Below are 72089 nucleotides of genomic sequence, written 5' to 3'. Positions count from 1 at the left end.
AGCTGTGATCTGTGGCTGTGGCACAGATTTTTCTCTTTGAGAAGAGATCTTATTGGGGGTGAACAGGCCAAGGCTGCCAGCATCTCTACCCCAGAAACAAACGACACAGGAGATCCACCTGGGCAACTTAGAATACCAAAGTTTGGGCTTCAATTTCTCCTGAAGTTGGTTTGCAGGTCAGGAGGAGGTGCTAATATTCTAAGGAAACCAAAATGCGTGAGCATCTTCCTCTTCACTCCATCTCCTTTCCTCCCAGCTAGGCTGTGACGTCTTCCCCCAGTGTTCTGCTGCAAGGCTTGCTGAGTAAGAACCTAGGTTTCAGAGGTGAGACGGTAGAAGTACTGTTCTGTTTGTGTTGTCCTAGACAGGTTATGTAGCATTCTGTTTGTTTTTTCCAGCTTCAGTGAGGTGTAGTTGACATAAAATAAACTGCAGGTGTTTAAAACATATAGTTTGATAAATCTAGGCACATGTGTATATCCATAAGGCCATTATCACCATCCAGATAATAAACAAATCAATGACCTCAAAATTGTTTCCTCATGTCCGTTTGATACTTAGCATTCTAAGCCCCAGATTCTTCATCTGTAAAACCAGTATGAACATAGCAACCTCATAATGTCATGAAAAATTCACAAAACACAGGTAAAGCAAACACTATATAGCAGGAGAGGGGTCTGTGTTAGATACTTACCCCCACTTTGCATTAGTGAATATTCATGAATTGTCAAGTTCTTACTGATTCTACCATTTTATGCTTCTCATTCTTTTCCCCCAGTAAGTCAAATCTTTTCTCATGCTTATAACCAGAAATAAAAGATTCCTAGGTAAGCTCTATAGGAGGTCTGCTGAGCTAGTTGGGGAGAGGAGAAAGCTGGGCATTTTGAACTACCCAGGCAGTGGATGGTAACTAGGGACACAAGCCTTACTGCTGGCTGACAGCTGAGCAAATGTGTGTGAGAGAATCTGGAAGGGAGGGGGCACATCAAGGGCATTGATGTCTCTACCTGAAGAGAGTCTGATCTTACATCAGTAGCTGGCACCAGGGATGGGGATTCACAAAACTCTGTCAGCAAGGAAAGTGCTATCTGGTTGAACAAGATGGGGTAGAGAGACAGTTAGCTCCCAGGAGGAAGCTGTGATTACCTGAGTCCACATGGAATCAGTTCCTGTTTATTTCCACAGACGTTCAAAGTAAAACGGCTGAGATGTGGCACTCATAGAGGAATAGATTGTTTTCCTGCACCTGTGTAGGAAAAAAAGGGAAGAAACTATCTTAAGGAATCCGGTTGCATGTGAGAAAAGGAAAAGGAAAAGATGAGAATTATGTCATATTTTACAGACATAGAAGGGAATCCATGGCTGACTAACCATGGCCTAGGTTGAAAACTGCCATGTAGAGAGTTGTTTTCAATTCTTACTCCTTTTCTAACTATAAAAATGCACCTGTTTAAGTAATGTTTGAGCATCACATGACTCAAAGCAATAAGACTGTCCAAGTGGCATTTGGAAAATTTATTTTAAAAGCACCCTATGTTATTAAATGATTCATACCCCCAACACACACAGGCCTACAAATTACTTTAATTCATTGTTTTCCAACTTGGGATCTCACATTTCTAGCATAGTCCATTTTGATACTTTTTAAACAGTCAGTATTCTGAAGAATCTCGGAGACTAGTAGAGTTGGAAATATTTTAAAAGCTTCGAAGACACATGAAAAGCTATTAGATTCAACCATAAGAAATTGCCGGGGAGACCTTCAAGATGGCGGAGGAGTAAGACATGGAGATCACCTTCCTCCCCACAAATACATCAGAAATACAACTACACGTGGAACAACTCCTACAGAACACCTACTGAACGCGGGCAGAAGACCCCAGACCTCCCAAAAGGCAAGAAACTCCCCACGTACCTGGGTAGGGCAAAAGAAAAAAGAAATAACAGAGACAAAAGAATAGGGACGGGACCTGCACCAGTGGGAGGGAGCTGTGAAGGAGGAAAGGTTCCCACACACTAGGAACCCCTTCGCGGGCGGAGACTGCGGGTGGCGGAGGGGGGAAGCTTCGGAGCCACGGAGGAGAGCGCAGCCACAGGGGTGCGGAGGGCAAAGCGGAGAGATTCCCGCACAGAGGCTCGGCGCCGAGCAGCACTCACCAGCCCGAGAGGCTTGTCTGCTCACCCGCCGGGGCAGGCGGGGCTGGGAGCTGAGGCTCGGGCTTCGGTCGGATCCCAGGGAGAGGACTGGGGTTGGCGGCGTGAACACAGCCTGAAGGGGTTAGCGCACCACAGCTAGCCGGGAGAGAGTCCGGGAAAAGGTCTGGAGCTGCCGAACAGGCAAGAGACTTTTTCTTGCCTCTTTGTTTCCTGGTGCGCGAGGAGAGGGGATTCAGAGCGCCGCTTAAAGGGGCCCCAGAGATGGGCGCGAGCCGCGGCTGTCAGCGCGGACCCCAGAGACACACATGAGATGCTAAGGCCGCTGCTGCCGCCACCAAGAAGCCTGTGTGCGAGCACAGGCCACTCTCCACACCGCCCCTCCCGGGAGCCTGTGCAGCCCGCCACTGCCAGGGTCCCGTGATCCAGGGACAACTTCCCCAGGAGAACACACGGCGCGCCTCAGGCTGCTGCAACGTCACGCAGGCCTCTGCCGCCGCAGGCTCGCCCCGCCTACGAACCCCTCCCTCCCCACCCCCCCACCCCCGCCTGAGTGAGCCAGAGCGCCGGAAGCAGCTGCTCCTTTAACCCCCGTCCTGTCTGAGCGAAGAACAGACGCCCTCAGGCGACCTACACGCAGAGGCGGGTCCAAACCCAAAGCTGAACCCCAGGAGCTGTGCGAACAAAGAAGAGAAAGGGAAGTCTCTCCCAGCAGCCTCAGGAGCAGTGGATTAAAGCTCCACAATCAACTTGATGTACCTGCATCTGTGGAATACCTGAATAGACAACGAATCATCCCAAATGGAGGAGGTGGACTTTGAGAGCAACTGTAGACTTGGGGTTGGCTTTATGTGACTGACAGGTTTCTGGTTTTATGTTTATCTTAGTTTAGTATCTAGAGTTTATTGTCATTGGTAGATTTGTTTATTGATTTGGTTGCTCTCTTCCTTTTCTTTCTTAATATATAGATATATAGATATATATATATATAGATATATATAGATATATATAGTTTTTCCTTTTTCTCTTTTTGTGAGTGTGTATGTGTATGCTTTTGTGTGTGATATGGTCTGTATAGCTTTGCTTTTACCATTTGTCCTAGGGTCTGTCTGTCCTTCTTTTTGGTCTTTTTTTTTTTGTTTTAGTATACTTTTTAGCACTTGTTATCACTGATGGATTTGTTTTTTGGTTTGGTTGCTCTTTCTTTCTTTTTCCTTTTTTTTATTTTTAATAATTTTTTATAAAATTTTATTTTAAAAACTGTATTTCTTTTATTTATCTTTTTCCTTTCTTTCTTTTTTTCTCCCTTTTCTGCTGAGACCTGTGGCTGACAGGGTCTTGGTGCTCTGACCGGGTGTCAGGCCAGTGCCTCTGAGGTGGCAGAGCCGAGTTCAGGACATTGGTCCACCAGAGAACTCCCAGCTCCACATAATATCAAATGGTGAAAGCTCTCCCAGAGATCTCCATCTCAACACTAAGACACAGCTCCACTCAACAACGAGCAAGCTACAGTGCTGGACACCTATGCCAAACAACTAGCAAGACAGGAACACAACCCCACCCATTAGCAGAGAGGCTGCCTAAAATCATAAAAAGGTCACAGACACCCCAAAACACACCACCAGATGTTGTCCTGCCCACCAGAAAGACAAGATCCAGCCCCACCCACCAGAACAAAGGCACCAGTCCCCTCCACCAGGAAGCCTACACAACCCACTGAACCAACCTTAGCCACTGGGGGCAGACACCAAAAACAACGGGAACGATGAACCTGCAGCCTGCGAAAAGGAGACCCCGAACACAGTAAGATAAGCAAAATGAGAAGACAGAGAAACACATAGCAGATGAAGGAGCAAGGCAAAAACCCACCAGACCTAACAAATGAAGAGGAAATAGGCAGTCTACCTGAAAAAAGAATTCAGAATAATGATAGTAAAGACGATCCAAAATCTTGGAAATAGAATAGACAAAATGCAAGAAACATTTAACAAGGACCTAGAAGAATGAAAGAGGAAACAAGCAATGATAAACAACACAATAAATGAAATTAAAAATACTCTAGAAGGGATCAATAGCAGAATAACTGAGGTAGAAGAACGGATAAGTGACCTGGAAGATAAAATAGTGGAAATAACTGCTGCAGAGCAGAATAAAGAAAAAAAGAATGAAAAGAACTGAGGACAGTCTCAGAGACTTCTGGGGCAACATTAAACTCACCGACATTCGAATTATAGGGGTCCAGAAAAAGAAGAGAAAAAGAAAGGGACTGAGAAAATATTTGAAGAGATTATAGTTGAAAACTTCCCTAATAGGGGAAAGGAAATAGTCAATCAAGTCCCGGAAGCACAGAGAGTCCCATACAGGATAAATCCAAGGAGAAACACGCCAAGATACATATTAATCAAACTATCAAAAATTAAATACCAAGAAAAAATATTAAAAATCAGCATGGGAGAAACAACAAATAACATACAAGGGAATCCCCATAAGGTTAACAGCTGATATTTCAGCAGAAATTCTGCAAGCCAGAAGGGAGTGGCAGGACATATTTAAAGTGATGAAAGGGAAAAAATAAATACTGTATGCTAACCCATATATATGGATCTAAAAAAAAAAGGTTCTGAAGAACCTAGGGGCAGGACAGGAATAAAGACACAGACGTAGAGAATGGACTTGAGGACACAGGGAGGGGGAAGGGTAAGCTGGGACAAAGTGAGAGAGTGGCATGGACATATATACACTACCAAATGTAAAATAGATAGCTATTGGGAAGCAGCCACATAGCACAGGGAGATCAGCTCGGTGCTTTGTGACCACCTAGAGGGGTGGGATAGGGAGGGTGGGAAGGAGATGCAAGAGGGAGGAGATATGGGGATATATGTATACATATAGCTGATTCACTTTGTTATAAAGCAGAAACTAACACACCATTGTAAAGCAATTATATTCCAATAAAGATGTTTAAAAAAATTAAAGAAAAAAATTGCCATTTGCCAAGTGAAAATGATTCAAATATAGGTGATTTTACATGGCTCATCCTAAATAATTTGGATTCTTCAAGAGAATCTTAGCACAGAGTCTATTTCTAGAAAGGCACAATTTATATATTTTGGGCTTTTTTGTGAAGCTCCAATCGATTATGAAGAAAAGGCACATGAGCAAGTCCAGAGGTAGTCACACTAATTTAGCCTTGTGCAACTGTTCTTATGTTTTTTCAAGCTACTGAAATAATATCTGCTCATTTGTTTTTTCTATAATTAAAAAATTATCATTGTTATTTATGTTTATCTACATTAAGTGACATGTCCTAATTGTTATAAGACTAAAGTTTCCCAGGGATCTTATTAAATGCTGATTTCTGGGCCATGTTCCAGACATACCGAGGGTGGGGGTGTTTTAGTCAGCTATAACAACATACTGAAGTCTGGTTGGCTTAAACAACAGAAGATTATTTTTCATAGTTCTGGAAGCTGCCAAGTCCAGGGGATCAAGGTCTTGTCCGAGTTAGTGTTTGGTGAGAACCCACTTCCTAGATTTTAGATAACTGCCTTCTTGCACTATGTGCTCACATGGCCTTTCCTTGGCATGTAGAATAACTATGAATATCTCTTGTCCTTTTCTTATAAGGGCACTAATTCCGTGATGAGGATCCCACCTTCATGATGTAATCTAAACCTAATTACCTCTCAAAGACCCCATCTTGTGAATTTCTGCAGATACAAACATTCAACCTATAACAGGGTAAGAACATGAAATTGCTATTTTAAACAAATTTCCTGAGTGAATATTAAATGTATATTTTTTGAGACAGTGTTATATACTTTTTATTTATCTTAATTTAAAATTCATAGCACTTAGATGTGGTGCATTTTACAACTGGAATTTTTAAAAAGAGGACTGAAAATTCAGCAAAGTTGAAGAATTTGCCAAGATCAGACAGCTGCAAAGTTCTGACTGATTTGAAATATGTGAATTCCCTTACATGTTTCAAGCCCTTTGTATGCCTATTAGTTTTCATCCTTCTGGAACCTTTTGCACATCAGTCTAAGTCAAATAACAGTAGCTTGACTGTATTAAGGCTGAAAAAAATATTGGCTACCTGAAAAGAACAGCTGTGTTCTTGGAAAAATAAATGTGGTTGGTATTTTTAAGTATGAATCAAAAGTACAACAATAAGAAGTCACCAGAAAGAACATAAATAGAGCCATCTGGACAATCTATTCTTCATCATGATACTTTGTCTGTTAGGCATTGGCTGTTGATAGGAAGATCATAGTTCCTCTGTTTACAAAGGTTGCAGTAAACTGAACCTGGATTTAATGACATATAATTTAGTGAACTCAACTTTATAATATGAAGTATGAATCATATTTGCTTCTGCAAGTCAGAGGGTCATGATATGACCTTTTGCCATTTAATCCTCTCCTCCCTCAAATGCCAGAGCACTGCTAACACATCATTGATGCACCTTGGAAACATAATGCCATGGTTCACCCAGTGATGCCAGCTCCTGATCTCGGAAAATCAAGCTTTCCATTCTAGCTGCTAAGCTGGAAAATCCTTGTTGTCTCTTGAATTGCACCTCAAGTTGAGGCTCGTTCTTCCCTCAGGATCTTAAACAGCATCATGGGAGAGAGTATTCTCATTTCTAGCTTCTCTGAAAACTTACGTTATCATTGATGACACTCAGGTGCTGCAGGTAAGAATCTTTAGAATCTCGCTGCTAAGAAATAAGCAGCACATCAGACACAAACTGACTCAGCACTGATGAAAACTCTCAGTGAAAATGTATGTCTGCTATGAAGTAGTCCCACAGGATATCATGAAATTGTACAGCACAAATCTCAGGTTATTAGTTTGGCAATGGCAAATATACTCTAGTATTGAATTAGGTTTAGATATTTCCTAAATGTTTAATATAGCTCAGAACAACCATGAAATACAAATTTAGCATAAAGAGGGGGCAGAGGAGAGTCCCCAAGAGAAAAATAGAGATACAATTCTGAATTTTGAGTGTTTTTATTATTTTTGACATATACAGACCACTTCACCCAACAGCAGCAGAATATATATTTTTCTCAAGTATACATGGAACATTCCCTAGGACACACAATATATTAGGCCACAAAACTGACATCTTAAAAGGTTGAAATCATATAAAATATCTTTTCTGATCACGATTAAGTGAAACAAAAAATCAGTAACCAAAGGAAAACTGGAAAATTCACTAATAAGTGGAAATTAAACAACTTACTCTTAAAAAAATCAATTAGACAAAAAGAAATTACAAGAGAAGCTGGAAAGTACCTGGAGACAAATGAAAAAGAAAACAAAATATACAAAAACTTATGGAATGCAGTGAAAGCAGTGCTAAGATGGAAATTTCTAGCTGTAAACACAACTGAAGAAAGATCTCAAATCAGTAATTAACCTTACATTTTAAGGAACTAGAAAAAGAAGAGCAAACTAAACCCAAAAGTAGCATAAGGAAAGAAACAATAAATATTAGTGGGATGGTAAATAAAATGAAGAATAGAAAAACAATAGAGAAAAACAATGAAAGTAAAAAGTAATTCTTTCAAAAGATCACCAAAATTAACCAAACTTTAGCTAGACTGAGTAAGAAAAAGGGAGAGAAGACTCAAATTACTAAAATCATAAATGAGAGTGGGAATATCAATACTGATTTTACAGAATAAGAAGAATTATAAAAAAACCTGTAAACCATTTTACACAAGCAAATTGGATAATCTAGATTAAATGGACAAATTCTGAGGAACACAACTACCACAGCTGAACCATAAAGAACAGAAAAATCTGAATAGACCAATAACTACTGAAGAGTAAAAAAGAATGAATCAGTAATGAAAACCTCACAACAAATAAAAGTCTCAGAACAGAGGGCTTCAATGGTGAATTCTACTAAATATTTAAAGGAGAATTAACACCAATTCTTTTCAAATTCTTCTAAAAACCTGGAGAGGAGGGAACACTTCCTAACTCATTCTATGAAGATAACATTACCCTGATAAAGCCAACCAAAGATACTATAAGAAAATAAAACTACAGACCAATATCCCTTTAAGAATACTGATTCAAAAATCATTAACCAAGTACTATCAAAAAGAATTCAGTAGCATACTAAAAGGATTATACAGCATGACCAATTAGTATTTATTCCTAGAATGCAAGGATGGTTCACCGTACAAAATTCAATCAATATGGGGCTTCCCTGGTGGTGCAGTGGTTGAGAGTCTGCCTGCCAATGCAGGGGACACGGGTTTGAGCCCTGGTCTGGGAAGATCCTACATGCCACGGAGCAACTGGGCCCGTGAGCCACAGCTACTGAGCCTGCACATCTGGAGCCTGTGCTCCGCAACAAGAGAGGCTGCGAAAGTGAGAGGCCCACGCACCGTGATGAAGAGTGGCCCCTGCTTGCCGCAACTAGAGAAAGCCCTCGCACAGAAACGAAGACCCAACACAGCCAAAAATAAATAAATAATTTTAAAAATTCAATCAATGTAATACAGGTTAAAGAAAAAAAAAATCACATGGTAATCTCAGTAGATTGAGAAAAACATTTGATGAAATTCAGCACCATTTTATGATTAAAAAAAAACAAAAACAAAAACTAGGAATAGAAGAAAAAAACTTCTTCAACATGAGAAAGGTTATATATGGAAAAAATGACAGCTAACATTATACTTAACAGTGAAAAACTGAAAAAATTTCCCTTAAGATTGGGAACAAGACAAATATGCCAACTTTTGCCGCTTGTATTCAACATATAGTTGGAAGTTCTAGACACAGCAGTAAGGCAAGAAGATAAAAGGCATGCAAATTGTAAAGAAAGAAGTAAAATTCTCTCTTTTCAAGTGACATAATCTTATATGTAAAAAATCTTAAATATACCATGAATAAAAGCATGATAGCTAATAAATAAGTTCAGTAAAGTTGCAAAATACAAAATCAACAAACAATAATTAGTTGTGTTTCTATACACTAACAACAAATAATTCAAAAAGTAAACTAGGAAAACAATTCCATTTACAGTAGCATCAAAAAGAATGAAACAGGACTTCCCTGGTGGTGTACTGGTTAAGAATCTGCCTGCCAATGCCAGGGACACAGGTTCAATCCCTGGTCTGAGACAATCCCACCTGCTGCAGAGCAACTAAGCCTGTGCACCACAACTACTGAGCCTGAGAGCCACAACTACAGAGCCCATGCACTGCAACTGCTGAAGCTTGCTCACTCTAAGGCCCATGGTCTGCAACAAGAGAAGCCACCACACTGAGAAGCCCGCACACTGCAACGAAGAGTAGCCCCCGCTCACTGCAACTAAAGAAAGCCTGCATGGAGCAACAAAGACCCAAAGCAGTCAAAAAAAAAAAAAAAACACAGAATGAAATACTTGGGAATAAACTTAATCTAGGAAACTGAAGACTTATTTACTGAAAACTACAAAATATTGCTGAAAGAAACTGAGGAAGGCGATTGGTGCAAGATGGCAAAGTAGAAGGACATGCTCTCACTCCCTCTTTCGAGAACACTGGAATCACAACTAACTGCTGAACAATCATCAACAGGAAGACACTGGAACCCACCAAAAAAGATACCTCACATGCAAAGACAAAGGAGAAGCCACAATAAGATGGTAGGAGGGGCGCTATCACAATAAAATCAAATCCCATAACTGCTGGGTGGGTGATTCACAAACTGGAGAACACTTATACCACAGAAGTCCACCCACTGCAGTGAAGGTTCTGAGCCCCACGTCAGGCTTACCAACCTGGGGGGTCTAGCAACGGGGGGAGGAATTCCTAGAGAATCAGACTTTGAAGGCTAGTGGGATTTGATTTCAGGACTTCAGTAGGACTGGGGGAAACAGAGACTCCACTCTTGAAGGGCACACACAAAGTAGTGTGCACATCGGGACCCAAGGGAAGGAGCAGTGACCCCATAGGAGACTGAACCAGACATACCTGCTAGTGTTGGAGGGCCTCCTGCAGAGGCGGGGGGAAGCTGTGGCTCACCAAGGGACAAGGACACTGGCAGCAGAAGTTCTGGGAAGTACTCCTTAGCGTGAGCACTCCCATAGTACGCCATTAGCCCCACCAAAGAGTGTGGGTAGGCTCCAGTTTTGGGTCGCATCAGGCCAAACAACCAACAGGGAGGGAATCCAGTCCAACCCATCAGCAGACAAGCGGATTAAAGTTTTACTGAACTCTGCCCACCACAGCACCAGCCAGCTCTACCCACCACCAGTCCCTCCCATCAGGAAACTTCTACAAGCCTCTTAGATAGCCTCATGCACAAGAGGGCAGACAGCAGAAGCAAGAAGAACTACAATTCTGCAGCCTGTGGAACAAAAACCACATTCACAGAAAGATAGACAAGATGAAAAGGCAGAGGGCTATGTACCAGATGCAGGAACAAGATAAAACCCCAGAAAAACGACTAAATGAAGTGGAGATAGGCAACCTTCCAGAAAGAGAATTCAGAACAATGATAGTGAAGATGATCCAGGACCTTGCAAAAAGAATGGAGGCAAAGATCGAGAAGACGCAAGAAATGTTCAATAAAGACCTAGAAGAATTAAAGAACAAATAGAGATGAACAATACAATAACTGAAATGAAAACTACACTAGAAGGAATCAATAGCAGAATAACTGAGGCAGAAGAACGGATAAGTGACCTGGAAGACAGAATGGTGGAATTCACTGCTGTGGAACACACTAAAGAAAAAAGAATGAAAAGAAATGAAGACAGCCTGAGAGACCTCTGGGACAAGATTAAACGCAAAAACACTCACATTATAGGGGTCCCAGAAGGAGAAGAGAGAGAGAAAGGACCAGAGAAAATATTTGAAGAGATTATAGTCGAAAAATTCCCTAAAATGGGAAAGGAAATAGCCACCCAAGTCCAGGAAGCGCAGAGAGTCCCAGGCAGGAGAAACCCAAGGAGAAACATGCCAAGACACATAGTAATCAAATTGGCAAAAATTAAAGACAAAGAAAAATTACTGAAAGCAACAAGAGAAACGAAAAATAACATACAAGGGAACTCCCATAAGGTTAACAGCTGATTTCTCAGCAGAAGCTCTACAAGCCAGAAGGGAGTGGAAAGATATACTTAAAGTGATGAAAGGGAAGAAACTACAACCAAGATTAATCTACCCAGCAAGGATCTCATTCAGATTCAATGGAGAAATCAAAAGCTTTAGAGACAATCAAAAGCTAAGAGAATTAAGCACCACCAAACCAGCTTTACAACAAATGCTAAAGCAACTTCTCTAAGTGGGAAACACAAGAGAAGAAAAGGACCTACAAAAACAAACCCAAAACAATTAAGAAAATGGTCATAGGAACATACATATCGATAATTACCTTAAACGTGAATGGATTAAATGCTCCAACCAAAAGACAAAGGCTTGCTGAATGGATACAGAAACAAGACCCATATACATGCTGTCTATAAGAGACCCACTTCAGACCTAGGGACACATACAGACTGAACGTGAGGGTATGGGAAAAGATATTCCATGCAAATGGAAATCAAAAGAAAGCTGGAATAGCAATTCTCATATCAGACAAAATAGACTTTAAAATAAAGAATATTACAAGAGACAAGGAAGGACACTATGTAACGATCAGGGGATCAATCCAAGAAGAAGATATAACAATTATAAATATATATGCACCCAACATAGAAGCAGCTCAGTACATACGACAACTGTTAACAGCTCTAAAAGAGGAAATCAACAGTAACACAATAATAGTGGGGGACTTTAACACCTCACTTACACCAATGGACAGATCATGCAAACAGAAAATTAATAAGGAAACACAAGCTTTAAATGACACAATAGAGCAGATAGATTTAATTGATATTTATAGGACATTCCATCCAAAAACAGCAGATTACACTTTCTTCTCAAGTGCACACGGAACATTCTCCAGGATAGATCACATCTTGGGTCACAAATCAAGCCTCAGTAAATTTAAGAAAATTGAAATCATATCAAGCATCTTTTCTTTTTTTTTTTTTAATTTTATTTATTATTTATTTTTGGCTGTGTTGGGTCTTCGTTTCTTTGCGAGGGCTTTCTCTAGTCATGGCAAGTGGGGGTCACTCTTCATCGCAATGCACAGGTCTCTCACTATCTCTCACTATCGCAGCCTCTCTTGTTGCGGAGCACAAGCTCCAGACGCACAGGCTCAGTAGTTGTGGTTCACGGGCCCAGTTGCTCCGCGGCATGTGGGATCTTCCCAGACCAGGGCTCGAACCCATGTCCCCTGCATTGGCAAGCAGATTCTCAACAACTGCGCCACCAGGGAAGCCCCCAAGCATCTTTTCTGACCACAACACTATGAGATTAGAAATCAATTATAGGGAAAAAACATAAAAAACACAAACACATGGAGGCTAAACAATACGTTTCTAAATAACCAAGAGATCACTGAAGAAATCAAAGAGGAAATCAAAAAATACCTAGAGACAAATGACAATGAAAACACGACGACCCAAAACCTATGGGATGCAACAAAAGCTGTTCTAAGAGTGAAGTTTATAGCTATACAAGACTACCTCAAGAAACAAGAAAAATTCCAAAAAAAACCAATCTAACGTTACACCTAAAGTAACTAGAGAAAGAAGAACAAACAAAACCCAAAGTTAGCATAAGGAAAGAAATCATAAAGATCAGAGCAGAAATAAATGAAATAGAAAAAAAGCAAACAATAGCAAAGATCCATAAAACTAAAAGCTGGTTCTTTGAGAAGACAAACAAAATTGATAAACCATTAGCCAGACTCATCAAGAAAAAGAGGGAGAAGACTCAAATCAATAAAATTAGAAATGAAAAAGGAGAAGTTACAAGAGACAGCACAGAAATACAAAGCACCCTAAGAGACTACTACAAGCAACTCTATGCCAATAAAATGGACAACCTGGAAGAAATGGACAAATTCTTAGAAAGGTATAACCTTCCAAGACTGAACCAGGAAGAAATAGAAAATATGAACAGACCAATCACAAGTAATGAAATTGAAACTGTGATTAAAAATCTTCCAGCAAACAAAAGTCCAGGACCAGATGGCTTCACAGGTGAATTCTATCAAACATTTAGAGAAGAGCTAAAACCCATCATTCTCAAATTCTTCCAAAAAATTGCAGAGGAAGGAACACTCCCAAACTCATTCTATGAGGCCACCATCACCCTGATACCAAAACCAGACAAAGATACTACAAAAGAAGAAAATTACAGACCAATATCACTGATGAATATAGATGCAAAAATTATCAACAAAATACTAGCAAACAGAATCCAACAACACATTAAAAGGATCATACACCATGATCAAGTGGGATTTATCTCAGGAATGCAAGGATTCTTCAATATATGCAAATCAACCAATGTGATACACCATTTTAACAAATTGAAGGAGAAACACCATATGATCATCTCAATAGATGCAGAAAAAGCTTTTGACAAAATTCAACACCCATTTCTGATAAAAACTCTCCAGAAAGTGGGCATAGAGGGAACCTACCTCAACATAATAAAGGCCATATACGACAAACCCAAAGCAAACATCATTCTCAATGGTGAAAAACTGAAAGCATTTCCTCTAAGATCAGGAACAAGACAAGGATATCGACTCTCACCACCCTTATTCAAGATAGGTTTGGAAGTCCTAGCCACGGCAATCAGAGAAGAAAAAGAAATAAAAGGAATCCAAATTGGAAAAGAAGAAGTAAAACTGTCACTGTTTGCAGATGACATGGTAATATACATAGATAATCCTAAAGATGCCACCAGAAAACTACTAGAGCTAATCAATGAATTTGGTAACATTGCAGGATACAAAATTAATGCACAGAAATCTCTTGCATTCCTATACACTAATGATGAAAAATCTGAAAGAGAAATTAAGGAAACACTCCCATATACCATTGCAACAAAAAGAATAAAATATCTAGGAATAAACCTACTTAGGGACACAAGAGACCTGTATGCAGAAAACTATAAGACACTGATGAAAGAAATCAAAGATGACACAAACAGATGGAGAGATATACCATGTTCTTGTATTGGAAGAATATTGTGAAAATGACTATACTACTCAAAGCAATCTACAGATTCAATGCAATCCCTATCAAATTACCAATGGCATTTTTTACAGAACTAGAACAAAAAAATCTTAAAATTTGTATGGAGACACAAAAGACCCCGAATAGCTAAAGCAGTCTTGAGGGAAAAAAAATGGAGCTGGAGGAATCAGATTCCCTGACTTCAGACTATACTACAAAGCTACAGTAATCAAGACAATATGGTACTGGCACAAAAACAGAAATATAGATCAATGGAACAGGACAAAGCCCAGAGATAAACCCATGCACCTATGGTCAACTAGTCTATGACAAAGGAGGTAAGGATATACAATGGAGAAAAGACTGTCTCTTCAATAAGTGGTGCTGGGAAAACTGTGCAGCTACATGTAAAAGAATGAAATTAGAACATTCCCTAACACCATACACAAAAATAAACTCAAAATGAATTAGAGACCTAAATGTAAGACCGGACACTGTAAAACTCTTAGAGGAAAACACACGAAGAACACTCTTTGATGTAAATCACAGCAAGATCTTTTTTGATCCACCTCCTAGAGTAATGGAAATAAAAACAAAGATAAACAACTGGGACCTAATGAAACTTAAAAGCTTTTGCACAGCAAAGGAAACCATAAACAAGACCAAAAGACAACCCTCAGAATGGGAGAAAATATTTGCAAATGAATCATTGGACAAAGGATTAATCTCCAAAATATACAAACAGCTCATGCAGCTCAATGTTAAAAAAACAAGCAACCCAATCCAAAAACGGGCAGAAGACCTAAATAGACATTTCTCCAAAGAAGACATACAGATGGCCAAGAAGCACATGAAAAGCTGCTCAACATCACTAATTATTAGAGAAATGCAAATCAAAACTACAATGAGCTTTCACCTCATACCAGGTAGAATGGGCATTATCAGAAAATGTACAAACAACAAATGCTGGAGAGGGTGTGGAGAAAAGGGGACCCTCTTGCACTGTTGGTGGGAATGTAAATTGATACAGCCACTATGAAGAACAGTATGGAGATTCCTTAAAGAACTAAAAATGGAATTACCATATGACCCAGCAACCCCACTACTGGGCATATATCCAGAGAAAACCATAATTCACAAAAATACATGCAACCCAATGTTCACTGCAGCACTATTGACAATAGTTAGGTCATGGAAGCAACCTAAATGCCCATCAATGGAGGAATGGATAAAGAAGATGTGGTACATATATACAATGGAATATTACTCAGCCATAAAAAGGAATGAAATTGGGTCATTTGTAGAGATGTGGATGCATCTTGAGACTGTCATAGAGACTGAAGTAAGTCAGAAATAGAAAAACAAATATCATATATTAATGCATATATGTGGAACCTAGAAAATGGTACACATGAACTGATTTGCAGAACAGAAATTGAGACACCAAAGTAGAGAAAAAACGTATGGACACCAGGGGGGGAAAGCGGCGGGTGGGTGGGGGTTGTGGTGTGATAAATTGGGAGATTGGGATTGACATGTATACACTGATGTGTATAAAATGGATGACTAATAAGAAAAAATAAATAAAAATAAACCTACAAAAATAAATAAATAAATAAATAAATAAAAATAAACTGAGGAAGACATAAATGAATGGAAAGACATTCTGTGTTTATGGATTGGAACACTTAATATTATTAAGATGACAATGTGACCCAAAGAGATCTAAAGATTTAACATAATTATCAAAATCCCAATGACTTTTGGTAGAAACAGGAAAACTCATTCTAAAATTCATATGGAATCTCACGAGACCCTGAATAGCCAAAATAATGTTGGAAAACAAGAATAAAGTTGGAGCATTCATATTTCCTAATTTCAAATCTTACAAAAAAAAAAAAACTATAGTACTCAAAATAGTATGGTACTGTCATAAAGACAGACATATGTATCAATGGAATATAACAGAAAACCCAGAAATAAATCCTTTCACATAGAGTCAAATGATTTTTGATAAGGCTGTTAAGACCATTAAGTAGGGAAAAGACAGTCTTTTAACCAAATGGTGCCGGGAAAACTGGATATGCACATGCAAAAAAAAAAAAAAAATGAAGTGGGACTCTTACTTCATATACAGAAATTGACTCAAAATGGAACAAAGAACCAAATATAAGAGATAAAGCTATAAAACTCCTAGAAGAAGATAAGAGAAAATCTTTATGATATTGGATTTGGTAAAGATTTATTTGAATATGACACTCAAAGCACGGTTAAAATAAAGAAGTAAATTGGACTCAATCACAGTTAACAACTAATCACAGTTAACAACTGTCCTTTGGGAAGCAAAGGACAGTATCAAGAGAGTGAAAAGATAACTCATAGAATGGGATAAAATGTTTGCAAATCATATATATCTGATAAGAAATTAATATCCAGAATATATAAAGAATTCCTACAACTCACCAACAGCAACAAAAAGGACCAATTAAAACCTGGACAAAAGATTTCAATAATTTTCATTTCTCCAAAGAAGATATACAAAGCTTCAATAAGCACATGAAAAGATGTTCAATATCACTAGTCATTAAGGAAATGCAAATCAAAACCACAATGAGATACCACCTCACATTCACTGTGATGCCTATTATCAAAAAAAAGGAAAATTGCAAATGTTGGTAAGGTTGTAGAGAAATTCCAACTCTTATGCATTGCTGGTAGAAATGTAAGATAATGCAAACACTATGGAAAACAGTTTGGTAGCTCCTCAAGGTAAAATACAACTTTAATTTTAAAATTTTTAATTTATCTAACAGAAAATAATTTGTTAAAAATAGTAATAGCAGCAATAGATACGATTATGTACGCATATATACATACACGTCTATATAGTTATGTATGCTTATGTATAAGTAAAATGAATGATTGCAATTATACAAGAGACTGGAGGGAGGAATTAAGAATATTTTGCTTTTATAAGGTACTTGCACATGTGAAGCAGTATAGTGTTATTTGAAAATGTACCTGGATTAGTTATAAATACATATTGCAAACTCCAGGGCAACCACTAAAAACAGTAAAGAAGTATAATTCATATGTTAAGTAAAGAGAAAAGAATCATATAAAATGCTCAGTTAAAACCGCAAAAGACAGGAAAAGAGTGGAAGACAAAAATAGGAAATAAAGGGCAACAAATAGAAAACAGTAACAAATATGGTAGGTATTGATCCAGCTATATCAAGAATCATTTTAAACATTAATGGCCCAAATATACCAATTAAAAGACAGAGACTGTCAGATATATATTGCTTATAAAAACTCACTTTAAATGTGAAGACATATAGATGAAAAGAATAGAAAAATATATACCACACTAACACTTATCAAATGACAGTGGCAGTAGCTATATTAATTTCAGACAGAGCAGATCTCAGAGCAGAGAAAGTTATAGAGGGGCACAACATAATGAAAAGGGGGTCAATTTTGCAAGAAGGCCTAACAGTTCTTAATGTGTATGTGCCTAACAACAGAACATCAAAATATGTGAGGAAAAATTAGAATTACAAAGAGAAATAGATGAATCCAAATTTATAGTGGGAGACTTTAACACCCCTCTTTCAGAAATAGAGAGATCTGGGCTTCCCTGGTGGTGCAGTGGTTAAGAATCCGCCTGCCAATGCAGGGGACACGGGTTCAAGCCCTGGTCTAGGAAGATCCCACATGCCTCAGAGCAACTAAGCCCATGCACCACAACTACTGAGCCTGTGCCCTAGAGCCTGCGAGCCACAACTACTAATCCCATGTGCCACAACTATTGAAGCCCGCGCACCTAGAGCCTGTGCTCCGAAACAAAGAGAAGCCTCTGCAATGAGAAGCCCGTGCACCGCAACGAAGAGTAGCCTCCACTTGCCACAACTAGAGAAAGCCTGCGCACAGCAACAAAGACCCAACACAGCCAAAAATAAAATAAAAATAAAATAAAAATAAAATAAATAAATTTATTTTTTAAAAAAAGAAATAGATCCAGCAGCCAGAAATTAGAAAGGAATACTTGAATTCAAGAGCACTATCAATAAATTGAATGTAATTGACACCTATATACTACTCATCCAACAACAGCAGAATTCCCATTCTTCTCAAGCCCACATGGAACATTTACCAAGATGGACCATATTCTGGGCCAAAAAATACCCCATACCTTACCAAATTTAAAGGAATAGAAATCATACAAAGTTTGCTCTCAGACCACAAAGGAATAAAACTAGAAAGCAAACAGAAAGACAAGAAAACCACCAAACATTTGGAGATTAAACAACACATTTCTAAATAATACTTGGGTCAAACAAGAAATCTCAATAGAAATCAAAGATACTTTGAACTAAATGAAAATACAACTTATCAAAATGTGTGGGATGCCCAGAAAGCAGTGTTAAGAGGGGAATTTATAGCATTGACTTCACATGCTAGAAAAGAAGATAGATACCAAATCAATAATTATGTCTCCATTTTAAGACCCTAGGAAAATAATAGCAAACTAAACCCAAAGTAAGAAGAAAAGAAATAATAAAACCTAGAGCAGAAATCAATCGAATTTAAAAGAAAAAAATCAAGAGAGAAATTCAGCTAAACCAAAATCTGATCATTAAAAAGACTGATAAAATTGATACTTACTCTGCCAAAAAAGTTAAGAAAAAAAGAGAGGACACAAATTACTATACCAGAGATCAAAGGAAGGACATTACTATAGAACTCATGGTTCTTAAAAGGGTAATGAATGAATACGATTAATAACCTTATGCCCATTAATTTGATAACACAGATGAACTATACCAATTCACTGAAAGACACAATCTGCCAAAACTTGCACAAGAAGAAATCAACAATCTGAATAGGCCTATATCAAATTTAAAAATTGAATCAGTAATTAATAACCTTAACCTTTGTTCTTCACCTCCAGGAAGGAGTTCCAAGGCACTATTTTAAAATGTCTGTGATGCAGTCCACCACAGTGAAGATGAGGAGGCCAGTCAGGAACCCAAGGATACTTCTTTAGCTTTAAGGGAAATTGGGTCTGATAATTGCACACCAACATTCCTGGCTTAATTCTCTTATGGAACTAGTTAGACAGACAGAGGTTAAATGGCAAACAAAACAAAACAAAACAAAAAACCTTTGAATGTCAAATAATTATTCATTCTCAGGAGAGCATCCCACACAAGTTGAAAGCAACACTAACTTATTACAGTCTCACCATATGAAAGAAGTTGGTAGCTCTTGAGCATCAATTATAAGAGAGCACAATTACTTTTATTTACCTAGAGTGATTTTATCCTATTAACATCGGAACTTATGGAGTGAACACTCCATTTATGTGCTGCCCCCCCCCCCCATCAAATCTTACATGAGGATGGAAGCTGGGATAGAATTTTTAATGTACGGTGGGTTTTAGAACTTCAGATGGCAAGAGAATTAGTTTAGCCTGCAGTGTTATATGCCACCAATTTCAACACAGGGGAGATATTTTCAAGATGGATACTTGATTGGTAACAGTATGATTCCTCAAGTTAATATCTCAAGCGAGCAGGATTAATAACCTCACTGGCACCAACTGTCTTTTTTGTACATTGGGTAAGCATTATAGTTTAAACAAATGCCATTTGAATGTTTTGGAGCTCCTGTTTGTTTTGGAATGACATGACCTTCTTTGACTTTGGAAATGATCATTTCATTTTCTGTTATTGATCGTAGCCATTATGCCTTCCAGCTCAAAAAGACATATGGCATCAGGGGTTCTCAAACCCACTGTGAAATAGAGTAATGCCAGTTAATGAGGCTTAAAAAACAATTTTAAGAAGTTTACCCTACTCTACCCGCCTCCCTGCCTGATCTGAATATTTATTTTACCAGCCTGTCTTAATTATTCAACTGATATCTTTCGGGTTTAAAGTACTATTTTCTTGATGGCCATATGAAAATGAACATATGGTATAGAGAGGGGTTAATACAGAGACTGGCATACAACAGGGGCCCAATAAATGTTTGCTGAATGGAGTGTTTCTGAAATGGTAACACTCTTAAGCATGTTAGTTTGGATTAGGTGTTGAGTTCTAGATCATAAATAAATATCCTATGAGGATGGGACCCAAGGCAGAGGGATGTCATAAACCAGGGCAGGATATGGAACAAAAAGTATGTGAGCACTGAGGACTGTGAGTATCTACCAGAATTAAGCTTAAAAAAGGGAAGAAACTTGGCTGACCTTCTCAAAGATAACCAGTGCCAAGAAAAGCACATGGCAAGCAACAAGGCATTTAATAAGTATTTTTAGTATAAGACAGTAAAGGCCAAATTCACTCGCAAGTTCACTCACAAAATTGCTTTGTGTTGTTAACAAGCATTTTCTTTCCAGATCTAGAATCGTTGACCAGCTAGTGCTTTACACATACCCTACCTTGTCCTGCGAACAGCTTATTGACAATCCCTAGAAAGAAGACAGTCAATCAATCCCCAGCTTATTAATTCTCTGATGCTTCTAGAAATGCCAGAATGGTATCCTAGAAAGAGTTCAGTATTCAGTATCTTTAACATCCATTAGAAAAAAGAGAGAAAATATTCCAGTTGAGAAATGAATTTCAAAATGTACAGGCAATTCCTGGCAGAGTAAATGCAAAAGTTCAATCAGAGTATAAAGTTATGTTAACTCTTAGTTATAAAGCATGTCAGAATAATTTAACAATTAGATTATTTCTGCCTATAAAAATAGCAAATATTTTATTGCTCCCTGTGGTGGGTGATGAATGAGAAAGATGATGAAATGTCTTATTTGCTGATCATTGATACAAACTCTCTGAAAGGCAATTCAACAATGTGTTATCAGAAAACTTAAAATAATATGTGCCCTTTGATTAAGAAATTTAAAATCTGGCTATTTAGTCTCAGCAGATAATAATGAACATGCACAAACTTTAGCTACAGGTTTGTTCATCATAGTAACATTTATTAAAGTAAAACAATCATAAACTAAATATTAAAAATAGATGGCTGGTTATATAAGAATAGGAATAAAGTTTCTTAATGCAAAAATCTAACTTATATTACAGGAAAATATCAAATAGTATCAAATATGATGCCAAGTAGTATGTGTGTGTGCATGCATGGGTGCAGTGGTAGTGATGGGGCAATAGGGAAAATTATTACAGAGACTGAAAATTGGAGAATGGTCCAAAGGCTTGGCAGGAAATTATCTGCTTTCTGTTAAGAACAATAAGAATAGAAATGGCATCAACAAAATGAAAAGACAACCTACAGAAAGGGAGAAAATATTTGCAAATGATGTGACCAACAGAGGCTTAATATCCAAAATATACAAAGAGCTCATACAATACATTACTGAAAAAACCAAACAATCAAAAAATGGGCAGAAGAGCTAAATAGACATTCCTCCAAAGAAGACATATAGATGGCCAACAGGCACATGGAAAGATGCTCAACGTCACTAATTATTAGAGAAATGCAAATCAAAACCACAATGAGGTATCACCTCACACCAGTCAGAATGCCTACCATCAAAAAGTCTACAAATAATAAATGCTGGAGAGGGTGTGGAGAAAAGGGCACACTGTTGGTGAGAATGTAAATTGGTGCAGCAACTGTGGAAAATGGTAAGAGGTTCCTAAAAAAACCTAAAAAACAGAGCTACCATATGATCCAGCCATCCCACTCCTGGGCATATATCCAGAAAAGACGAAAACTCTAATTCGAAAAGATGCATGCACCCCAATGTTCATTGCAGCACTATTTACAATAGCCAAAACATGGAAGCAATGTAAATGTCCATCGACAGATGAATGGATAAAGAATATGTGGTATATATATACAATGGAACAGTACTCTGACATAAAAAAGAATGAAATAATGTCATTTGCAGCAACATGGATGGACCTAGAGAATATTATACTTAGCGAAGTAAGTCCGACAGAGAAAGACAAATACTGTATAATATCACATATGTGGAATCTAAAAAATAATACAAATGAATCTATATACAAAACAGAAACAGACTTACAGGCATAGAAGACAAATTAATGACTATCAAAGGGGAAAGGTAGGGGGGAGAGACAAATTAGGAGTGCGGGGTTAACAGATACAAACTACTATACATAAAATAGATAAACAACAATGACCTACTGTATAGCACAGTGAACTATATTCAGTATCTTGTAATGACCTATAATGGAAAATAATCAGAAAAAAATAACTGAATCACTATGGTGTACGCCTGAAACTATCACAATATTGTAAATCAACTATACTTCAATTTTTTAAAAAAGAATAGAAATGGGTCGAATATTTCTATTTTCTCCTGAGGCCTCAGGTGTTCATTCCTGGAACAGTCAGTCTGTCAGCTGTGTTGCGGAGCACCTTCAGGCATTATCTCACTTAATCCTAACAATTACAGTTATGAACTTACATCTGTTATCATCTGTATTTTACAGCTGAGGAAACAAAGACATTGAAGTTCACACAGCTAATAAGAGACAGAGCTTTCAGAGTTTTGAGGAGATTGAACACAGAGTAGAGGACATGAGATACTTGTATATGTAAGTAAGTTCTGGGAATGGTGATTCTGAGTGTAGGGTAGGTAGGTGAGACTGGCTCATGAACTTCAGCTGGTGTTTTCAGACGCCCTGTGTTAACACTGACAATGCAGAGAGGCAGAGATTTTATAAGAGATTGTCATTTGGGTTAGTCAAAGTCATGAGAAGACTTTCAGCTCTGTCTATCAGTGTTATCCTTCTATTGGTTACACATTATTTTCTGAAAATTAAAAAAATTTAAATGTACCTCTAAGAGTGCTTATTAGACGTAGTGCTACCTGTAGGAGAGCAGGGCAGGGAACAACATAATAAAAAAGAAGGCAACTTCTGGGGAGATACAAATATTCCTAGGAAGCCCCTACATACAAGACTATATGCATACTTTATTTCATTAATCCTCAAAAATAAAAACAACAAAAAAGGAAAGTTAAAAAGAAAACCTTATGAAATAGAGATTATTAGTATAATTGAGAGTTTAAGAGGTTTGTTTTATCTCATAAACATTTAAGACATTTTTTCAGTGCTAAAGTGCTAAAAGATGGTGGAGTCAGAATTGCTCTCTGAAAAATAAACATCAGAATGAATGGCAGAACCAAAATTTCCATCAACTGATGAGTGGATAGACAAGATGTGGTACATCCATATAATGGAATATTATCTGACAATTAAAAGGAATGAAGTACTGACACATGCTAAAATATGAATGAACCATTAAAATATTATGCTAAGTGAAAGAAGCCAGTCCATTCAATCAAATGTTCAGAATAGATAAATCTGTAGATACAGAAAGTAGATTCGTGGTTGCCAGGGGCTGTGAGAAGTGGGGAATGGGGAGTGGCTGCTAATGAACACAGTTTCTCATTGAGGTGGTGAAAATGTTCTGGAATTAGATAATGGTGATGACTGCAGAACCTTGTATATATACTTTGAATATACTAAAAATTGCTCAATTGTATACTTTAAAATCATGATTTTTATGGCATATGAATTATATTTCAATAATAAAAAAAAAACCCTGACAATGAGGTTGTGTTGGGTTGTGTGATTACGAATTTTATCTTTTCCAAATTTTCTGTAATGTGGTTAACTAACTTTCAAAACGAAAAAGAAAAAAAATCAGACTTAGGTGTAAATAGAATCAGCAGCATTAATGACAGCCATATCATAAATTACCAGATTTGTTTCCAACTTAAACTAAAGAAGGGATCATTACTAGACAGGAAATGAGTTTAGGAGCAGCTGCTCTCGTTACCATGGCAACCTGGAGGTTCTGACCTTCCTGAGATGCAGCACAAAGTAAAATCTACCAAATCCACCTAGCAAATACCTTCAATCCCTCCCTCCGTAAAAGAATCACAGTCAGCAGTTCTGCTCTCCCTGGGCGACACGTGCCTCACCCCTCTGATCAAGCTGAGGACGATGAGAAGAGTGAGATGGGATACACTTTTGATTTAGTGAGTTGGGCAATGGTGGCGCTGTGAACCCTTGAACGTTATCTTGGCCCAGCACTGACCAGCTGTGGGACCTAGGACAACTTACTTGACTTCTCTGAACCTCGGTTTCTTCACCTGTTACCTGGGGCTCAGTTGTCACAAGGACTCAGGGACACATTAGCATGCGAAGTGCTTAGCACTGTGCCAGACCCTGAACCAGTGCTTAATGAATATGAGTGGTTCCATTATGGACTTTTTTTTTTTTTGAAGTATAGTTGATTTACAATGTTGTGTTAGTTTCTGGTGTACAGCAAAGTGATTCAATTACATACATATGTAATGTGTCCTTTTTCAGATTCTTTTCCATTATAGGTTATTACAAGATATTAAATATAGTTCCCTGTGCTATAAGGTAGGTCCTAGTTGTTTACTATTTTATATATAGTACTGTGTATCTGTTAATCCCAAATTTCAAATTTATCCCTCCCCCCACCCCCATAAGTTTGTTTTCTATGTCTGTGAGTTTGTTCCTGTTTTATAAATAAGTTCATTTTTTTAAGATTCCACACATAAGTGATATGATATTTGTCTTTCTCTGTCTGACTTACTTCACTTAGCATGATAATCTCTAGGTCCATCCATGTTGCTGCAAATGGCATTATTCCATTCTTTTTTATGGCTGAGTAATATTCCACTGTGTGTGTGTGTGTGTGTGTGTGTGTGTGTGTGTGTGTGTGTGTATATATATATACACACACACACATACACATATACCACATCTTCTTTATCCATTCATTTGTCAAGGGACACTTAGGTTGCTTTCATGTCTTGGCTACTGTAAATAGTGCTATGAACATTGCAGTACATGTATCTTTTCAAATTATGGCTTTCTCTGGATATATGCCCAGGAATGGGACTGTTGGATCATATGGTAACTATTTTTAGTTTAAGGGACCTCCATACTGTTCTCCATAATGGCTGCACCAATTTACATTCCCAATAACAGTGTAGGAGGGTTCCCTTTTCTCCACACCCTTTCCAGCATTTATTATTTGCAAACTTTTTGATGAGGGCCATTATGGACTTTTATCATTTCTTCCATTCCTTTGACAATCGTGTATTGATTGCCAACTCCGTGCAGGGCACTGTTCTGAACACTGGGAATACAACAGAAAATAAAAACAGATAAAAATCATGGTGCTTACATGCTGGTGGGAATACACACAAATAAGATTTTAAAATAATATCTATAGTATACCAGGTAGTGATTAGTGCTAAAGAGAAAAAACAAAAAAACAAAGAGGGAGCTGTGACGTGTCAGTGCGGAGAGGTGACTTTTAAGTTCGGGTGGCCAGGGAAGTCGAACTAGAGAGATGGGATTTTGGAGTAGAGACGTGAGGGAAGGGATCAAGGAGCTGGGCAGGCATCTGGCAGAAGAGCATTTCAGGTAAAGCAAAAGCCAAAGTCCTGAGTCGGGAGCTTGCCTGGAATGTTTGAAGAACAGTCCGGAAGCTGCCTTGTTGAGATCAGATGGAAGGGGGTGTGGAAGAGGTGGGGGGCTCTGTTCAGGGACAAGAACTCAGGAGTTCAGACCAGAGATGAGCTCAGACCAGGTTGGTGACGGGGGAGATGCTGAGCAGTGGTCAGATGCTGGGTGTCCTGTGAAGGCAGAGCTGACAGGGCATCCTCATGGAACAGCATGAGGGAGAGATAAAGGCCAAGGCTCTGTGCTCGTCTGAATCCACTACAAGGCTGGAAGTAATGACCTACTCATGGTAGGCACTTCAGAAATATTGAACATTAACAGAATTGGAAGATTCCTTAAAGCCTGCTAGTTAAGCCATGTTGTTAGTCCTTGATTTTTCTCATTATCAGCCACTAGCTGGCTTTAACCCAATTATATTCCAACAAATGCCAGAGGAAAGCACTGCCTCTCAGAGCAATCAATTCTACCCTTAAAATAGTTCTTAGTGTGTGTGTAACCTGTCTCTCTGTAGCATTAAAAAATAAATACAAATAGGAGTATGTGTAGGTGCATTTCACCTTTCCAACTTCCAAGTTTTTTTGGATTTCTATGCTGCCATGGGACATAGCCTATTTCACACCAAATACTGTCATGTGTACACGCAAGGAACAAACCTTTTAAGATTTCACCCAAAGTACTGACATAAATGAAGAGGGAAGTACTGAACTCACAGGCCGGTGGAAATGCCTCCAGGTTGTTTTTCTGCTGCAGCCAGGCCAAATCATTTATAAGCAGCGTTTTAGCCATGATAAACCAGCCAGTTATAAATCACTTAAATACAGGATAATTTAACTATAGTTTTCCTATTCTTTTTTCCCCTAGGAGGAGAATAGGACATTCTAATACTTTTTGAAATCCAGATATATATTCTGCAATTTATTAGCCTAGTTCTTTCAAAAACTTTTGACTTTTCATAATTTATTCTTAGTGAACCTACGCAAGATTCCTGTGATTAGGGCTCACTTTCAAAAGTCCAGTAGTTTAAAATTCTATTATTTATCCACAATAATGGCTGGCTTTCTAATGGTATTACTCTAACAGGACAATAGATCCTGTAATTTCTTCTCTTTCCCAAACTGAAAACTGGAAATGTATGTATACATATCTAACCTTCGGGCAAATTTCCACATTTTTCTGATTCTTCAGAGAACTTTAAAACTCTTTTCATTACATCATTACATATTACTCTATAAAGCAAAATTTTTTTATAGATGAATTTGATTTTTGGAGTAATTCTCACACTTAATTCTTAGGGGCATTTTAATCTGACAGCAGAACACCAGGAGAGGAAAGGGAACTGTTCTCCTTGAAACACTTTAGCAACTCGTGGTCTGGAATTTTTCTTTAATTCATATGTTTGTTCATCAATTTTCGCTTTAAAAATCATTCTACGTGGTGGGTTAAAAAAAAGAAAAGAAAAAAGCCTTAAGTGACATGAGATGAGGTTTTCTTTCTGTGATGTATTAGCATAACATCAGCCCATCTCTTTTCTTATTCTACTTACTGCAAATGTAATTCAGAAGTGACTTATTCTTATCCTTCACATTCCTTTCTTAAGGCTCCATTTCCTATAGATTTTAATTGACGCAATGCTTTGCTTATGGTTTCGCTCCTTCCTATTTGCTCTATTATATTTTCTACATATAATCTTGAAGCTATGAATCTTCTTTATATATAACAATAATGTTTCTTCAAAAAAATTAACACAGGGCTTCCCTGGTGGTGCAGTGGTTGAGAATCCGCCTGCCAATGCAGGGGACACGGGTTCGAGCCCTGGTCCGGGAAGATCCCACAAGCCGCGGAGCAACTAAGCCCGTGCACCACAACTACTGAGCCTGCGCTCTAGAGCCCGCATGCCACAACTACTGAAGCCCATGCGCCTAGAGCCCGTGCTCCGCAACAAGAGAAGCCACCGCAATGAGAAGCCTGCGCACCGCAATGAGGAGTAGCCCCGCTCACCGAAGCTAGAGAAAGCCCGGGCGCAGCAAGAAGACCCAATGCAGCCAAAAAGTAAAAATAAATAAACAAATAAATAAAAATTAAAAATTAACACATACAAGTTCCTAAGTGATATAATACGGAACATTTGGGGAAATTTCTTTCTTTTCAGAATTCACTGATAACTCATTTTGGCAGCTAAAATTGCTTTAAACCAAAAGAAGCCTTCCTTCTATAATTTGAGGATAGGCATGGAAACGCATATAATCTTTAGAGAACCAACAATTTGAGATGAAACACCCACCACATATTAATGACTGAAGTCCTTTGTCATATCAGGTTTCACTATGAAGAAAAAGAGGAGAGAGCACAATACTGCCTCAAATGGTAGGACACCCAGGAAATAGTGTCCTTTGTACCTGTAAACATCTTTCTTCTGACACAATGTTCCTTTTTGGAAGTCAACCACGTCACCAACCCTAGTTCCCTCTATGCAGCCTCACCAGGCACAATGGCTTTAGCCATGTCCCCATCCTGGATCTCCCAGCACTAGTCTTCCCTTCCCCCTTCCATCTTTGGGGTATTGTTTTTGGAGTCTAACTTTTGGCTTAAACTAAGATCCTTGATTTTCTATCCTTTCACTCAGGAACTCTCCCATATATCACCTAGCCAATAATCTATGTCAGAGCTTTCTTCTTTGGAAGGCAGAGGGGTTACAAAGGGAAAATGAGAATGACTGTGCTTTGATTTTGCCTGGTTTCGGGATTCTCATGCTGCCTTCATCCATCACAGGTGGCTTGAAGTAAAGGTGCTGGGCTCTCTCTTCCATCGTTACAACCCCTCAGTTAAGTCAAAGACCCATTTTCTCTTTCCAGGAAATAGAATCTGAGAGTTTTCGATGGGAGCATTCATAGCAAGGAAGTTGGATGTGGACTACAGGAAAGCCAAAGGTATGAACATGCATCACTTTTGCCCAGAGGTCTTTAGCTGAAGTGACGGCTGCTCTGATAACAAGTCCTTCTCAGATGGTTTTTCAGCCCCAGAGCCCAGGCAATGTAAGGTGCCTTGAAATTAGGGGTTTGGCAGTGGGTGCTGATGACTCAGTTTCAACAGGGTTCCTGTGCAATTTACCAATGCCCAAATGTCCTGGCCATTTGCTGCATTATCATTCACTCCAACTAGACAGTCCGTTCAAGGGCCTGTTCCTCCGAAGCCCCACTGATTTCTCCTTTCTCATGACTTTTCCTCCATTACTTCTTTTATCCCTCAATTCCTAGGAATTCCTAAAAGACAAAGCATGGAGCCTCACCATTTCCCAGTCCCAATCTCTCAAATAGATCTTTCCACTTACTATGGGTCATTATGAAATGAAAATGCACTCTCGGCATTTTTCAAGTGTCTTAATAAATTTAGTGAAGCTGTTTTAATTTAAGAAAACACAAATTGTCTTTTCAGAAAGAGCCAAAGATTGTTTTGCTTCATGCAAAATGGCACTCTGGTGCTGCTGGAAACAGACTGAATAACACTTTCTGTGAGAAGAACCTGTTTTCTTTTTAGACAACTGGTTCTCAAACTGTCTGCTCACAGGAATCACCTGGGAATATTAAAAGACTCTGATGCCTGAGTCTTGTCTCCAGACTGATTTACAATAATTGATCTGGAATAAGGCCAGGAGTTGGGCTTTTAAAAGCTGGAATATGCAGCCAAGATATACACCTTTGGTCTAGTCCATTTTTATCTAACTCCCTTGAATCACAGAAAAAAACCTATTTGTCTCATAATCTATTTAGCCTATATTTTAAGACAAATTCTACCCTATGATACAGCTGTTATTGCTTTGATTTGATAAATTCCAAACAGCAATTTTTCAATGCCTCTTTGATTCCTTACAAAAGATATTCAGAGAAATGCTTGAGGGCATCAGATTTGCCTTAAGAAAAAGAATAAGAGGTACATACAGGCTTCAGCATTTTTTTGCCTCCATGGAACAGAAGGAAGTCAGAAGATAGATATGTCTATTACCTTGTGGTGATAATTTCGCAGTATAAGCATTTCTCTGAACTCAAATTGTATACATTAAATATCTGCAGTTTATTCTATTGATTATACTCAAAGTTGTTTTTAAAAAAGGTATGAAAAAAAAATAAATAAAAATAAAAAAGGTATGGAAGCTAATCTACCTAGAAAGTTCTCCAGAAAGATTTACTTTATGCGTATGTAGCAGAAAAAAATTGCTGTAGGATGGACCTTTTACATACAGAATTATGATGCAACTACTAACTATTTATGAAACACCTATTTAAAAATTTTTTCAAATGTTCAAAGAAGCTAAGTGGGTAATAATTTTTAGCACTCCAATGCCAATCTCTCCAGCAAGTCTTGATTCTAAACTTCACATCTGTTCCTCCGACAGCCTCTCACAGATATTCAGTAAGAGAATTCCTTACAGTTTTCCTTGCAGTCATAGATCTTAAAATGTCTTAGACTCATATATAATATCACTCCTCCAATATTTGGTCCCCAGTTTGGCAATATCCATATCTCCTAGATACTTTTTAGAATTTCAAACTCTCAGCACTATCTCAGAACCACTGAGTTAGAAACTCTGGATGTGGGACCCAGCAATCTAGGTTTTAGTAAACCCATGATTTAGATACCTACACTAAAGTTTGAAAATCACTAATATAGAAGATATAGACTTTTTTCTTTTTTTGAAGATATAGACTTTTATATTTGCACTCTGACCCTAGAGAAGTTTTCAACTTGATTTGGCCAAAGAAAACTTTGGAAATTAACTTAATGTTGTCTCTAAACCAGGATCCAACAGACTTGTAAAAAACAACAAATGGACAAACAAACAAAAACCCTAAAAGAGCCAAGACCACAAGGCCATTGTATGGTAATTATTCTTTGACTTCCTTTATATTGTTTGCTTCTTGTTCCCTTTACAAGTAAATAACCAAAGCCACACCAATGTTTTTGTTTTATCGCAATATTTAACAGTGTTGATCTTAATATAAATATCTGCACTGGATTCTTTTAAAAAATCAAAGGCAAAGAAGGAAGACAGATTCCTGACAGCCTGCTCTCTTCTGGGAGTACATATTTGTTCTCTGTCAACGACATGCTTCATTTCATATTCTAGATTCATTATCCTTCCTTGTCCCTAAGAAAAAGCTCAAGGGAAGCTTAATTCTTAAACCTGGTGAGTAATTTCCCTCCTTCATGATATTCATGTTCCTGTTTTCTTCTATTTCATGCAATTCACATCACCCTCATTTCTCTTTGTGATTTTCCTTACAATTTACCTCCTATTCCTGTTCGCAAGAATCTTTCATCTTTCCAGGATTCACTCTTATATATGATCACTGCATGCACGCACAGATTCGTTAAACATCCTTATCTTGGTCCATGTTGCTTAGATTATGGAGCTTACAACAAAGCTTAAAGTCTAATGTTTCATTTAGGATGGGGTGGGAGGAGAATGAAATCCCAGGGAAGCAAGGGATGTGACAGGGGAAGAACTGAGGCAAAAAAGAAAACACATACAGAAAAAAGAAAGGAAAATAAATGTAATGGGTTGTATCATCAAGCTGGCCACAGCTTCATAAGAAACTGTAGCTGTTTGTTTGATCTCACAGACCATCCTCTAAGAGGCTACATGAAGCCACTGTACCTCAGAAGAGTATGTGGGAAGAAGAAAATGGGTAGGAATTATCTAACAAAATCTTGTTTACTGTATCACACTGGTTCAAGCTTAACAGAACGTTAATTCCCTAAGCCTGCAGGTGTGTTACTAAGCTCCTCTTGGTAACCATTAGAAAAGTCAAATCTGCTCATCCATAATGCAGGACATCATATAAACCAAGAAGGGGTTGGAGGAGCAATAGCTTCTCTGGGTTGTAGCCCTGGATTGTCCAAGCTGTGGTGGCTCCTGCTCTGAGACCATGTAGAAGCCTAGTATCATCCTGAGAGGCTGAGACAGCTGGCAATGTTAGGAGATGTATCCATGAAAGTGATGAAAGAGGCTCTCCACTAAGCAGGTGGAAAAGCCTTTAAGTAGTGATTGTGGGGTCATATAGGTCCAGGAGAATCTGGTGAAGTACAAAATCCAGGTTGCCTAATTGTATACCTCCAATCTACTGGCACTCTAAGAGTGAAGTTGGAAAACTAATCCCTGCCAGCTATAATCTCCTAAAAATATAAATACTTTTATGACTGCTGCTGTACCTTGCCTTGAGGTTGTAATAAATATTCATCATCTTCTATCCTTACTCCAGATTTCCATCATCATCTGCCAGCACTTAAGTCTCATCTGGGTTGCTTGCCTGGTAGAGTGAACCAGAACTTCGTTTCCAAGTTGTCTATGCCCTTATTAGCCTTTCCCTTTTTGAGCTCGTGTTGCTAAAATTGACCATTTGTACTAATCTCTTGGGATACAAGCATCAAGAGATGCCCCTGGGTTCAGTATACACTTGCCTTTGCCCCTATAATGCAGTAGCATCTTTGCTCTTCAGAGTAATCAAAGTGTATTCCATCACCCAGTTAAGGAACTCTTTGCTTGCTTTCCCACTGTTGTAAGGAGCCCCAAAGTGAGAGGTGGTAATTGCACCTTCCAAGTCAGTGGAATTCTTCATATGTCCCTGTCAGTTTATTCCCCCTCTGGGAACTATGTATTGTTATCTGGCAGACCTAAAGACTCCAAAGTGGGTCCATGAGAGTGACGGTGAAATGGGCCAATCCTACATTCTGCATATTAAGCTATTAAGGACAAAGCACCATGTATTGTTTTTGCTTTGGTGTATGTATTGCACCTGGGGATGTTGCTGCTCTCCATATGTCTGATAACTCATAACTTTTGAGTGGGGCAAATTTTAAGATAGAGGTCGTCAGCAAGTCCAGTGTGAAGTACAGTTTGCATTAACACCTGGGTCACATGACTTAGATATGATGTTGCTAAAGGTATCTAATGTGGTTAATGACATTATGTGAAGTCTATGGCCAGCTCAAAAGGAAAGCTGCAGAGCAGATCCCTGGAGTTCTGGCAATAAGCTATATTTTATACAGCAAAGAACTATTCATCTTAAAAAAAACCCAAATCAGCTCTTGGTATGTTACTGGACTCTTGTAAAGACTGAGCACTTCGATACCAAATGGCTAAGAGATCAGACAGAGCTGCTCACCATAAACTGGGTGTTATCAAATCCAGTGAGTTGTAAATTGAAGCTGAAAAAAAAGAAAAGGAGGAGGCTTATGAACTGGGTGCAGAATAAATGATGTAAGAGACTGTTATGGACAGAAAGTTTATATCCCCTCAAAACTCACATGTTGAAGCCCTAACCCACTATGTAATGGTATTTTGAAATGGGGCCTTTGGGAGGTAATTAAGGTTAGATGATGGGGCCCTCACGAGCTGACTAGTGCCCTTATGAGAAGAGACACCAGAGACCTTGCTCTTTCAATGTGTGCACAAAGAATAGATCATATGAGCACACAGTGAGATGGTGGCCACCTATAAGCCAAGCGAAGTCTTAAATTGAAACCTACCTTGCTGGTACCCTGACCTTGAAATTTCCAGCCTCCAGAACCATGAGAAATAAATTTCTGCTGTTTGAGCCACTCAGTCGATGGTATTTTGTTATGGCAACACAAGGTGACTAATAGACCAAAACAAAACACAAAAACTTACATGTACAAAAACATAGATTATTAGAAACAGAAGGGGTCTTTGTGAATTTATCATTTCATTTTATAGGAAACTAGCAGAATTCTTCATAATCTATAGAAATTGAGAGAAAGAGCAAATTGCTAACGTCCCATAGCCAACTAATGACCGAATGGGACTGAACCAAGGTCATATTTTAGTGTTCTTTCCATTAAAGCACTTGACTTCAATTTAAAGACAGACAACATGGAGCAGAGGGGGATCAAGATGGCAGAGCAGGAGGATGGAGTAGCGGGAGGCTCACCTCCCCCCCACAAACACATAAAAATACCATAGGGAAGGATCCTGGCCCTGGGGAGTGAGCTGGTTGAGCCATAGTCTGGGCATCCCAGTCCTGGGGTCTTGCACAGAGGAGTCTGTTCCCTCTGGCCTGCTGGGAAATCTGCTGAGACAGACTGAAGGGCTGAAGAAGCCTAGACTCTGCTTGCAAGGAATGCATGTATGATGGCTTGCTAACAATCAGAGTGCAGAGAGCCTTCCACTGGGAGCTGTGCCTCGCTGCACTTCCCAATCTGTAGCGGCGAACGTTCCAGCCCCAGTCACTGTACACTACAGCCTGGTGTGAGATCAGGGCAAAGATTTGGTCTAGCTATGGAGAAACAGTCCAGGGCAACTCAGGTGTGACCTGGGTGGAGCTGAAGAGGCCACTGTCAGCAGGTGCATGGGGCAGGACCACCAGAACATGCAGGAGCTAAACACTGAATCTCAGGCAGACAAGCCCTGGGCAGGAGTATGCAGCTTTCCCAGAGAGAGAGTGCTCTGGCTCCACCCACTACACACTGCAGTTTAGCATTAGAATTGGGGCAGAAAGGTCCTGGGAGAAGTCTGCTATGGAGGAAGCCCAGATCTCAGGTAGCAGTGCTTCCACCTCAATTCCTGCAGGCACAATGCCCAACAATGCCCCAACCCACAGCTCTAGTCTACTTGACACCAAAGCCTTGCACTAGATCTGAGACGAACAGAACAGAGAATGGGATGTGACTTTGGGCTACTTCAGAGAGGAACCGCAGATGCCTACACAGTTGGCACATAGGTCCTCTGTGAGCACATAAGCCTCACTTGCTTCAGCAATCAACTCCTTTGGGGCAGGGCACACACTCAAGGGCAATGGAGCTTGATCAAACGTGACCCTCAAGGCTTCTACTCCAACAACTGGGGAGCACACCCTGTCCTTAACAGAGCAGTGACAGCCATGGAGCCAAGAGGAAGCCCCACCTAACATGCAGCACAGATTCTACATACTACAACATCAACAACATCCCTTGCAAAGTGGATAACTGCCAACATACTCTGAGGAAAGACATGGCTGGCATCCATACCAAAACCAGCCCGTGAACCAAAAATATTAGAAACACAGTCTACACAGGGATGCTCCCACATAAAAACACCCCTTCAAAACCATAGTTGATAATTGTTTCTCCTAAATTCGTAGAGCCAGAGCAAGTTAAGTAAAATGGAAAGGAAGAGGCCAACTACTCCCAATTAAAAGAGCAAGAGAAATACCCTGAAAGAACAAATAAAGAAATAGACTTCACCAGTCTACTAGATACTGAGTTCAAACAGGAGGTAATAAAAATGCTAAAAGTATTAAGAAAGATTATCAATAGAAATGCAGATCACTGTAACAAGGATCTCAAAATACTAAAGATGAACCAATCAAAAACAGACAATTCAATTCAAATTAGAAGCAATGAATAGCAGACTAAATGACACGGAAGAATAAATAAGTGATCTGGAAGAGAGAATAACAGAAATCACCCAATCAGAACAGTATACAGAAAGGCAAATGAAAAAAATGAAAGCAACATACGAGACCTATGGGATAATATAAAGCATGCCAACCTTTGAATAACAGGGGTTCCAAAAGGAGAGGAGAGAGAGAAGGGGATTGAAAATGTATTTGAAGAAATTATGGATGAAAACTTCCCAAACCTAAAGATGGAAACAGATCCATGTACAGGAAGCATAGAGGGTCCCAAACAAAGTGAACCCAAACAGACCCACACCAAGATATATAATAATTAAAGTGGCAAAAGTTAAAGAGAGGATTCTAAAGGCAGCAAGAGAAAAAAACCAAGAGTCAGTTACAAGGGAACCCTCCATTAAAGCTATCAGCTGTTTCTCTGCAGAAATGTTGCAGGCTACAAGGGCATGGCATGACATATTCAAAGTCCCTAAAGGGAACACCCAGCAACCTAGGATACTCCACCCAGCAAGTTTATAATTTAAAATAGAAGGAAAGATAAAGAATTTCTCAGACAAGCAAAAACTAAAAGAAATCATCAATACTAAGCCTACCCTAAAAGAAATATTGAAGAGTCTTCTCTAAATAGAAAGGAAGCAAGAATTTATAGGAAAGGGAAAATCACAGTAGGAAAGGCATATATATAAAAGCACTGAAGATCATTTAAATAAGCTGGTACATAGATTAAAAAACATTAAAACATTGTAGAAGCAATTATAACTACAATTAACAGTAAAAGGATAAGCATGAAGATGTGAAATAGCATATCAAAATCACAAAATGTGGGAAAGGGGAGTATAAAAGTGTAGATCTTTTCAAATGTGTTTAAACTTGAATGATGATCAGTTTAAAGCAAGTAGATATAGTCATGGGTCAACATACTTAACTCCATGGTAACCACAAATCAAAAACATACAACAGATTCACAGAAACCAAAAAGAAAGGAACTCAAGCATAGGATAAAAGAAAATCAAGCCACAAAAACAAAATGAAGAAATGAACAAAGAACTCCGAAACAACTGGAAAACAAGGTTTAAAATGGGAATAAATACATATCTATCAATAATTCCTTTAAATGTTAATGGACTAAATGCTCCGATTGAAAGACAAAGAGTGGCAGATTGGATTAAAAAAAAACAAGAACCTACAGTATGCTGCCTAAAAAGACTCAACTCATGGCAAAAGACACACACAGACTTAAAGTAAGGGGATAGAAAGATATTTCATCCAAATGGAAATTACAAGAAAGTGGGGATAGCAATACTCATATCAGACAAAACAGACTTTAAAACAAAAGCCATAAAGAAAGGCAAGATGGGCATTATATAATGATAAAGGGATCAATACATTAAGAGGCTATTATACTCGTTAACATATATGCATCCAATATAGGAGCAGATCAATATATAAAACAAATACTAACAGACATAAAGGAAGGACTTGACAATAATACAATAATAGTAGAAGACTAACACTTCACTGACATCAATGGACAAATCATCCAGACAGAAAATCAGTAAGGCAATAGAGGTCCTAAATGAAACAATAGGCCAATTGGACTTAATTGATATCTATAGGACACTACCTCTAAACAAAAACAAAGACTAAAAACCAGAATACACATTCTTTTGAAACATGCACATAACGTTATGTGGGATAGACCACACACTGGGTCACAAAACAAGCCTTAACATGTTTAAGAGAATGGAAATTACATCAAGCATATTTTCTGACCACAAAAGAATGAAACCAGAAATCACCCAAAGAAAGAAAAACGGCAGGAGACCTTCAAGATGGCAGAGGAGTAAGACGTGGAGATCACCATCCTCCTCAAAAATACAACAGAAATATATCTACATGTGGAACAACTCCTACAGAACAACTACTGAACGCTGGCAGAAGACCTCAGATTTCCCAAAAGCCATGTGGCTGACAGGGTCTTGGTGCTCTGGCCGGTTGTCAGGCCTGTGCCTCTGAGGTGGCAGAGCCAAGTTCAGGATATTGGTCCACCAGACCTCCCGGCTCCACGTAATATCAAACGGTGAAAGCTCTCCCACAGATCTCCATCTCAACGCTAAGACCCAGCTTCACTCAACAACCAGCAAGTTATAGTGCTGCACACACTATGCCAAACAACTAGCAAGACAGGAACACAACCCCACCCATTAGCAGAGAGGCTGCCTAAAATTATAATAAGGTCACAGACACCCTAAAACACACCACCAGACGCGGTCCTGCCCATGAGAAAGACAAGATCAAGCCTCATCCACCAGAACACAGGCACCAGTCCCCTCAACCAGGAAGCCTACACAACACACTGAACCAACCTTAGCCACTGGGGCCAGACACCAAAAACAATGGGAACTATGAACCTGCAGCCTGTGAAAAGGAGACCCCAAACACAGTAAGTAAAGCAAAATAAGACACAAAAACACACAGCAGATGAAGCAGCAAGGCAAAAACCCACCAGACCAAACAAATGAAGAGGAAATAGGCAGTCTACCTGAAAAAGAATTCAGAGTAATGATAGTAAAGACAATCCAAATCTTGGAAATAGAATGGAGGAAATAAAAGAAACGTTTAACAAGGACACAGAAGAACTAAAGAGCAAACAAACAATGATGAACAACACAATAAATGAAATTAAAAATTCGCTAGAAGGAATCAATAGCAGAATACCTGAGGCAGAAGAAAAGATAAGTGACCTGGAAGATAAAATAGTGGAAATAACTACCGCAGAGCAGAATAAAGGAAAAAGAATGAAAACAATTGAGGACAGTCTCAGAGACTTCGGGGACAACATTAAATGCACCAACATTCGAATTACAGGGGTCCCAGAAGAAGAAGAGAAAAGGAAAGGGACTGAGAAAATGTTAGAAGAGATTATAGTTGAAAATTTCCCTAATATGGGAAAGGAAATAGTCAGTCACGTCCAGGAAGCATAGAGAGTCCCACACAGGATAAATCCAAGGAGAAACACACTAAGACACATAATAATCAAACTATCAAAAATTAAATACAAAGAAAAAATATTAAAAGCAGCAAGGGAAAAGCAACAAATAACATACAAGGGAATCCCCATAAGGTTAAAAGCTGATTTTTCAGCAGAAACTGCAAGCCAGAAGGGAGTGGCAGGACATATTTAAAGTGATAAAAGGGAAAAACCTAAAACCAAGATTACTCTACCCAGCAACGATCTCATTCAGATTTGATGAAGAAATTAAAACCTTTACAGAAAAGCAAAAGCTAAGAGAATTCAGCACCACCAAACCAGCATTACAACAAATGCTAAAGGAACTTCTCTAGGCAGGAAACACAAGAGAAGGAAAAGACCTACAATAACAAATGCAAAACAGTTAATAAAATGGTAATAGGAACATACATATTGACAACTACCTTAAATGTAAATGCTCCAACCAAAAGACATAGAGTGGCTGAACGGATAGAAAAGCAAGACCCATATATATGCTGTCAACAAGAGACCCACTTCAGACCTAGGGACACATACAGACTGAAAGTGAGGGGATGGAAAAAGATACTCCATGCAAATGGAAATCAAAAGAAAGCTGGAGTAGCAATTCTCATACCAGACAAAATAGACTTTAAAATAAAGACTATTACAAGAGACAAAGAAGCACACTATATAATGATCAAGGGATCGATCCAAGAAGAAGGTATAACAATTGTAAATATTTATGCACCCAACACAGGAGCACCTCAATACATAAGGCAAATACTAACAGCCATAAAAGGGGAAATCGACAGTAACACAATCATAGTAGGGGACTTCAACACCCCACTTTCACCAATGGACAGATCGTCCAAAATGAAAATAAATAAGGAAACACAAACTTTAAATGATACATTAAACAAGATGGATTTAATTGATATTTATAGGACATTCCATCCAAAAACAACAGAATACACTTTCTTCTCAAGTGCTCATGGAACATTCTCCAGAATAGATCATATCTTGGGTCACAAATCAAGCCTTGGTAAATTTAAGAAAATTGAAATCGTATCCAGTATCTTTTCTGACCACAACATTATGAGACTAGATATCAATTACAGGAAAAAAATCTGTAAAAAATACAAACACATGGAGGCTAAACAATACACTACTAAATAACCAAGAGATCACTGAAGAAATCAAAGAGGAAATCAAAAAATACCTAGAAACAAACGACAATGAAAACATGACGATGCAAAACCTATGAGATGCAGCAAAAGCAGGTCTAATAGGGAAGTTCATAGCAATACAATCCTACCTCAAGAAACAAGAAACATCTCAAATAAACAACCTAACCTTACACCTAAAGCAATTAAAGAAAGAAGAACAAAAAATTCCAAAGTTAGCAGAAGGAAAGAAATCATAAAGATCAGATCAGAAATAAATGAAAAAGAAATGAAGAAAACAATAGCAAAGATCAATAAAACTAACAGCTAGTTCTTGGAGAAGATAAACAAAATTGATAAACCATTAGTCAGACTCATCAAGAGAAAAAAGGAGAAGACTCAAATCAATAGAATTAGAAATGAAAAAGGAGAACAACTGACACTGCAGAAATAAAAAGGATCATGAGAGATTACTACAAGCAACTCTATGCCAATAAATGGACAACCTGGAAGAAATGGACACATTCATAGAAAAGCAGAACCTTCTGAGACTGAACCACGAAGAAATAGAAAATATAAACAGACCAATCACAGGCACTGAAATTGAAACTGTGATTAAAAATCTTCCAATGAACAAAAGTCAAGGACCAGATGGCTTCACAGGCAGACTCTACCAAACATTTAGAGAAGAGCTAACACCTATCCTTCTCATACTCTTCCAAAATATACCAGAGGGAGGAACACTCCCAAACTCATTCTACAAGGCCATCATCACCCTGATAGCAAAACCAGAAAAAGATGTCACAAAGAAAGAAAACTACAGGCCAATATCACTGATGAACATAGATGCAAAAATCCTCAACAAAATACTAGCAAAGAGAATCCAACAGCACATTAAAAGGATCATACACCATGCTCAAGTGAGGTTTATCCCAGAAATGCAAGGATTCTTCAATATATGCAAATCAATCAATGTGATACACCATATTAACAAATTGAAGGAGAAAAACCATATGATCATCTCAGTAGATGCAGAACAAGCTTTCAACAAAATTCAACACACATTTATGATAAAAACCCTCCAGAAAGTAGGCCTAGAGTGAACTTACCTCAACACAGTAAAGGCCATATATGACAAACCCACAGCCAACATCGTCCTCAGTGGTGAAAAACTGAAACCATTTCCACTAAGATCAGGAACAAGACAAGGTTGTCCATTCTCACCACTATTATTCAACATAGTTTTGGAAGTTTTAGTGACAGCAATCAGAGAAGAAAAAGAAATAAAAGGAATCCAAATTGGAAAAGAAGAAGTAAAGCCTTCACTGTTTGCAGATGACATGATACTTTACATAGAGATTCCTGAAGATGCTACCAGAAAACTACTAGAGCTAATCAATGAATTTGGTAAAGTAGCAGGATACAAAATTAATGCACAGAAATCTCTTGCATTCCTATACACTAATGATGAACAATCTGAAGGAGAAAGTAAAGAAACACTCCCATTTACCACTGCAACAAAAAGAATAAAATACCTAGGAATAAACCTACCTAAGGAGACAAAAGACGTGTATGCAGAAAACTATAAGACACTGATGAAAGAAATTAAAGATGATACAAACAGATGGAGAGATATACCATGTTCTTGGATTGGAAGACTCAACACTGTGGAAATGACTATACTACCCAAAGCACTGTACAGATTCAGTGCAATCCCTATCAAACTACCAATGGCATTTTTCACAGAACTAGAACAAAAAATTTCACAATTTGTGTGGAAACACAAAAGACCCCGAATAGCCAAAGCAATCTTGAGAAACAAAAAATGGAGCTGGAGGAATTAAGCTCCCTGACTTCAGACTAAACTACAAAGCTACAGTAATCAAGGCAGTATGGTACTGGCACAAAAACGGAAATATAGATCAATGGAAAAGGATAGAAAGCCAAGAGGTAAACCCAGGCACATATGGTCACCTTATATTTGATAAAGGAGGCAAGAATATGCAATGGAGAAAAGACAGCCTCTTCAATAAGTGGTGCTGGGAAAACTGGACAGCTACATATAAAAGAATGAAATTAGAACACTCCCTAACACCATATACAAAAATAAACTCAAAATGGATTAAAGACCTAAATGTAAGGCCAGACACTATAAAACTCTCAGAGGAAAGCATAGGCAGAATACTCTATGACATAAATCACAGCAAGATCCTTTTTGACCCACCTCCTAGAAAAATGGAAATAAAAACAAAAATAAACAAATGGGAACTAATGAAACTTAAAAGCTTTTGCACAGCAAAGGAAACCATAAACAAGACGAAAAGACAACCCTCAGAATGGGAGAAAATATTTGCAAATGAAGCAACTGACAAAGGATTAATCTCCAAAATTTACAAGCAGCTCATGTAGCTCAATATCAACAGAACAAACAACCCAATCCAAAAACGGGCAGAAGATCTTAATAGACATTTCTGTAAAGAAGATATACAGATTGCCAACAAACACATGAAAGGATGCACAACATCACTAATCATTAGAGAAATGCAAATCAAAACTACAGTGTGGTATCACCTCACACCATTCGAATGGCCATCATCAAAAGGTCTACCAATAATAAATGCTGGAGAGGGTGTGGAGAAAACGGAACCCTCTTGCACTCTTGGTGGGAATGTAAATTGATACAGCCACTATGCAAAACAGTATGGAGGTTCCTTAAAAAACTAAAAACAGAACTACCATACGACCCAGCAATCCCACTCCTGGGCATATACCCTGAGAAAACCATAATTCCAAAAGAGTCATGTACCACAATGTTCATTGCAGCTCTATTTACAATAGCCAGGACATGGAAGCAACCTAAGTGTCCATCGACAGATGAATGGATAAAGAAGATGTGGCACATATATACAATGGAATATTACCCAGCCATAAAAAGAAACAAAATTGAGTTATTTGTAGTGAGGTGGATGAACCTAGAGTCAAATACTGTATGCTAACACATATATATGGAATCAGAAAAAAAAAAATGGTTCTGAAGAACCTAGCAGCAGGACAGGAATAAAGATGCAGATGTAGAGAATGGACTTGAGGACACGGGGAGGGGGATGGGTAAGCTGGGACAAAGTGAGAGAGTGGCATGGACATATATACACTACCAAATGTAAAATAGATAGCTAGTGGGAAGCAGCCACATAGCACAGGGAGATAAGCTTGGTGCTCTGTGACCACCTAGAGGGGTGGGATAGGGAGGGTGGGAGGGAGATGCAAGAGGGAGGAGATATGGGGATATATGTATATGTATAGCTGATTCTTCACTTTGTTATACAGCAGTAACTAACACACCATTGCAAAGCAATTATACTCCAATAAAGATGTTAAAAAAAAAAAGAAAAATGGGAAAAGAACAAACACATGGAGAGTAAACAACATGGTACTAAAAAAAAAAAATGGGTCAATGATGAAATCAAAGAATAAATCATAAAATACCATGAGCCAAGTGAAAATGAAAGCACAACCTTGCAAAATCTATGGGATGCAGCAAAAGCAGTCCTAAGAGTAAAGTTCACAGGCCTTCCTGAAGAAACAAGAAAAATCTCATATAAACAACCTAAAATACCACCTAAGGGAATAAGAAAAAGAATAAACAAAACCCCAAATTAGCAGATAGAAGGTAATAAAGATCAGAGAGGAAATAAAATAGAGATCAAAAAACAATAGAAAAGATCAATAAAAGAAAAAGCTGGTTTTTGGAAAAGATAAACAAAACTGAAGAACCTCTAGTCAGCTCATAAAGAAGAGAGGGGAGCCAAATAAGCAAAATAAGAAATGAAAGGAGAAAAAAACTGATACTGCAAAAATACAAAAAATCATAATATTATTAACAGTTATATGTCAACAAACTCAGTAACCCAGAAGAAATGGACAAGTTCCTAGAAACATACAGGTTTCCAAAACTGAGTCAAGCAAAAACAGGTAATTTGAAAGACTGATTACTTGAAGTGACATAGAATATGTAACTAAAAACTCCCTGCAAACTGAAGTCCAGGACCGGATGGCTTCACTGGGGAATTCTACCAAACATACAAAGAAGAACTTATATGGAAATTTCTCAAACTATTTGAAAAAACTGAAGAGGCGGGAACACTCCCAAAATCATTTACGAAACCACCATCACCCTGACACAAAAACCAGACAAAGACATTACAAAAAAAGGAAATTACAGGTCAGTATCTTTGATGTATATACATGCAGAAATCTTAAATAAAATCTTGGCAAACCAAATCCAACAGTACATAAAAAGTATCATACACCATGATGAAGCTGGATTCATCTCAGTGTCACAAGATTGGCTCAACATATGCAAAATCAATGTGATACACCACATTAACAAAAGGAAAAACAAAAACCACATGATCATATCAACAGTTGCAGAAAAAACATCTGACAATATTCAACATCCATTCACGATAAAAACTCTCATCAAAGTGGGCATAGAGGGAACATAATAAAAAGTGGGCATATCTCAACATAATAAAAACCATTTACAACAAACTCACAGCCAACATAATACTCAATGGTGAAAAGCTGAAAGTCTTCCCGCTAAATTCAGGAACAAGACAAGGATGCCCACTCTCACCACTTCTACTCAATATAGTATTGGAAGTCCTAGCCACATCAACAAAACAGGAAAAAGAAATAAAATATATCCAGATTGGAAGGGAAGAAAAAAAACCATCACTATTTGCAGATGACATGACACTCTTTATAGAGAGCCCTAAAGTCTCCATTCAAAACCTATTAGAATAAATGAATTCAGCAAGGTAGCAGGATACAAGATTAATATACAGAAATCTCTGCATTTCTTTGCACTAATAATGAAATATCAGAAAGAGAAAGTAAAAAACAATCCCATTTAAAATTGAATCAAAAAAAAAAAAAACCTAAGAATAAACTTAACCAAGGAGGTTAAAACCTATATGCTGAAAACTATAGATCACTGATAAAGGAAATTGAAGATGAATCAAAGAAATGGAAATATATACCACACTCTTTGACTGGAAGAATTAATATTGTTAAAATGGCCATACCATCCAAAGCAATCTACAGATTTAATGCAATCCTACCAAAATACCCATGACATCTTTCACAAAACTAGAACAAATAATCCTAACATTTATATGGGGCCCAAAAGAACCAGAATTGCCAAGGCAATCCTGAGAAAAAGGACAAAGCTGGAGGCAATAACCCTTCCAGACTTCAGACAATACTATGAACCTACAGTAACCTAAACAGCATGGTATTGGCACAAAAAGACATATAAATCAATGATACAGAATAGAGAACTCAGAAATAAACCCATGCACCTATGGTCAATTAATCTATGACAAAGGAGGTAAGAACATACAATGGAGAAAACAGAGTCTCTTCAACAAGTGGTGTTGAGAAAGCTCGACAGCTACATGTAAATCAATGAAATTAGAACACTCCCTCAACACCATGTATTAATACAAACAACCTCAAAATGGTTTAAAGATCTAAATATAAGACATGATACCATAAAACTCCTAGAAGACAGACAAAACATTCTCAGACATAGATTATAGCAATATTTTCTTAGATCAGTCTCCCAAGGCAAAAGAAATAAAAGCAAAAATAAACAAATGACAAGGGACCTAATCAAACTTACAAGCTTTTGCACAGCAAAGGAAACCATCAACGAAACAAAAAGACAACCTACGCAATGGGAGAAAACACTTGCAAACGATGCGACCAACAAGGGTTAATATCCAGAAATACAGAAACAGCTCATACAACTCAATACCAAAAAAACAACCCAAACAAAAATGTGCAGAAGACCTAAATAGACTCTTCTTCAACGAAGACATACAGATGGCCAAAAGGCACATGAAAAGATGCTCAACATCACTAATTATTAGAGAAACGCAAATCAAAACCACAGTGAGGTATCACCTCACACTGTTCAGAATGGCTATCATCAAAAAGTCTACAAACAGGGCTTCCCTGGTGGCGCAGTGGTTGACAATCTGCCTGCCAATGCAGGGGACGCAGGTTCGAGCCCCTGGTCTGGGAAGATCCCACATGCCGCAGAGCAACTGGGCCCATGAGCCACAACTACTGAGCCTGTGCGTCTGGAGCCTGTTCTCCGCAACAACAGAGGCCACGATAATGAGAGGCCCGTGCACCGCGATGAAGAGTGGCCCCCGCTTGCCGCAACTAGAGAAAGCCCTCGCATAGAAACGAAGACCCAACACAGCAAAAATAAATAAATAAATAAATTTATAGAGTTCCTACCAAAATTCTAAAAAAAAAAAAAAAGTCTACAAACAATAAATGCTGGAGAGGGTGTGGAGAAAAGAGAACCCTCCAACTCTACTGGTGGGAATGTAAATTGGCATAGCCACTATGGAAAATGGTATGGAGGTTCCTTAAAAAAAACTAAAAATAGAGCTACCATATGATCCAGCAATCCCACTCCTGATTTTATATCCAGAAAAAATGAAAACTCCAATTCGAAAAGACAGATGCACCCTAGTGTTCATAGCAGCACTATTTACAATAGCCAAGACATGAAAACAACCCAAGTGCCCATCAACAAACAATTGGCTTAAGAAGATGTGGTATACATATACACAATGGAATATTACTCTGTCATAAACAAGAATGAAATATTGCCATTTGCAGCAACATGGTAGACCTAGACAATATTATACTTCATGAAGTTAGACAAAGATAAATACTGTATCACTTACATGTGAAATCTAAAAAAAATAATACAAATGAATCTATATACAAAACAGAAACAGACTAACAGACATAGAAAACAAATTTGTGGTTACCAAAGGTGGGGGGAGGGGGTGGGGAACAAATGAGGAATATGGGATTAACAGATACAAACTACTATACATAAAATAGATAAGCAACAAGGATTTACTGTATAACACAGGGAATTATATTTAATACCTTATAATAAGCTATAATGGAATACAATCTGAGAAAATATATAACTGAATCACTTCGTTGTACACTTGAAACTAACACAATATTATAAATCAACTATATTTCAATATTAAAAAAAAATAAATATAGATGGACAACATGAAACAATCTGGAAAGCTCCATCTCACAAAACCAGCTACCGGGATAAGGGCAATATTCATAATTCAATTTTAAATACAATCCTGTACCTCAGGGCTGGTTCTAATGATGTCATAAAGCATGCAGCTTACATAAAAATGAATGTTCTTTAATTTATACAACATCTTCGTAGAAAAATTCACAGGTCCTTTCTGCATCTAATATAAATGGGAAGCAATAAAATAAGTAAGGAAGAAGGAAGCTGATTTAGTTAGCTATTTATTTTATTAAAATTATATAGATCTCACTCTATCAGTTCTTCATAAATATTACCCACTTAAGTTCATAACACGCTTACAGAGTTCCATTGTCCTTTTTATAGATAAAACTTCGTGACCTTGAAAAATTCAATTTTTTATACCTCAGTTTTCTTATCTGAAGTTGGTAACTGCATTACAGTTATGGAATAAAATGTCCTTGATCTTAAGAAATTTAGGCAGGAAGTCAACAGCGGAGATTTTGTTTTCACGAGCCATACTGAGTGTCACAATTCAAAGGTTATGAAATTATTATAAATAATCAAAAATCATCAACAGAGTTTAGCCTTTCATAAGATTCACAAATAAAGGGAAACTCATGCTGCTCCTGGGATGAAAAAATTAACTCTTCTCCCTTCATATAACAATGCTGAAATAAAACTCATGTTTTTAGCAACTGAAATACTACTAAACCTGTTAAAATTCTGAAAAGAATCTTCACGCAGCAGAGAAATAAGTTTACTGATACTGCAAATGGCTCATATTTGCAGCAATAAGAACAAAGTTTTGTTTTTTTTTTAATCTGAGTGGAATGTGTTAATACCACCACTGAGATTCATCTTTGGGGAAAAAGCTAGAACCTATTTTCCCCACAGTTCTCACTCTGATGGAAAATCAACTTACGGAGACAATAATGTCTACAATAATGTCTACAATAATGTTGGGTAAGTTTCACATCTGAGACTCAGTGGGGGAGAAAACCATCCTTCTGGCTGTTGACAGATTGTTTTAAGCACGGAACCATGATACAGAACAATAACCTTCTACTGTGCACTAAGTGTGCTGCTCAGGAAGTGTCACACTGGCAATTCCCAGCAAGCCCCTGAGATGTTGGTAGGATACTTACTGAGCAGCAATTTCCTAAATGGGTGTGTCTCTGTCAAAGAGTGTAGAAATGCCAACACACTCTGCACAAGATTGGACCTGGCCTCTGTCTCCTTTCTACATGATACTTGTCAGAGGAAACACGATTGGCACTCTGACTGGCCTTGCAGAAGAAGAGAAGCTTTCAAAGATTTCTGTCATGGCAGTCTAGATTGTTCTGAGTGGTAAATGAAAGTTTTTGTGTTCTCATCTGATTTGGGCCCCTTAACAGATGCTGTTAGGATCCTATCCCTCTACCCTTGGTATTCACCCCAGTGTGCAAAAGGCTGCTTACGGCAAACACTTGCTACTGGGTGCATGAGGGCTTTGTCCGGAGTTAGCTCAGTCTCCATAGTGGGCAGACCAAAGTGCCCAACAGAGTTAGTACCCCCAAGAAGCAGCTCTCAACCAGCGATGGGCAAGCCAGAGGTCCCTAGTGGGGCTGAGCTCCAATTGTTCACATTAGCAACTACCTTCCTAACACACTGTTTATGGCTTCCTCCTTTTCTCGTCTCACTTCACTATCCCTTAAAAGAGTTTCCAAGGAATACCTTTCAAATAAAAAGCTTGTCTCAGGTTCCGCTTTTAGGGAACCCTATGAAACACACTTCCACTGCGGAATTTTTAAAGCCCCTTAGATGGGAAGTAACATCCCTCTAGGCCGTCAGCCCCAGAGTAAATCATATATATCTTATAATAATTTCTTTTCAGTAAACATGAATTATGTCATTTAAGAATAAAAGATCTCACAAGATGGATGTGCAGCTTAAAAGATATTTGAAAGGAAGAAGTCCCGCCTGCTTTGGTCTGCTGGCACTGTGGACTTCACATCTTATTATGTATAATATATATTTCTATAGGTGAACCCAGGTATTTTAAGTATCACTTGTAGGAGAAATTTTTTTTCATTTTCTTAGTCTTTGCCTCTGTATTCCCTGAGTCATATCTTCACCTGATTCATCAATATAGACTCAGATAAAAGCAAGATATTTATCAATCAACATTTCTTAAATCTTGGGATAACCCTTGAATGGTTTCCCTTGAGAAGTTGGAAGTAGCATATTCAGGAAAAAGGCATGAGCCAGGCAAAACTGTAAAACAGAAGTATGTGCTGGAGTCCATGACCTCTCTTTGACAATTCATGATTGTCTCATTCAAATACAGTCTTTCCTACTTTACCCTTACTTAGACCCACTGTCAGGAAATATCTTGACTTCAATTATTAATAAATTAGTTGCATAAGCTCTCCTAAGAGTGTTTGAATTCTCCTTAATCATTTAATGGAAAGTTTTATATTTTGGACACAAGGAAGTAGGTGAGTAATGGCTATAAGAGTGGGGAATCTTCTACTTAGAAAGTATTAACTCACAATTGCCTCTTTACCAACAGTTCCTAGAATTTCCCACAGCCATTTCTCCACAGAATTTACCTTTTTCACGAACCTTAATTTAAAACATTCCATCTGTAATTTTGGTTCAAAAAATTGCTATTATTTGACTACATGAACCACTGGGAATGAAAAGTGTTGCAAGGATAACAATTTCTTTAAAATTTTCCATCTGTTTCTTCAGTCTTTTAAAACTCATTTTATTTGAGGGCTCAAATGTTGCTTTCCTGAATAATAAAAAGCATCGTAAGTGTAAAGGCATCCTGGCCCTATAGGGGAGAGGACAAAATGGGGTCAGTAAGTCTTCAGGGAAAGCATGTAGGAAAACCTAGTAAAACATACCCACCTCACACCATTCTATTGAAAACAGAGAAAGCTGCATTGACCCCATTTCTACCTTATGAGGATCTGATGCTAACTTAATCTCAACTCAATTTGAAATAAAAATTTAGAGGCTGAGGTCAAAGGTAGCAATAGGAAAGATCTGTTCTCTTTGCAATTCTGTAGCATGTATGGTTGTTACTTGATATTCCTTCTTACATGTGAGATTATGAGAACACACTATTCTTTAAATAAATAATACTGTCATGGTCATATTATTTAGTGCACCTAGCTGCTTTCTTAATACCTAACATAAAGATAAGCACTTAAAAATGAGATATGGTGTCAGTGTGTCCAGAATTTATTCCTATTGGAAAAAAAATTTAAATCATATATTTTTTTGACAGATTGTTCTTCTCTGTTACTGTCAAAAATGCCATTGGAATTCTGATAGGGATTGAACTGACTCTGTAGTTCACTTTACAAAGTATGGTCATTTCAACAACTTTAATTCTTTGAATCCAAGAACACAGATTGTCTTTCCATTTGTTTGCACCTTCTTCAATGTATTTCATCAGTGTCTTATAATTTACAGTGTACAGGTCTTGCACAACAACTGGGTTAAATTTATTCCTAAGTATCTTATTGTATTTGATGGTCATATAAATGGGATTTCTTCCTTAATTTCTCTTTCACATAGATTTTGTTAGCGTATAGAAATGCAACAGGATTTTGTATGTTGATTTTGTATCCTTCAAGTTTACTCAATTTCTTATCAGTTCTAACCATTTTTTTTGGTGGAGTCTTTAGGATTTTCTGTATGTAAAATCATATCATCTGCAAACAGAGACAATTTTACTTCATTTTTGATTTGCATGACTTTTATTTCTTTTGCTTGCCTAATTGCTCTGGCTAGGACTTCCGGTACTATGTTGAATAGAAGTGAGAGCGGGCATCCTTGTCTTGTTTCTGACCTTAGAGAAAAAGCTTTTATCTTTTCATCCTTGAGTATAATGTAATCTTCGAGCTTGTCAAACATGGTCTTTATTTTGTGGTACATTCCTACTATACCTGATTTGTTGAAAGTCTTTAATCATGAAAGGATGTTGTATTTTGTCAAATCCTTTTTCTGCATCTATTGTGGTGATATGCTTTTTATCCTGTTAGTGCAGTGTATCATATTTATTGACATTAATTATCACATAAATGTGTATCACATAAATGTGTATCACATTTATTGACATTGATTAATTTTCTTTTCTTGTAGAATCCTTGTCTGGCTTTGGTATCAGGGTAATGCTGGTCTTTTAAAATGAGGTTTGGAGAGTCCCCTCTTCTTCAAATTTTTGGACAAGTTAGAGAAGATTGATGTTAATTCTTTAGATGTTTGGTGGAATTCAGCAGTGAAGTCACTGGGTCCAGCACTTTGCTTTGTTGGAAGATTTCTGATTACTGATTCAATCTCCTTATTAGTTATAAGACTACTCCAGTTTTCTCTTTCTTCAAGACTCACTCTTGGTAGGTTTTATGTTTCTAGGAATTTCTTCTAGGTTATGTAATTTGTTGGTGTAAAATTGTCCATAGTGCTCTTATGATGCTTTGTACAGCTACAGTATCAGTTGTAATGTCTCCTCTTTCATTTCTGATTTTGAGTCTTTTTTTCCTTAATTTATCTCAGCAAAGGTTCAACTTTGTTTACCTTTTCAATAAAACAGTCCTTAGTTGCACTGATCTTCTCGATTGTTTTTCTATTCTCTATTTCTACTCTGATTTTTGTTATTTCCTTCTTTCTGCTAACTTTTAGTTTTTTTTCTTCTAGTTCTTTGAGTTGTAGATTTACGTTGTTTGAGACCTTTATTTTTTCTTCATGTAGGCATTTATCACTATTAACTTGCCTCAAGAACTGCTTTTGCAACGTCCCCTAAGCTTTGGTATGTTGTATTTTCATTTTTGTTTGTCTCAAGGTATTTTTTTAATTTCCCTTTTGATTTCATCTTTGATCCACTGGTTGTTCAGGAGTGTGTTATTTAATTTCCACATATCTGTGAATTTTCCAGTTTTCCTATTACTGATCTCTAGTTTCATATACTATGGGTTGGAAAAGATAGGTGGTATGATTTCAATCTTCTGAAATTTGTTAAGACTAATATATGATGTATCCTGGAGAATATTCTACGTGTGTTTGAGAAGAATGGGCATTCTGCTGCTGTTGGAATGTTCTTTAATATTTCATACTTAATATTCGACCCCTGGAGACTGTTTATATTGCCCTGCACAACAAACCCTCATTTTTAAAGGAAACCTGCTGTGTGTTAACCATTTCTCCTTAATGTGATCAAAGTAATTTTCAGACCCCTGTGAAATAAGGTAGGCCGCACCCATTAATTTATCTGCTTGCTGCCCCAAAGGAAAAAAAGCAATCCTACTATTCATAATATTTCATGTAATTTGGGGGCTAGCAACATAACATTTACTCTGAAAATAGCCCACTGTTCACTAAAAATACTACCCAGGTATGGAAAAGTCTTACTCTTATCTTTCCCACAGAACAACATTTCAACTTATCTTTTCAAAAGTTTGGGAATCAAGTTGTTTTAAAAAGAAAGTAATTATCAAAAGAAAGTTAAATAAAGGACTTCCCTGGTAGCTCAGTGGTTAAGAATCCGCCTGCCAGTGCAGGGGACACGGGTTTGATTCCTGATCCGGGAAGATCCCACATGCCGTGGAGCAACTAAGCCTGTGCGCCACAACTACTGAAGCCCGCACGCCTAGAGCCTGTGCTCTGCAATAAGAGAAGCCACCGCAATGAGAAGCCCGCACACTGCAAGGAAGAGTAGCCCCCACTCGCTGCAACTAGAGAAAGCCCGCGCGCAGCAACGAAGACCCAACGCAGCCAAAAATAAATTAATAAAAAAAAAAAAGAACAAGTAGAAAAAATTTTTTTTAAAAAAAGAAGGTTAAATAAGATAGTAAATAGATCTATTCTTGCTTTTTATGAAGCCCATTATACATCTTCATCCCTAAACTACGGTGGTAACTTTAGCAAGTACCCTAGACGAGGGCTTTCCAAACTGCAATCTGCATAGAAACATGGGTGTTAACGTGCAGATTCAGATTCAGTGGTTCTAGGCGGAGGCTAAGATTCCGCATTTCTAACAAGCTTCCTGATGATGCTGGACCATGCACCGTACTTTGAGTAGCCACCATCTAGACATGCTGAAGGGACAAATATTCTGCCCAAAGCCCTGGAAGGCATGAGCTACCTTAACTTTTATCACTTTTCATTTTCTGTTTTAGCTGGGCATGAGCAAAAGTGACCCACTTTGGGATAAAATTATGGAGTTTAACTACAGCTTTAGGTGTTCTGAGGCAGAATCAAGTACAATCCTTTTTTCTGAGCTTTGCATAAAATTTGGGCTTTCTTCCTACAGCCTGAATTGCCGCATTTAGCTTTTTGCATTTAGCTTGCTTTGAACTGATCAACACCAATGCACTCTCTGTCTCTTCCCTGTCTTGCTCCCTCCCAGACCTGCAAGAACTCAAATATGTGCATCTAGCACTGCAGCTATACATTCTTTTGAAAATCCAACAGAGCACACTCAGAAGGAGAAGCAAGCTGTGAAATGTGTTTGAGGCCCGTTATCTCCTCCCTCTCATCCCTGTTTTCTTTGGACATTTGCACAGGGGAGCCCAGGCTTTTCTGATCGCTGTAGTCCCAAAGATATGCCACTGGAGAAGTTGGCAACTGCCTCTACAAATGGTCCTTCAGTCTGACTGTGGTCTTTCTACAGCTCATTGCAATTTGCAGTAATTTGCAATGGTGAGCATGACAGTATCTTGATCACTTGTGGTAAAGAAAACAAAAGAAATAACAGCTTTCTGCTCTAAGATTTTTTTTTCCCCAACTACACGAGAAGCCATTTCATGAAAACTGAGTTGATTGGCCTTATAAAGCTTTCTCATTAGAGTCTAAGCTTGTAGCTAACAGATTCTGTTACCTCAATATGGTATGTCTCGTTAAGGGACCAGCAGCACATGCTATTTTAAGAAGAGATGAGGGAGAAGAGAAGAGAGGGATATCGTTTACAAAGGCGCCTACTACAAAGGCCATAATGAAGTAATACTATCTGACGGGCCTCCTCTGTGTATGCTGCAAGGGATGCCGTGAGGAATGGTGCTTTGAGGTGACATAACTGGCAGGACATACACTGCCCACAGCACTCGACTGCTGTTAGGAAATCACATTCCTAAACAAAATTAAAGGAAAATGCTGGAGCCTTTTCATTTCCTGGGCATTATTCGTGTGTGCCTGACAATTACTGACAGCTAGTCAGGACATTGTTTCTTTGCTCTCTGGGCGATTCCTAATTATGAATAATAATCCCATTCATCATGCACTTGAAACAAGTAAATTATCCCACAGAACATCATAATCAGTTGCACCAAAGAGCCTTCCAGGAAGCCCCCATATGGCTCTGTTTCAGCTTCCCCATTTGCAGCTCTCCACAGCTACCCTCAGGAAGTCAGGAGTCAACGGCTGTCTCCTGGCACTGAAAGGCATCCATCAGTGGACACCTTTGCAGATGAAGCCACATCCTCTGAAACAACTGTTTCTATTCACTTATTTAGGTTTAATGGCAGCCTCATGACTCACCAGACTTACCCTGCAGGCGACCGCCAGAGTTTGCTATAGGCCGACAGTGACCATTTGCTCCTTTTTCCAAAGCTTGCAAAGGACAGGTCCTTCTTTGGTGGCTACTAAGGATTCCTGACATTTACATTTCATCCCAGCTACCAGCTGGCCCTCCCTGTTGTATTTAGGTGTCCTGATCTTGTCTGTAAGCATCCCACGGTCATAAGATTATCCTCAGTCCACTGATAGAGTGAAAGTTGTCATTAAATTTACTCCAAGAAGCCTCCCAAGCTTCAAGTTTCAGTAAACAATTATTTTCTATAACCTTCCTCCTTTCCTCCCTCCCTAAATTTGTGTTCACATTTTGAGTGTCTGACTCCCTCAATCTGTAACATGTCTTGCTCCCGGCCATTACTGGGTGGTGCTGGAAATATTAACTTTCTGAAGATGTCACTGGAGTGGCAGGTCCCAGAAAATGGTAGCTCAATTTTTTTTTAATAACACATTTCTTCTTCTCAGTATTTATTACCCCATGCTATTGGGGCTTGTATTCCCTCTTTCATAAAGAAGAAAACAGAATAAGCGAATTGATTTCAAAACCAGAGTCAGAACCACCAGCAACAGCAAGTGACACAAAGGCTGTCTGCACTCACAATGAAGTGGAAGGGAAGGGAAGAAGTTAAGACATTCTGAAAGTGGTCATTCTATTAAATACAACATTTACCATGACCCTCCTGGGCAGCAGGTACCCTGCCAGGCTCTGTAATTTTTTTGTGTGGGGTGAGAAGGAAATGGGAAGGTATGAAGACGAAAAAGGTACTCTTTTTTGTTAGGGAATTCACACTTTGTTTGATCAAATAGAAGCTGAAATGTGACACAGAATTGACTCAAGTCACACAGTGCCTCCAGTTCCGTGTTTACTAGATTGACTCTTCTAAACATTTGCACATGCTGGGTGTCCAAATGGTATTTGACTGTAGAGAAGTGGTTGATGAATATTTAATGAGGCATCACAAAGCACTTATTACAGTTATGAAATTAATAGAAAAGCTGGGGATGCAGAAATTTAATGTGTGATCAGGTGTGGGAGCCAGAGATATATACCACTTACATCTCCTTTCAACAAAGAGCTTGCTGTTCAAGTACAAGGGACACACTTGGCTGACAGCCTCCAGCTGCATTGCCTTCAGGATCTACCTAAGGTGTTAGGGACTGCATGCTTGTGTCCTCCTAAAATGTTGTGTCCTTTTAAAATGTTGATAAAATGTTGAAATCCTAACCCTCAATGTGATGGTATTAGATGGTGGAGCCTTTGGAAGGTGATTAAGTCATGGGGGAAGAGCCCTCAAAATGGGATTAGTGCCCTTATATACCATATCATACATAATACATAAGAGATTATTTCCTCTCTTTCTGCTCTCCATCATGTGAGAATACAATGAGAAGGTAGCTGTCTTCAAATGAGGAAGTGGGCCCTCACCACACATCAGATCTGCCAGCACCTTGATCTTGGACTTCAACAGCCTCCAGAGCTGTGAGAAATAAATGTCTGTTGTTTAAGCCACTCAGTCTGTGGTATGTTTGTTATAGCAGCCTGAACTGACTATAACATCTTTCCAGCTGATGCCATGCTCTTCCTGGGCAGCCCCCAGTCAAGGGCCGTCCAGAGTGGGATTACTAAAGCCTGGTCATTCCTGCCTATTACAAGGGTCTTCTAACAAGTAATCCTCATTCTCCAGCTCCCTACTGGGTTGGCTGAGACATTGTCAGGTCTGTATTGTGGACTAAGGCTCTCTCTATCCAATCCTGCTCCCTCTCTTTTTTTAAGAAAAATCTTTCTCAGGCATTATTCTGCAATAATCTTCTTGTGCTGACAACTCTGTATCCATGTCTGCTTCCCAAAGGACCCCAATGCTCCACTGTATCTGCCTAAACCTGTAACTAAAGAAAAATATAAATGACTTAAAATCAAAGCCAGAGATTATAAAATGTCTACAAAATTATCTATCCCTAAATAAATTTTCTTCCCTAGGAAAAGAAGGTTTGTTTCTCTGGGCAAATCACCAAGCCCATGTAAATGTATTTTGGGGGAATCTCAACTGGCAATCGTGTAACAAGAGGGAGATTTGGTAGAGACTGTTCCAAGGGCAGGGAGTGCATTGCCACTGGAGAAATTAAAAATAAGAAAAACTAAAAGTTTGTATGTTTTTATCATCAGCATATGCCAAGTAATTTTTTACAATGTCAGTGATAAAATAGTTTTCCCTGTCATGGTGGAAGCCTTCCATGCCTCCCACCTCCCACCATGGTACACTTGTGAACTTGTTAAAAAATAAATGTGAAATAGTCTTAATTACTTTCAACTATGAAATCTCAAATTCTCCCTTTTCCAGTCCCTTATTGTAAAACTGGGCAAATCTTTTATTTTTAGATATTAAATTTTTATCCTATATAAAACTCTAATATGACACTGTTTTAAAGATCTTCCAGTTAACACTGGGTTTGTGTGTCAAGGGGAATGGGGTGATAGGGATTGTGGTCTGTTCCCCTTCTCACTCCTCCTCCCGTCAGTGTAGCACTTTATGAGTGTGTTTATGTGTTGATGGGGTCTGGGTCTGGGATATTCCTTCTACCTTGCTCTTACACGTGTAGCTCCTTCAGGTTTGGGAACAGGGAGGAAAAATCAATGGCATAGAAAAGCTCATATGCAACTGTTGCCTATTGGAGCCCCATGTCTCATTCTATCAATAATTTGGTTTGATTCTGTCTGTGGTTACTGGTATGTAAGTGGTGTGGGTGATACTCAGGGTGGGCATCAGCTTTACCCAGAAAGACTCCAGCACCGAGGACCACTAGAGAGCAGTAGTCCATTATCTCCCGCTGGCCTCCTGCCAATATTCCATACTCCCAATCTCTTCTCTGGGTTGAACAGCCGAACGCCTGGACTGTCAATGGCTTGAGAAACTCTGGAGCTCCTCTTGGAGTCACAGAAACTGCTATTGCCCCCTTCTCCAAAGACTATGGAAAACTAGGATGGGGTGAAGATGCTTCCATATTTTTTCTTAAGTCCTCCTACACCATGATCTCTTGCTGGCCTCAACCACTGCAGTGGGACTCCCATCTTCAGAAATCTCTAGGTCAGAAAGTGGCATCAATCTTTCTCTTCACTGAGCCATGAACCTCCAGAGAACACCTATCTAACTATTCCCCAAAGTCTCTAATGACTCCCCTTAGGCTGTGGGACCAGGACATCCAGATGAGAAAATAGGAAAAGAGAACACAGTCTCCCCTTCTTGCAGACTCAGCCAAAATTTGCACGATTCTCTTAGAACAAACCCATCACTGTAACCACTTAAATTTAGGAGGAGAGTCAGAAAAGGAAAGGTAAAGAAGGAGCCTTTCTTTGGACACCCTGCATGCTCCAAAAACTGTCCAGCATGACTTTCTTTCCTCCTGTCTCTAGGTCTTGGCCAATTCTGGGATGAGAGGGTACATGACAGAAGTAGAGCTGATTCTGTTGCCTCTAAATCCCTTGAAGAAGATGGTGTTCAGAGAAAGGCTCTCTTGACTTTAAGCTTATTCATAGTCTTTTTTTTTTTTAACAAACTGTTTTTCTTCATAGCCAAGCCTGGACTAACAGGGAAAATCCCACTCAACATTCCATTACTCCAATTTGTTATCTACAAAATGAGCGAACAGACAAAATAATCACTAAGAGTTTATTTCACTTCCAAGATTGTGTGAGTCAGATCTCTCTTACCAAAATCAGCATTAGGTCATTCCATCCCCTCTGAAACTAAGTTTATTTACTCATCACACATCTGTTGATATATCACATCACTGCACAATTTGTTCACATATGTCTCTTCCTATTACACTGTAAGTTCCTCAATGGCAGCAGAATGGTTTTATTCTTGCTGTATCTCTACCACATAATGGGCCCTCAATAAATCTTGTCTGAAGGAATGCAAATTACAGGTAACTGTCAGTAGTGGCTTGTGGATTAAAAAATGTAACAGTGAATAAACCAATGTTTGTTATTCCCTTCTTATGAGCCTAGCCCCATGCCATGATTCTGGAAGATTGATAGGAAATGGAAGACATGGTTCCTGACCTCATGAAGCACAAACTAACTGGGGAAAAAAAATGAAACTAAGGAAGACACACAAGCTGGAGAAGTTTTCTTAGAAAATGTATTAGCGAGAAAACTATAAGAGGCTGATGAAAGAAATCGAAGATGACACAAACAGATGGAAAGATATACCATGTTCTTGGATTGGAAGAATCAATATTGTCAAAATGACTATACCACCCAAGGCAATCTACAGATTCAGTGCAATCCCTATCAAATTACCAATGGCATTTTTCACAGAACTAGAACCAAAAAATTTTAAAATGTGTATGGAGGCACAAAAGACCCTGAATAGCCAAAGCCATCTTAAGAAAAGTGAAGCTGGAGGAATCAGGCTCCCTGACTTCAGACTCTACTACAAAGCTACAGTCATCAAAAAAGTATGGTACTGGCACAAAATCAGAAATATAGACCAATGGAACAGGATAGAAAGCCCAGAAGTAAACCCACGCACCTTTGGTCAAGTAATCTATGACAAAGGATGCAAGAATGTACAAGGGAGAAAAGACAGTCTCTTCTATAAATGGTGCTGGGAAAACTGGACAGCTACATGTAAAAAAAATGAAATTAGAACATTCTCTAACACAATACACAAAAATAAACTCAAAATGGATTAAAGACCTAAATGTAAGGCCAGCTACTATAAAACTCCTAGAGGAAAACATAGGCAGAACACTTTGACATAAATCACAGCAATATCTTTCTCAATCCATCTCTTAGAGTAATGGAAATAAAAACCAAAATAAGCAAATGGGACCTAATTAAACTCAAAAGCTTTTGTACAGCAAAGGAGACCATAAACAAGACGAAAAGACAACCTACAGAATGGGAGAAAATATTTGCAAAAGATGCAGTGCACAAGGAATTAATCTCCAAAATTTACAGACAGCTCATGCAGCTTGATATCAAAAAAAAAAAACAACCCAATCAAAAGATGGGCAGAAGGCCTAAATAGACATATCTCCAAAGAAGAAATACAGGTGGCCAAGAGGCACATGAAAAGATGCTCAACGTCACTAATTATTAGAGAAATGCAAATCAAAACTACAGTGAGATATCACCTCACACCAGTCAGAATGGCCATCATACAAAAGTCTAAAAACAATAAATTCTGGAGATGTTGTGGAGAAAAGGGAACCCTCCTACACTGTTGGTGGGAATGTAAATTGGTACAGCCACTACTGCAGAGCAGTATGGAGGTTCATTAAAAATTAAAAATAGAGCTACCATATGATCCAGCAATCCCACTCCTGGGCATCTATCTGGAGAAAACCATGGTTCAAAAGGTTACATGCATCCCAATGTTCATTGTAGTGCTGTTTACAATAGCTAAGACATGGAAGCAACCTAAATGTCCATTGATGGATGAATGGATAAGACGTGATATATATATATATATATATATATATATATATATATATATATATATATATATATATATGCATACACACACACACACACACACACATATACAATGGAATACTACTCAACCATTAAAGAGAATGAAATAATGCCATTTGCAGCAACATGGATAGACCTGGAGATTATCATACTAAGTGAAGTAAGTCAGACAGAGAAAGACAAATACCATCTGATAACACTTATATGCAGAATCTAAAAAGAAATGATACAAATGAATCTATATACAAAACAGAAACAGACTCATAGACTTACAAAACGAACTTACGGTTACCAGGGGGGAAGGGTGGGGGGGAAAGATAGTTAGGGAGTTTGGGATTGACATGCACACACTGCTATATTTAAAATAGATAACCAACAAGTACCTACTGTATAGCACAGGGAACTCTGCTCAATATTCTGTAATAACCTAAATGGGAAAAGAATTTGTAAAATAAAAAATAGATACATGTATACGTATAACTGAATCACTGTGCTGTACACCTGAAACTAACACAACATTCTTCATCAACTATACTCCAATATAAAGAAAAAGAACTACAAAAAAAAGAGAAAGAAAACATATTAGTGAGAGATAAAAAATGGAAGTATACTTCCAGCCACATTCTCTTACAACTACTGTGATAAGATATGAAATAAGTGGTCTTCCACAGGGGGTGAAAGAACGACCATTTATAGCTGAGGACCCCATGTCATAAACACCACATACCCATTAGTTGTTGGTGCAGCCTGGTGAGGTAGTAGAATGTTGCAATTAAGCCCACAGTCTCCAGAGCGCCCCCCCAACGCCATACATTATTAGCTCTGTGATGTTAGTAAAGTTAATAAAGCTCTCTGTGCCTTAGCTTCTTCCTATGTAAAATGGGAATAGAATTTTCCTCATCAGGTTGTTGTAAGCATCACGTAAGGAAATACAAATAAAGAACATGGCTTGGCACCTAATTACCATAATATCAATGTTTGCCCTCCTTATTACTGAATATATCACTCTCCTGAGGTTGTGAAAATGCTAATGCAAGATCTGTGTTAATCTTAAACAACTGAAAAATATCAGTCCTTGTTAGGAGTTACACACACACACCACACACATGCACCCATGCACACGCTAGGTTCACGCATTGGTCTCCTGACTTCAGGGAGCATCTTTACGTTATCAATACTTTGAATTCCCTGTCAGGTATTTCACATATATCTGTTTCATTAGGATTGGTTTCTGGAGATCTTATTCTTTTATTTGGAATATATTTCCCTGTTTCTTCGTTTTCCTTCACTCTCTGTGTTGGGGTCTGCACATTAGACAAAAGAGTCACCTCTCCCAGTCTTCACAGACTGGCCTTGTACAGGAGAAGACATTCAATCTGCTCAGCCAGAGATCTGGGGTGTTTCTCAAACCTTTGTGCTATTCCAAAGCACTGTCTTGTTCCTAGCAGCTCCCAGGCCTCTAGAGTCTGCGAGGTCCTGTGACTGCTCTGAGACAGGCAAGACTGAAATCGGTCCCTGGAACAGCAGCAGGAAATGTTGGGGTCCTGGAAGTGTGGCCCAACTCCTTTGATCCTTAGGGGAAAAGCTTGTATCTGGAGTTTATCACCTGTTTGCTCTGCCCCGAGCTGGTGAAAGAGCTGTAGCGTTGCCCCCAAGATCCTTCCAAGTGCTGCTTTGTTCCCTGTAGCCTCCAGGACCTGGCATCTGTCAGGCCCTGTCAGCTCTCAGAGACAGGCAAGCTAGAAGCCAGATTCTGGGGTAGCAGCCAGAAAAGTTTGGGTGTTAAATGTGCAGGCAAAGTCCTTTCAAGAAGAACTTGGGAGCTGGGCTTTAGTGGCTGCTGTCTGTGCTGAGCCAGGAGAGGAGCTGTGGGAGGTGCCTATGTGCTTGTTTGAAACCATCACTTGTTCTCAGAAGCCCCCAGGGGTTAGGGTCAGCGCTGGCAGCTCCCAGAGACAGAGGAGTTAGAACCCAGGTCCTTGGGTACAGATACCTGGGGGATGGCAGTTGGTGGGGCAAATATATAATCAGACCTATTACTGACCAGAGGTAGATTCCCCAGGAAGCAAAGGATGCTTCAGCATCATCAGGGCCTCTCAATAGCCTGGGCTCTTGGGAGTGCTGCGAGTTTCTGGGGAGATTTAGAGTGTTCTAGATGGGGGAAGGAAGCTACCTTGCCAACAGGAAACCAGTCTATAGAAGCATTGCTGGCAAATTTCCTAATTTTTCTCAGAGAAATCTGAGTTTCAAAGACAATCAAAATATGTTGTCATTTCTTTTGCCATTACAAATAATTATTCCATTTTCTGCCTAATTTTGTATTCATAATCTTCTATCATTATCCTTATAGATGCATCCCCAAGCTGCATAAACTTCAGATCCCACAAAATCTAGATCCAAACTTGCAACTGACCTCTTAGCTTTTGCATTAACTTGTATTATTTGTTCTCAGACCCTTTCTCCAATCCTGCCCATCCCATTTAATTTCTGTTGGTTCCCCCAATTCTAATTAGTGGAAGAAAGGTAAATATTCCCCCAATTATTTATTTTTCATCAGTCAGTGAAAGTTTATGTGAACTAGGACTGTAGATTTGATTTGAAATATCAGTGAAAGTAAGAACTACTGTTCTATGTTTACAACTGCATTATTATATTCAAACTGGTATTTAAGTGAACATATAGGTTCATCACAAGTAATCTATGTCCCCAAGGCCATATCATGTGTTGATCAATGATAGCCTTTCATGCTTATTTCATTCTTTCTTGGTAGGGACTAGCACACAGCAATAGGGTATTTCTCTACTATTTTTGATTATATAGCTGTTGACCCTGGTTGACTGATTTCTCATGGTGGTCAGCCTAAAATACCTCCCATTCTATGCCCTGAGGCAGGAATATGCATAATTTAGCTGCTAAAAAATAAGACTGTTTGCTTTTATCATCATCATCGTACATTATACATACAAACTAGCATGTATACCATATACAACAGATTTAAAGAATAATGAAGTGATCAATACAATTTCTAGCCAACACAGCACCTTTGTGTGATTAAAGAAAGCTCTACTTCAGGCTGTGCAAATTTTGGCTTTTCCAGGATTGCGAGGAAAAAAATGGCAACATAGGAGAACCCAGCTACCCGCCCCCCGCCCCCCACCAAATATCAATGGTTGAACAGCTAATCACAAACAAAAAAGGCTCTGGGAGACGTCTAGCGTCCACTTAGGAAGTTTGAGCAACACAGTAGAACAAAAAACTGAGAATAATTGCACAAGAAGGAAAAGATTACAACTTCATTTTGCCTGCATCACCCCATCCCCCAAGCTGGCACTGTTCAGAGTCAAGAAGGAACTTCCCAGCTAGAAAGAGTTCCTCTGGCCAGAAAAGGAAGAGCAGGGTGACTGACCAGCTTCTCAGGACACTGCATGAGTGTCCTGTTTGGTTTCACCCAACCTAGGCTGGCAAAGCTGAGATAGTATTGAGCCGGCTAGGAACAAGGAGGGAAAGTAGAGGTCATTATTAGCAGACATGCAGCGGGAGTGATCTTGATTTGCAGACACCTATTCTTCAGACAAACTCAGATTTCACCACTTATGAAGCTGAAGGCCAGCACAACTACCACAGATGACCAAAAATCTCTCCAACTCTTGCCCCACAGGTTTTCATGTTTGCTGAGGCCACATGCCTGAGTCTCTCCCGGCTCCTTTCCCACACCGCCCTCCTCCAAGTGGAGACCAGAAACTGCTGGCAGAAATCCAGTTTCTGCGGCTGTGCAAGTATAAGATGCTAACCGCCTGGTCCCTCCCCACCCCCACTGGAGCTCGTGAGCCACACGTGCAGGCAGATCTGGTTCTACAGCTATGAGAGTGAAGACACCTGCCTTGGTCCCCCTGGCTGAACCCTACCACTGGGCCTGCCCCCAGCGCTAGCACATTAAGCTATGCACCTGCATGCCACTGGCCTGACACTAGTCACTGGCTTCCACTTCTGTGTATATGCCTGGAGGGAGAGTGTACAGCTATAGGAGAACACACTGACAACCAGGGCCCCAGCAGCTGCTTTGTCCAGATCAGGTCCTGCCTTCTTTCATTGGCTGGCACCAATGTGCCCACCTGTAGCTAGCCCCTCCAGCTGTGCACTTGCATGCCCCTCAGCCAAAATTCTGCCATGGGACTATACTGCAGTATACACACTCAGGGGGATAGTGTACATCTACAGGAGAGCATGCCGATAGCCAGTGAGCCCATAGTGGGCCCTGGCCCTTGCCACCTGCCCTGGCACCCCACCATCACTATGAATGTTTCTGCAACTGGTCCCTGCCACTACATAGGCACCTGCAGATAACCCTCACAGCTGTGTGTGTGAAAACCACTGGCTCCAGCCACCACTGCTGCTTGCCCTGATCCCGAACTACCAGACCTGGAGGCACATATTAAGACCCCAACAGCCCTTGTAGCCACTGAAATCCCCCTGCAGTGCTCATCAGGATGCACACAGTTGTTGATGCCGTGGACTATAGCAGCCTGAGCTGCAGAGACTTCACGCCCTCTTCAACCCACTGCCACCACACACCTCTGCACTTGGTACACTACATCATGAGACTCGGGGTCACAGCCTGAGCCAGCATGCTCCCACCCACAGGTCAAAGTCTTCCCTTACTGAATTCAGTCCATAAAGTCTGGAGGAGGTGACTGCTTCTTCAAGTGTGCAGACACCTACACAAGACTACAGGGATTACAAGGAATCAGGGAAATGTGTTCCAAAGGAATACAGTAAACCTCCAGTAATTAGCCCTAAAGAAATGGAGATTTGGGAATTGCCCAACAAAAAACTCAAAGTAATTGTTCTACAGATGCTCAGAGAGCTACAAGAGAACATGGATAAACAATTTAATGATATAAGAAAATGATACAATAAAAACTGGAAAGTTCTACCAAGAAATAAGAAACATAAGAATGAAACAGAAAATGTGGAGCTTAGTACAATGACTGAACTAAAAAATTCAATATAGAGCTTCAATAGCTGACTTGAACAAGCAGAACATAAAATCAATGAGGTATAAGACAGATAAATTAAAATTATCCAGTCAGAGGTACAAAAAGGAAAAACAATGAGAAGAAATGACAAAAGCCTATAGGACTTATGCGACACCATCAAAAGAAATAATACTTGCATCATTGCAGTCCCAAAAGAAGAGAGAGAAAAAGGGGTAGAAAGCTTCTTTAAAAAAATAAGAAAGAATATATGTATATGTATAACTGAATCACTTTGCTGTACACCTGAAACTAATACAGCATTGTAAATCAACTATACTCCAAAAATTTTTTTTAAAAAATGGCTAGGAAATTCCCAAACCTGCAGAGAGATTTGGACATCCAAGTTCATGAAGCTAATAGCTCACCTAAAATTTTTGATTTAAAGTGATCTTTTCCAAGACACAATAATAAAACTGTCAAAAGACAGAGAATTTTAAAAGCAGCAAGAGAAAAAAAAATCACTCAGAGAAGGGAACGCCAAATAGGCTATCAGACGATTTCTCAGCAGAGACCTTAAAGGCCAGGAGAGAATGGGATGATATATTCAAAGTGCTGAAAGAGGGACTTCCCTGGTGGTCCAGTGGGTAAGACTTTGCCTTCCAATGCAGGGGGTGTGGGTTTGATCCCTGGTTGGGGAGCTAAGATCCCACATGCCTCAGGGCCAAAAAACCAAAATATAGAACAGAAGCAATATTGTAACAAATTCAATAAAGACTTTAAAAATGGTCCACATCAAAAAAAAAAAATCTTAAAAAGAAAAAAGTGCTGAAAGAAAGAAACTGCCAGCCAAGAATACTTTATCCAGCAAAGTTGTCCTTCAGAATTGAAGGTCAAATAAAGACTTTTCCAAATAAAAGCTGAGGGAATTCCTCAACACTAAATCTGCCTTATAAGAAATGCTCAAAGTAGTTCTTCAAGTTGCAGCAAAAGGATGCTAATTAGTAACATGAAAACATGTGAAAATATACAACACACTGGAAAAAGTAAGTAGATAGTCAGACTAAGAATACCATAATACTGTAATATGGTGATGTATTAACTAATTAATTCTAGTATAAAGGTTAAAGGATAAAGCATTAAAAATAACTATAGCTACAGTAATTAGTTATTGGATATACAACATAAAATAATGTAAATGGTGACATCAAAAACAAAATGGGGGAGCAAAAGGATAGAGTTTCTGTCTGCATTTGAAGTTAAATTGTTATCAGCATAAAATAGACTGTTACATATATATAAAATGTTTTATATAGGCCTCATGGGAACTACATAGCGAAAATCTACAATAGACACCCAAAAGGTAGAGAGAAGGAAATCAAAGCATACCACTACAGAAAATCATCAATTTACAAAGGAAGGCAACAAGAAAAGAAAAATGGAAGTATAAAACATCCAGCAAATCAATAAGATGGCATTAGTAAGTCCTATTAACTAGTACTCTAAATTTTAATCGACTGAATCTCCAATCAAAAGGCACAGAGTGGCTGGATGGACAACCAAACGAATAAACAAAACCTCAAGACCCAACTATATGCTGCCTTCAATATACTCACTTCATTTTTAAGGACACACATAGGCTCAAAGTGAAGGGATGGCAAAAGATATTCCATGAAAGTGGAAACCAAAGGAGAGCAGAGGTAGCTATACTTACATCATTATGTAATGATAAGGGGTCAATTCAACACGAAGATAAAATAATCATAAAAAAATATGCACCCAACATTGAAACAGCTAAATATATTAAGCAAACAGTAACAGACCCAAAGGGAGAAACAGACAACAATCCAAGACCATACAGACAGTAAAATCAACAGAAAAACTTTGGACTTGAATCATACTTCAGACCAAATGCAACTAAGAGACATATGCAGAACATTCCATCAAATAGCAGCAGCACACACACATCATCACAAGGACAGATCACATGATAGGTCACAAAACAAGTCATTGCAAATTTAAGAAGACTGCAGTCATACCAAATATCTGATCACAATGGTATGAAATTACAGTTCAGCAACAGGAGGACAGTTGGAAAATACACAAATATGTGAAGATTAAACAACACATTTCTGAACAACCAACGGGTCAAAGAGTAATAAGAGCAATCAAAACATATCCTGAGACAAATGAAAATAAAAATACCACATACCAAAAATTACAAGATGTTGCAAAAGCAGTTCTAGAAGGAAATTTATAGAGATAAATTCCTACACAAGAAGGATGTCTATTGTATCTCAATTAAAAAAAAAGAAACAAGAAAGATCTCAAACAACTTCACTTTACACCTCAAGGAACAAGAGAAAGAATAAACCAAGCCCAAAGTTAGCAAAGAAAATAAATATCAGAAGAGAAATAAATAAAATGTAGTCCAGAAAAAATAGAAAAGACGAAACTAAGAGCTGTTTTTTCCAAAAAGATAAACAAAACTGACAAACCTTTAGCTAGCTAACTCAGAAAAAAAGAGACAGAACTCAAAACCAGAAATAAAAGAGAAGACATTTCAACTGATACCACAGAGATACAAAGGATTCTAAGAGTCTACTATTAACAATTATATGCCAATGAACTGGATAACCTAAAAGAAACAGATAAGTTCCTATCAACATAAAACTTACCAAGACTGAAACATGAAGAAATGGAAAATCTGAACAGATAAACAACAAGTAAGGAGATCTAATCATTAATCAAAAAACTCCAACACAATAAAGCGCAGGACCAAATGGTTTCACTGACTAATTCTACAAAATCTTTAAAGAAGAATTAAAGCCAATCCTTCTCAAACTCTTCCAAAAAATTGAAGAGAAGTAAACACTCCCAAATTCATTTTATGAGGCCAGCATTACCCCGATACCAAGGCCAAGAAAGGGCACTACAGGAAAACTACAGACCTATATCCCTGATGAATACAGCTGCAAAAATTAACAAAATATTGCCAAACATTGAAAGAATCATACACCATGCTCAAGTGGGTTTTATCCCTGGGGTGCAAGGATGGTTCAACATACACAAAGTCAATGTGATACACCACATTAATAGAGAGATAAAAATCATGTGATCTCAATAGATGCAGAAAAAGCATGTAAGATACATCATTTCATGATAAAAAATAAACAAATTGGGTATAGAGGGGATGTACCTCAACACAATGAAGGCCATATATGATAAACCTACAGCTAAATCATACTCAGTGCTCAAAAGTTGATCTCTTTTCCTCTAAGCTCAAGAACAAGACAAGTGTGCTTACTTTCACCACTCTTAGTGGTGGAAGTCCCTTAGTACTGGAAGTCCTGGCCAGAGCAATTAGCCAAGGAAAATAAAAGGCATCCTAATCAGAAAGGAAGAAGAAATAAAATTTTCTTTGTTTACAGACGATATCATCTTATACATAGAGATCCTAAAGACTCAACTAAAAAACCTGCTAGAACTAATCAATGAATTCAGTTAAGTTGCAGGATACAAAACCAACGTACAGAAAACAGTTGCATTTCTATACACTAACAACAAAATATCCAGAAAAGAAACAAAAATCCCACTTATGATAGCATCAAAAACAATAAAATACTTAGGAATAAGTTTAACAATGTGGTGAAAGACCTGTACACTGAAAACTATAAGATTTTGATTAAAAAGGGACTTCCCTGGCGGTTCAGGGGTTAAGACTCCACTCTTCCACTGCAGGAGGTGTGGGTTCAATCCCTGGTTGGGGAACTAAGATCCCACGTGCTGCGTGGCACAGGCAAAAGAAACCAAAAACAAACAAACAAAAAAAGATTTTGATTAAAGAAATTGAAGACAAAGAAATAGAAAGATATCCTGTGTTCATGGATTGGAAAAATGAACATTATTGAAATGTCCATATTACCCAAAGTCATATATAAATTCAATGCAATCCCTATCAAAATTCTAATGGCATTTTTCACAGAAATAGAAAAAACAATCCTAAAATTTGTATGGAGCCACAAATGACCCTGAATAACAAAGCAATCCTAAGACAGAAGAACGAAGCCTGAGGCATCACACTTTTCAATTTCAAATTATACTACAAATCTATGGTAATCAAAAATGTATGATATTGGCAGAAAAATAGACACATATACCCATGGAACAAAATCAAGAGCCCAGAAATAAACCTCCATATATATACAGTCAACTAATATTTGCCAAGGGAGCAAAGAATATTTAATGAGGAAAGGATAGACTTCAATAAATGGTGTTTATAACACATGCAGAAGAATCAAATTGGACTCCTATCTTAAACTCCTCGAAAATTAACTCAAAAACGATTAAAGAGTTAAATATGTTAATAAGATCTGAAATTGTAAAACTCCTAGAAGAAAACAGATAAAAATCTCCTTGACACTGGGTTTGGCAGTGATTTCCTGGATACGACACCAAAAACACAAACAACAAAATCAAAATAAAGAAGTGGTACATCAATCTGAAAAGCTTCTGCACAACAAAAGAAACAATCAACAAAATGAAAAGGCAACCTATAGAACTGGATATCTTTCAAAAGATATCTTATAAGAGGTTAATAGCTAAAATATATAAAGAACTATACAACTCAATAGCAAAAAAACAAATAACCTGATTAAAAAACGGGCAGAGGAACTGAATAGACAGTTTCCCAAAGACAACATACAAATGGCCAACAGGTACATAAAAAAGATGCTCAAGATTACTAATCACCAGGGAAATGCAAATCAAAACCAGGATGAGATATCATCTCACACGTTAGTTGTATCAGTTCTTTACCTATTTTAGGTATTAACCACTTATGAGCAGACTTGCTCAACTTCTAGTTGGGTTTCAGCTGCAGACATGAGGTAGTTCCCACAGAATACAATATTCCAGTAAGTGGTCTCTGACCCATATACCAGGAGTGAGATGATCCTGGTGATAAGCCAATGAGGGAAGCAGTGGATAGTCTTGCAACACTAATAGGACCTTCATAGAAATGCTGACTTTATCATTAAAATCATTGTGACCTTATTCGCAATGGTAGAATGTAAAGAGGGCTTTATCAGTTACAGTTAGAATTGGAAAAAAATTTACTGCTGGCTATTGTGGGAAGAATGAAATTGATCATCAGAAAACATGCCCAGATGTTACTACCAGAGTGGTATAGCTGTGAACTTCCACAGTTTAAATGTCTACTTGGCATGGTTTTTATTTCCCTCTTCTGAGTCCTCTGAAGCAGCACATAGACATCTGCAGAGGCTAACTTACCTTTACTCAGAAAGAAACTGACCTTGAACACCGCCATCAGTTGGCAAGGTAATTACTCCATTTCTCGTCAAAATAAGCTATCCATTTGCTCCGAAAGTATTTATTGTAGAAGATTAAAAAAATAGGGTTAAAAAAATGCCCCAAATCAAGAAGGCTTGAGTCTAGATAGCATAGTTTGTACCCTGAATGCTGGAGGCATTGTTTCATGGCAGTCCTTGCTCTGTCTCACAAGGCTACCAGGGCCACGTGGTACAAAGCAGTGAGCCAATGGTCTCCTGGAATAAATCTGGTCAAAGTCAGTTTTCATTTGTATATCCTCCTTCTCATTTTCCTCAAATTTCCTACTTGTGTTTTTCCACAGTGATTACAAGGTCTTCTATTTGTGCTCAGTGTGCCTGAAGAAAAGCCTGACTCACAGGGCCTCCTTCAAGTCTTATGCTCATGTCCTAGGTTGCAGGCACTGTCATCTGGACCAGGTTATCAGTTTTTGACTTGGTGCGTGAGATTCTCTGTCCCCATAACAAACCATACTGCTTACAAATTCACAGATTCTCAAGAGACTGCACTGATTTATTATAGTGAATTGTTTCTTATCTCTGACCTCTAAGACTTGTTGGCATTAGCAAACGTAGATCATGTAGAACCAGGAATTGGGATCTAGGATTTGAGTTTTGCAGTGCATTTTGGAAGTATGTCTAAGGCAGAGAGTGGAACAAGATGTGCAATAACCAAGCAAAGGAGATTCAGATCTCAAATTTTCATGAAAAGATGGCAGTGGGTGCTACATTTGAATAACAAATAGAATTGCTCCGCATAGCCTGAGCTCCAGGTCCTCGTGGGTTAAATTAAGCTGCTTTTAGGAATGGAAAAAGTTTTATCACAAATCTAAATCAATCTCAGGATGCAACAACAACAAAACAGGGACACTGGGGGTCACCTTATGCAAAAAGCCACCAAGATTTACTATGCAAACAATTCTAGTGTATGGTAAAACAGGAAGACACTGATTATACTTCAGATTCTGTCTTACCACATGTGCCATGGAGATGAGGCCCCGCAACATATGTGCACTCCTTTAATCAAGCCCTAGAGAAGGCCAAGTTTGAGTCTTACACAAGATTCCTAAGGAGAAAGTTAAGATGGTTCTATATATGTACGTTCACGGAATGTACCTCAAGTGAGGGCCAAGTGAAAGGGAATCGTGTGCTGGATTCCTAAGAAGCGTGGACAGGAAGGGGCCAGCTTATGTGTGCTTAAGGAATCAGACCAGAGAAGGCATGGTGAAAGGGTGTCCGCTGCATGATTCTTAAGATTTAAGGAGAGAAAGGTACCTGCATGTTTGCACGTGGGAATCGGACCTGACAGAAGGCCAAGTGAAAGTAACTCTCTGCTGGATTACTAAGAGGCAAGGGAAGGAGAACACCAGCAGTGTGCTCTAAGGGGAAAAGCCTGAGCAGAGGCAAGTGCTTTCCCATGGTCCTGACTTAGGTTCCTAAGAAGTAAGGATGGGAAGTGTCCTGTCTGTGTACACTCAGTGAATCAGTCCCAAGAGAAAGTCAAGAGAAAGTGAGTCCTAGGGTTGATTCCAAGAGAAAAGGGTGGGAAGAGGCCTGCATGTGTGCACTCGGGAAACAGCCCAGGGAGAAGCCACATGAAAGAGTCCTTGGCTGGATTCCTAAACGGAAAGGGCAGGAAGGGCCTCACATTTGTGCCTCAAGAATCAGTCCCGGGCTTCCCTGGTGGCGCAGTGGTTGAGAATCTGCCTGCCAATGCAGGGGACACGGGTTCGAGCCCTGGTCTGGGAAGATCCCACATGCCGCGGAGCAACTGGCCCGTGAGCCACAATTACTGAGCCTGCGCGTCTGGAGCCTGTGCTCCGCAACAAGAGAGGCCGCGATAGTGAGAGGCCCGTGCACCGCGATGAAGAGTGGCCCCCGCTTGCCACAAGTAGAGAAAGCCCTCGCACAGAAACGAAGACCCAACACAGCCATAAATAAATAAAAAAATAAAAATTAAAAAAAAAAAGAATCAGTCCCAAGAGGTCAACTGAAAGCGAGTTCTACACAGAATTTCTAAGTGGAAAGAGCAAGAACGGGCCTGCAAATGTGCTCTCTGGGGAAAAATAATCCAAGAAAAAGCCAACTGAATGGCGTCCTAACCTGGATTCCTAAGAAGTAAGGATGGGAAGCATCCTGTATGTGTGAACTTGGGGAATCAGCCCCAAGAGAAGGTCGAGTGAAAGGAGATTCATAAATCTCCTTTAGATTTAGGAATCTAAATTGGCTGGATTCCTAAAGGTAAGGGTGGGAAGAGGAGAGATCATGATGGTAGGTTCTCTCAGGCATGCC

Source organism: Balaenoptera physalus (genome assembly GCF_965194825.1).
Source record: "Balaenoptera physalus genome assembly, chromosome: X".
Classification (NCBI taxonomy): domain Eukaryota; kingdom Metazoa; phylum Chordata; class Mammalia; order Artiodactyla; family Balaenopteridae; genus Balaenoptera; species Balaenoptera physalus.
The sequence above is the reverse complement of the archived record's forward strand: the minus strand, read 5'-3'. Positions refer to the sequence as shown.